The 62,076-nt window shown below is 41.5% G+C and overlaps 2 protein-coding genes across 2 annotated transcripts; one reads left to right on the top strand and one right to left on the bottom strand.

Annotated features, from left to right (window-relative positions):
• Positions 1-26,243: 26,243 nt before the first annotated feature.
• Positions 26,244-26,993, top strand: LOC109484795. The gene has a single exon (XM_019788158.1). It carries the CDS (start codon positions 26,244-26,246, stop codon positions 26,991-26,993), a length of 750 nt encoding a protein of 249 aa, XP_019643717.1.
• A 5,551-nt stretch (positions 26,994-32,544) lies between these two features.
• Positions 32,545-56,878, bottom strand: LOC109484796. Its single transcript, XM_019788161.1, is given in 23 exon segments — positions 32,545-32,737; positions 33,124-33,193; positions 33,489-33,707; positions 34,165-34,506; positions 34,509-34,619; positions 34,752-34,862; positions 36,129-36,264; positions 36,413-36,648; positions 37,078-37,222; positions 37,466-37,749; positions 38,678-38,809; positions 40,693-40,869; positions 45,508-45,639; positions 45,729-45,866; positions 46,524-46,667; positions 47,152-47,280; positions 47,627-47,752; positions 48,125-48,256; positions 48,586-48,738; positions 49,485-49,687; positions 50,057-50,171; positions 53,541-53,888; positions 56,782-56,878. Coding segments are annotated over 23 exon segments (3,873 nt in total).
• Positions 56,879-62,076: the final 5,198 nt, after the last annotated feature.

The following is a 62,076-nucleotide window of genomic DNA, read 5'->3' on the forward strand; positions in this document are numbered from 1 at the left end:
CCAGTACAGATGCTGGGTGTTAATATGTCAGGTAATATAATACAAAAGACCAGTTAAAATTACTTAACTAGATTAGCCAAAATATATAAGACCCTTCAACCCTGGAGAGGTCAGCCTTTGACACTACACGGCAAAGTAACTCTTATCAACTCTTGTTGTTTCTCAATTCACACATCTCTTTATGGCCCTACAATCTCCTGATGATGATTTCTTTTAAAAATATGAGGAAAAGATCTTATTTGGAATGGTGGACCTGAGAAAATAAAGCGTAAAACATTGTATAATAGCTACGAACATGGAGGTGTTAAATTGATACACTTACAGACCTTTGATCGCACCCGGAAAGCCTCATGGATCCCCAAACTACACTTATCTGATAATAGTTTTTGTAATAAGATGTTAAGACAGGCAAATGCACTTTTTAGAAATGGTATTTTTCTTTTATACAAATAGATACTAAGCATATAACTTGCACCCTTGCTCTTTTTAAGCCTCCCTTTAGCCTTTTCTTCAAAGACGTAATAAAAGCTTGGTTATCCTTTCAGTTTAAGCCACCAGAAAATTATCAGGATATACAGTCACAACTGATCTGGTGCAATTCAAATATAACGATTCAAGATAAACCTGTAATGTGGGAAAGACCTATCTCACAAGGCATTGTGTTTATCAATGACCTCATTGATAGTGCTGGACGATTTTTAACATATGAAACGTTATACACTAGATACGGTGAAACGTTTAGTAGATTAGAATTCAATCAAATACTGTCTGCTATACCAGATGTTTGGAAAAAAATACTTATTGACTAATGTCCAATCATATGTCACGAAGTGACAGTTATACATTCAGCACTTGTACTTAACCTTATACATTACGCACTTAGGCCCACTTTACACTTGCTTTTTAAACTGTAGTACTACACATCGTAGTCTACTTCTGTAGTAGACTACAGCTTTTTTCTGGGTGTAAAGGAGAAAAGAATTGTAGTCTACTACAGAAGTCCACTACACCCTCCGAGGCTGTAGTACTACACTTCAGCGGAGGTTCTACGAGACTTTGAGCTGAGTGTAAAGCGAAACTGTAGCACAGTCGAACCGCAGACCGCTATGCGCATCGGTTCTGCGCAGCTCTCTCTAAGATCTCGTTTAAATCTCGCGCTTCTTTTCCAAGGTAATGTGATCCGCGAGAATCCGCGAGAGTTTGCTACTGTTTACTGTTTCGCTTGTAACTCCGCTTTGCGTAAGTGTTTCCTTGTCATACGTTAATGTGAGATGTAAGAAGGGCCGGCGTCACGCTCAAGGTCGTAGATGTACATTACCGGTGGTGTTTGTTGGAGAAACGAGGTTTCAAAGTTGACCGTGTATGATGGAGATGATTCCACTCGAGACAGGTACCCTTTAGTTTTTTGGGGGCCGTTTGCCCTATTTCATCGTCGATTTGGTTTATTGTTTAATAAAGTATAGACCCTCCCTCATCTATCGTGTGTTGTTTCTTTTGGGATCCTGTAGTTGTTAAAATATAGTAACCGATAGTAAGTTGAGCTCATTCAGTCGAATTCTCAACGATTTTTGTTCGAATCTCAAGCTTTTGCAACTAGTTCTAACCAATACACCTGTAATGTAAGATGTGGCTGAAATATAATTATGTTGGCTTGACACCTGTGTACTTAGTTTTGAAATTGCACAATGTGTATTGCAGCTCGACCTTGAGAAAAGTGTAATTTCTTTACAGCTTTTTTGCCTTTAAAAATGTTCAGTTAAAAGTTATATAGAACAAAAAAGAAAGTGAAGGAATATCGACCAAATAGTAAGCTTCAAAACGATACCCACTTTACGGATGAAAGCAGAAGAGAAGGAATTTGGGCATGAACAAATACAACAACAGGTTGATTTTTCATGACCTAATTTTTCAAGGAGAAATCGGACACTATGACCTGTTACTGTAAATATACAAACATCGGGCATATGTACTGACATTGGTATAGTTGCACATGAATCCCACTTTCTCTAGCGTCTTCATGATATAAGTCATACTTGGAATGGGTTTCAGAAAGTCTGTTTGTGATGAAAAAACTTGATGCCTTCTTTTTATGAACTTTCGCAAACAGCGGTTGAAAGTTGCAACATTGTTGGCGGCGCGAAAAATGGAACGCGCTGCCTAGGTTCCATGGATCGAACGCAGGAGTTCGAAACCGATTGACTTCAAATTTGACGATTTTTGAATGGTCAGAACCTTGTATTAAATTCCTCTTTTTGTATATAATTGAATGTTATCATATCACTTATTATATTGCATGTGGTAGCCACATTCAAACAGTTTCTCATATCCAGAAACGAATTTTATGACATTACGCGAAATGTATCAAAATGTAGCGGAAACTCAGGATGGTGTGTGTCAGTAGCTTACAACTGGGCTAAATTTGACCACCGCGATATGCGCATCGTCACAGTTGTTTGGGGGGCAAACCCGTTTGCCATAAAATTTACCAGGGGTCATTGGTATCAATGTAAAGGTAAAGAAGTGGGCTATCACAATGTGGTATTAGCCAACGGGATTCAGTTAAATAGTAAAAAAGACAAGCACAAATAAACTGACCAAAAATTGCTAATTTTTGGAAGGCCGTAGCGCTCACTGTCATTTTGCAATACACGAAATATCTACATGGTTGTACCGTGCAAATCCTGTAGATGTGAAAAAATGTAAACATTATGTAGGTCTGAGGTCTTTTTGCTGCACTATTGGCAGTTGTTTAGACCCATGCAACGGGGTCAAATCGTGACCCGGCAAATGCCGTATCTTAGAGAATAACGCGTTCTACGGTGACCTGCGGTTCGACTGAGCAGACTACACTTCGAAGGCGACTACAGGTCAGGGGTCACATGCAAATGAGGCTGTTTTGAATTTCCCGCTCGAACACTCTGCGCCATTTTCTCTCACTCCGGACGTCAGGTGAGGTGAGGTTTTCAAAGTTTAAAGTTTATTTAGGCAAGGACATTGATTTAGGGGGGTTAGGGGGCTCTGGGAGTGTAGCTTAGCAGCTGCACTCTTGTCCTCATAGAGTGGCTAAGCACACAGGTTCCTTCTGCTGCACTCTTGACCCGTAGAGTGACTGAGCACACTGGTTCCTCCCATCCCCTGAAGCCTCTCACGTCTGGCTCCTCGTGCCAACCCCCGGGCAACGGCTTCAGCTGGCCGGCTAAACGACGTGAGGGGACGGTGTTGGCACGGCACCGTCGAGCGGAAGACTTCCAGGTAGAGGTCAACGGTCAGGGCGGAGAATTCCCACTGGCAGGAAGCAACGGCCTCGTGTCCGTGACCAGGGCGAACCACCAAGTAGGAGGATGTCGGCTGTGGTCAGGCCTGGAGAGGAGATGGGCACCACCAGGCCTCACTGCCCAAGACACACTTATGGATGAGCACCCTACCAAAACCCACACCGGCTCGGTCGGCGCCCGGGATACAAAGGACCGCGCCTACCGTCGCACATCAGGACGGAGGTGAGAAGTTCACTACTGATGAGAGCGCGCAGAGCAGAATCCGAGGAAGAGAAAACATCGCCATTGCCACATGGAACGTGCGAACACTTGCACAAGTAGGGAAACTAAAGGAACTGACGTATGAGCTCAGTCACTACATGTGGCATCTTGTAGGCCTTAGTGAAGTAAGATGGAAGAACTTTGGAGAATTCCGGACAGAAGAGGGTCACATACTTTACTATAGCGGAGAGCAAGACAGGCATGCGAACGGAGTAGGATTTCTTGTGAACAGCTCCATCAAAGGGTCAGTGATGGGATGCCACACCATATCCAGTAGACTCATCTCCATTAGGCTGAGGGCATCGCCATTCAACATAACAGTGATCCAGGTCTATGCACCTACCTCGGACTATGACGAGGAACAGATAGAGGAATTCTACTCACAACTTCAGGACACTATCAGGAAGGTAAACAAGAAAGATATCCTGATTGTACAAGGCGACTGGAATGCAAAGGTAGGAGTAGACGCACAAAAGGATTGGAGTGAGCATTGTGGCCCATCCTGTAATGAAACAACTAACGAAAGAGGAAGACGGTTACTTGAGTTTGCCAGTGAAAACAACTTAGTACTAGCAAATACCCTGGGAAGACACAAGCCATCACGATGTTGGACTTGGCACGCTCCAAATGGCGGCAAGCACCAGCTAGACTATATCCTTGTACAAAACCGTTTCCGTACCAGCATTAATAGAGCCAAAACAAGGACGTTTCCTGGTGCGGATGTAGGAAGTGACCATGACCTCGTTATTATGAACTTTCAGATTAGACTCAAAAGACCTAAAAAACCTCAAAACCCTAGACTAAAATTTGACCTAGAGAAACTGAAAGACCCAGCTATATGTAAGACTTTCCAAGCTACAATAGGTGGGAAATTTGCACCTTTACTAGCGGTAGAAGATGACGTAGAAGTCCTGACTAACGCCTTTACTACGGCAATGACGGAAGCAGCAAAGAGAACCATTGGCCCCCTGCGTCGCAAAAATAAATCATGGATGAAAGACGAAATCCTCCAGATGTGTGATACCCGGAGGGAAATGAAGAAAGTAAGACACACCGTAAGGTCAACAGAGTATAGGGATATCGGATATTAACAAGAAGATAAGGAAAAGCATAAAGAAAGCAAAAGAAGATTGGATCGAACAACAGTGTGCTGAAATAGAAAGCAATCTGAGGTCAAACAACAGCAGACAGGCATTCCAGATTGTGAAGAACCTCACACAACAGAAGAATTCAAGCAACAGTACCACCATCCAAAGCAAGGAGGGTAAAAGCCTTGTTGAGAAGGAGGAGATCACAGCCAGATGGACTGAATACTGCCGAGAGCTGTATAACCACCAGTCGCAGGGCGACCCAGCGGTTCTTGTGGCTCAAGAACCTGCCATAGATGACAACTTTCCCATCCTGAAAGAGGAAGTGGAGGCAGCAATAAAGTCCCTCAAGAATGGGAAGTCACCCGGGGTGGACAACGTTCCTGCAGAACTAATCAAGAACAGCGGAGAAACAACAGTTGAACTACTGACTAAAATATGCAACAAGATATGGGAAACAGGAAATTGGCCAACACCCTGGACACAGTCACTTATTATAACCTTGCCAAAGAAAGGAAATCTTCAACACTGCCAAAATTACCGAACAATTAGTCTTATCAGCCATGCCAGTAAAGTGATGCTAAGGATCATCTTGAATAGGCTGAAACCTCAGGCGGAAGAGATCATTGCGGAGGAACAAGCAGGCTTCCGCAGTGGGAGGAGCACCACGGAACAGATTTTCAACCTAAGGGTCCTGGAAGAGAAATACTGCCAGCACCAACAAAGTCTATATCATGTATTTATTGATTATAAGAAAGCATTCGACCGGGTCTGGCATGACGCATTGTGGGCGACCATGAAAAAGTACAACATGGGAGGGAAACTGACCAATTGCATCAAACAACTGTACAATAAGTCCAGTAGTGCAGTTCTCGTACAGGGCACAATAGGAGAGTGGTTCAGGACAACTGTTGGTGTACGGCAAGGATGCCTACTATCGCCTACACTCTTTAACATCTACCTAGAACAAATCATGACAGACGCGCTGGAGAACCACCATGGCACAGTTAGTATAGGTGGTAGGGTCGTAACCAACCTGCGCTTTGCAGACGATATAGATGGGCTGGCAGGAGGGGAACAGGAACTGGTCAACTTAGTGGAATCACTGGACACTACCTCTAGGAGTATGGAATGGAGATCAGCGCAGAGAAAACCAAACTGATGTCAAACAACGACAAGCCAATCACGACCAAGGTAGCAGTGAATCAGGAAGAACTCCAAACAGTGGACCAGTTTAAGTACCTCGGATCCATTATTAGTAAGGAGGGATCAAAGGCAGAAGTTATATCAAGAGCGGCTCAGACAGCAGCAGCTATGGCAAGGCTGCGACCCATCTGGAGAGACAGGAACATCAGTCTAAAGTCCAAGGTTAGACTGCTACGGGCACTGGTAATTTCCATATTCCTCTACGCATGTGAGGCTTGGACTCTGACAGCCGAACTGCAAAGGAGGATACTGGCAGTGGAGATGAGGTGTTACAGAATACTCTTAAATGTAACGTACAAGGACCACGTTACCAACACAGAAGTCAGGAACATCATAAAACAAGCTACCGGAAGAAAACACCTTGAAGATCTCCTTAGCATTATTAAGAGAAGAAAGTTAAAATGGTACGGTCATGTGACGAGAAGTAAAGGCCTATCCAAAGTTATCCTACAAGGAACAGTACCAGGGAAGAGAAAGAGAGGGAGACAGAGGAAGAAATGGGACGACAACGTCAAAGAGTGGACCGGTTTGCCCCTTGCCAGCGCCCAAGCGCTGGCTCATGACAGGGAGGGATGGAGGAAGGCAGTGTACCCCCACGACCACCCCCGGTCAAGGGACCGGTAAGACGGTAAGAAAGATTGATTTAGGTCAGGACGTTAGGTTTCCAGTCAGAGGGCAGCACTGGAGTAGTCTGAGGAAACAAGATGCCTCATAGCTATGTGGTCGGAGCAAGCAGTTCAGGCAAAGTTGGAGAGTTTCAGAAATAAGGAGGGATATGCAATGCTGGAGAAAGCACTGAGGGAAGAGGGATACGTGAGGTCTGCAAAGCAAATTCAGGTTAAGCTCCGTGACCTGAAGGCAGGCCACAGAAAGTGCAAAGAGAAGAACAACAGAAGTGGAAACGGCCGAACTTCCTGCCCATTTTACCAAGAGCTGGACGTCGTGCTGGGAACTCGCCCTGCTACAGAACCATCCTTTCTGTTGGAGACGACAGGCCACGGTATTCAATCATGTTTGTTTCTATTACGTATTAGTTCCTGATGTTTCAAGTTTCACTGGACCTGATATAATTTTTAAAATCCCGGCGTTTACGGCATGAAATGAATTAACTCATATGCATTCTTTTTGTGGGAGGGGGGCACATTTTGACAGGGCAGGAATATATCCCATTAAATACTTGTATACTACAAGTAGTAGTACTCATCTCCAATTAATAAACAAGAGTTCCACGATCTCACACCTCCGTTTGGGAAATGACAGGAGCTATTACAATACTGTTGCAGGAAGAACGTCCTTGAAAATGCACTTGTCAGGGACCATTTGCTTGAGCTTTTGTCCTGATATCTTGATGCAGACAAAATTAAAAAAGAAATTCCATGACTTGAGGTCAAGGAAATGGTTCATAAAGACTTTGATCATGAACAAGAAAAAGAGCATAAGAGCTTCTGCCTCTCCTGCCATTGTGGTCTTTTGGAACCACAGAAAGGATGAAAGTGATGCAATCATAAAGTTTTCGATCCTGTTCGATCCGACGTAATTCGATCCGAACGTGTGTTCTATTCTATTTGGGTCATTGGGTTATCTACGGTCATTTACAGGTTTACACCATATGCAAGGATGCCAGCATATCACAGCCGTGCTAGAAATCCACCCGCGATGTGTCAAAGGTCACTATAGGTCAGATTAGGTCACTACAGTTCCATGGCAATCAGGGAACAGCAGGGGTCCTGCGAGACTTTCTTTCAGTAAGTGTAAAGTGGGCGCTAATCTGTAGTCTACTACAGAAGTAGACTACGATGTGTAGTACGACAGTTTCAATGTGCAAGTGTAAAGTGGGCCTTAGTGGTGTGCTAGTCAGCAATGTTGGAACCTTGGTTCGTGGATCTCTTACATTGTAGTAGCTATAGTTAGAACCCTTCCTTCGAGCGGGGGTTCGCTGCCTGTTCGGACACACCGTGCGCACGTGATCACCACGTGCGCACGCGGTGTTGAGCAGGTGTTCGAACAGGTAGCAACGACACCTGTTCGAAGGAAGGGGTTCTAGAAAGGTAACGTTACGGATTGGGAAGACTTGAAAAGATTAAAGAAACGACAGGACACGTTATCTCTGTCTCCGTGTTTTCTCTACGCCACCGTGACACATGGGTCCCATTTTACCCGAAATATGCCTTTACTCTTGTTTAGTTAAACCTATGAATAAGAACATATACACTGCCTTTCTTCGATGGAATAGTATAATTGACACCTCCCGTAATATTCTTAACTATTGGGAATTTAACACCCCCATTCCTTGGAACAAAGTTTTCAAATTAATCTACACCACAACAATATGCCCCCGTTTAAGATTTTTTAAATTGAAATTAATATACAAAATTTACCAAGAAATAAGATGCTTCACATTCACAGATCAAAAATAGTCCCTTATGTCTCTCTTGTAACGAAGAAGAAAACACCATTCACGCACTATGGGATTGTCCGAAAGGCTTTGAATTTTGGAATAAAATCAAGAATTGGTACGAACAGCTAACAAGAGAAAAACTAAATATTGATGCATTTAATGTAATTTTTGGGGACCTGGAACAGAAGAGTTATAATCTTATTAGTTAAAATATTCATCTTTAATCAAAGGGGCAAACACATGATGTTAAAACATTTCTTAGCTTATTTAAAATCACATTACAAAACTGAATTAATTATAGCCTCGAGAAGAAACAAACTATTATCCCATTATAGAAAATAGGGGAAAATGACACAAACACTTAATTCTGACTACGTGTAAGTTCATCTTACGTTCATTATACTCAGTTTGATATTTAAACCATTGTTTTGTCTACATTATTTTTGTTTGACATTGTTCTAATATTTTGTTTTTTTTTAATATTTATCATTTGTTAATCTGCTGTTACGTATTTATTTATTTTCTACATTATATCATGGATCCGTGGTCTATGTCTTTATTAGTCTTGAACTTAATCCTTTTGTTTTTCTGATTGTGTTGTGTATCTTTTTTTTGAAATGCAATAATAAAAAAAAAGACTAGTGTTGGTTTCTCCCTAGCCTTTCAAGATCTACTTGACGAAGTCCAGCCCCATCTTGATTCTGGGCGAGCGTGTACCTTGCTGAACCTCTTGGGACAGGCACCAGATTTCTCGAAAAGAGAGGCGAGAAGAGTTCAAGTTACTTCCCCTACCATCTAAAGGCAAATCTTCAAGGTCATTTGGCACAAACATTGCTTTCCATGTCCCCTATGACAGATCGATGTCTGAGTTGCTCTACTCAAGCTCCGTCTCCAAACTCTTCTCAATACATCCCACTGAACATCAGTACGTCTCCCGACACCTACCGATAAAACCAAACACAACCAGTGTACGCAGGCAGCAGCAAACGACACAGAAAAGGACATGTTCCTCTACCACGCAGCCATGGCGATCAAGTCTGACATTAACAAGGTCACAGGAATTCAAACTCAACCAATCAGTTTACCAGACACGACCCTGGCGTGTGAGACAATGGTACCGTGCAGTCTGTTCAAGTTTCTAGAGTACAAACTGACCAGCGGACAGGACAATACATCTGAAAATCAGGAAAGGAAGATACTAATGCTGGCCCGGGATATCAGCCACTGCACAAGCCATGGCCACATGTTGTGGTGCAAGCCCTGATTGGATTGTGTGTATTGAGGGAAAACCTGATACAATTGTTGAAATAAAATGCCCGGACACATGTACACAGCTGAGTACACAAGAATCTATCAGAAAGAGGGAAAGATTGATTGAGTCAACAATGCCACAGTCCCCTAAACTACACAGAAAGAACAGAGGCTACTTTTCTCAAGTCTAGTGGACAATGGCAGTTACTGGCTATCACAAAAGAAGCGTGTTCTGGTGATCCTTGTTGACTTTGTTGAGACACATGTCTTACATATGATGCAAGCTTGGTTGGAATTTGACATCTGACCATCTCAAACACCTCTGACTGATCATTATTATTGTACCTTGATTTATGATTTTCGAATTCCATTCCTTTCTTATGTTTAATTATTATTATTTTATAGTTACATTATTTTTTGTATCATGCTTTCAAGGGCTCCCTTGGAAATCAGCATCAACGGCTGAAGGGACCTTCCATTTGTTTGTAGGATTAATAGATAAATAAAGCTGAGTACAAGAAGTTTGTCATTGAAAAAATCATCACTGGTGGAGTAAAAGACTCTTGATAAGAGTCCAGTATCTAAGAGGAAAAGAGTCAAGTAAATATATATTAAATACAAAGAGTATTGAAAAATTGTCTTGATTTATTGATGTTTTCTATCTAATTTTAAGAAACAACAACAGTTCCCAGAGACCCATATTCTTCTAGAAGTCTACTAGAAGTATAACGGACCTCATGTTACATAGGGACAAATTCACAAGTAGGGATAAGGGGTTTACCATGAAGTTTGTGCTGGGTGATTTGGGTGTGCATTTACATGTCCCTAACTCTCCCCCTTGTATATATGATATTGCCTGTTATTATTTCTAAAAGTTACTATTTCTTCTTGACATTACCATCGATGCTTGAAAGTTTACCAGATACGCACACACAACAAATAACTTGCTCTAATGTGTTCCTCATAGAGAGCTTCAACTTTCTATCCAATACATGTACTCCCACAGAGTCCGGTCACAAACACACTCAAGCAGGTGATACTCTCGTGGCTCATACGCACAACGCACCAGAAACAATCCTTATAATATACCAGGTTGACGTCTGATACCACGACGGAGGAATTAGCTAGGTTGTCTGTAACCCACTGTATCATATACCGTATGCACGGAGGATGCTGCGTGTCACAAACGCAGAGATCCGCCACAATCCCCTGCACATCCCAGGACAGCTTCACGGAAGATAATAATTCGGGGACCAACCAAGTGTCTACAAGCAGAAGTCGGACCGACAGGTCAACAAGAGCTTCCGGAACTGAAGATTGTAGTATTTGTAGGTTCCCTGTTCCGTTCAATTTTCATGTCCAGACATTGCGAAGTCTTCTAAGGGATTACCCAGGCAAGGTGGTTGCGGAGTTTCTTGAGTTTGGCTGGCCAAGCAGTTACACAAGAAGTCAGCTGCCAGTTCCTATCTACCAGTTCTACTGATTTACTTGTCACTTCCTAGAGCATTTGATGTGAATTTCTTCATTTCCCATTTGACTCCAAGGTTGAATACGCGGAATCCACGATTTCGTACTGACTCCAAGCAAGAAGCATCCCCTTTTGCGGTAAGTTTATCATAGCCTTCTCCATTATTGGCTGAGTGAGTACTCTCGAGATCATGGCTACTGGCTCCGAAAAGACCCAGGACAGTTTTGATCTTAGGACACTCCATCATTCGAAGATTGAATACATTTGTTGAAATCCGCAATACCACTGCCTGTGGTCAGGCAGTAAGCCGTGACTTTTAGTTAGAGAATACTGATTTTAAAAGTTTGTCCCTCCCCGGTGGGAAAGTGGCAAATTTCGGCCGAATCTTCGCCAACATCCCACAGGTAGTACTAGTCTTCCTAGAGCTAGGATGTAATGACCTCTACGACTTCTTTAAGGAACCGAACTCGGTGGCTCTCCGAATTATCAGCTTGGCCACTATGATAAGGAAACGGGCGTCTGCCCAACATATCATCATCGGGGAAAATCTAACCAGAGTATTCGATCCCCCGGGGATACCGTACAATCAATGTCTCCCGGGATAAATACCCATGTTGCGTACTGAGGCCTGTGAAGTTCTAATGTGTCCACATGGTCACATGTAAGACTTGCCCGTAGAAAAGTCATGTTGTACTTTAAAAGTATTAGGGGGGGGGGGGGGGGGCGTCTTTCGGCAGCATTGAAAAATATGTAAATCACGCAACTGTCGATAAAACGGCGAGATGCCCAGATATCGACTACACCATCACATAAACCAGTAATGATCCACTACAAGGAAAACCCTGGCTTGAAATAAGTATTATTTGTTACTCGTGTTTACTACTCATTCCCACACTCGACCGGGTTTGTTATTATTTCCCATGAGCGGGCTCGTTTGGCGGGTTCTTTACTTCCAGACCTTTTATCGCGATAGCTGTCTTTGGTGTTGGGGGAAATCCTGACTAACATTACGGTAGAAAACGTATTATCTATGGAAAACCTGTAAGATTGACATACTATTTTACGCTGAAAGTCTTTTCGTAAGACGTGTGTTTTGGTAGTCATGGTAACCATCAGTTAACAAACTTTGTGACCCGTACACAATTTGCTACAGCTGTCTACCAATTTGTATTGAGTTCATGTCAGTATTAAAATGCTTTATATTCCCGCCAAACAAATGAACTGTGTCGACATATCATTTGTTCCCATTTCATAGTTAAGGTGTCGGCTAGAGAGATAGGGATAAATTACTTTTAATTTCATGAAATGAAAATATATAGTTTATATACTTTATTCCTAACATAAGATGTTTAAAATTGATAAACCAAAAGTTCCCGTTGACACACCTTAAACCCTGAACTATATCATGTATGAGATTGTAAGCCTTTCCGAAATATATAGGTTTACAAATGTTGTCCTGAAAGCATTAGTATTGAATTTCGCGGTGTAAACGGAAAGACATAAAAATTGTATGGCGAGCTAAGTGGGTTAAGTATACTGATGAAAGCGACAGAAGAAAAAAAAATGTCTTGTCAAATATGGTACACCTACCACGCTAATTTACCTAATAAGAAAACCGACAGGCCATGTGACCAAAGTGTAGCACCCCTTTATCTCTGTAATGACATAAGCCTAACAACATGTAAACACATTCTGTGCCAGAGAAAAATGCGGAGACATGTGCAAAATGTTACGAATGCCCAGCAACGTCTCTGCTTGCCAAGTTTTTCATTTTTTCCTGAGCTGCCATTTGCCTGCACTGTCTGTGACAAGTGTTATAAGAGCAAAAATGGAGTACGCTTACATGAGCGGGGGCATCACAATAACAACTACCCCTTCAGGTGTGACGTGTGAAACTGGAGTCTTCTCCCGCACAAGACTGCGTGAGCATTCCGCAAAACACTTGAACAAAGGGTTAGTAGAGTGCAAGATCTGTAAGAAGGCACCGCGTAGAGGCTAGTCTCCGGTACCAGGAGCAGCTCCACAAGGACACACCAACACTGCACAAGTGTAACCTGTGCGACAGAACATTCAATATAACGAGAAACATGCAGGAGCACATGAAGACTCACTATGAACAGTTTCTATGTTCTAAATGCAAGAAGATCTATAAATCTAAGATGATCTTTGATGAAGCATTATGAAGTCAGTCATTCTGAGAATGCTAGTAAGGACTTTGTGTGTGACATCTGTAGCAAGGCCTTTCGCACAAAGCAGTACCTTTCGCAGCACCTTGGTGACCCATTCAGAAAAAGAAAGTTCACTGTGAGTTCTGTGGCAAATCGTTCAAGACCAAATAGCACATGAATAAACATCAAAAGAGCAGAAATTGCAAGAAACACTGGAATCTGGTGAAAGAAGTATGTGGACGGCAAGTGAAAATACCTTTTGATTTGAATGTGATTCGATGATTTATTGTGGTGAATTATCAGCAAAATCGGTGTCCAACTGTGACTTGTTCAACTGTTACTTTGCCTTTCAATATACTTTGTTGTGACAATCTGACTTCTTACAGTTAAAAACAGTTTGAGGGTTACCAGGAAAGACACATAATCTTTTGTTAAATATTCCCAATCAATGTCTTACAGTGTTGTAAACTGGTCTACAGCAAAATCTGTGTACAACATGATCAACTGTTACATGTACTTCGCCTTTCAATATAATTATATATATATATTGTTATAACCTGACTTGTTGCTTTTTCATTTTGCAGTTAAACTGGTAGCAATATTTGGATACCCTAATATTGTTGAACTTCAGTTGAAGAATCATATAATAGCTTATGATTAGTCACTCTGAAATACTCGTCTACAGACAACTTCACTGCCATGGTGGTTCAGCTGGGCCGGAGTTGTTTGTTGTACAAACGAGATCTACGACGTGCATGCAGGCAGGTATATGTCCTAGAGATTAGCACCTCCTCGGTTTCTGATGGCACGGCTCTTGTTACGCCGATGTGGCGGTCCTGTTCGGCGTTCACAGTGGCGCGTACTTGTGTCACTCATCTTCACCGTGAGGCCGGTTTCTTCATGATTTTGGCGGAGCAGACTCACGTTACAGCTTTGTTTTCAATCTCATTATAACAACGACATAAGCACGGGGGTTAGGGTGGCTGTAACCAATAAAGCTTGGACACTGTTTTATGTATGCAGTTATCACGAAGCCAAATGCAACAGAAACTGACGTAAAAATACCCCAGAGATACATCTCAGCCGCATTAGACCTTAGTTCCTCCTGTGCCTATGGCACATTGGGCAGCAAGTCGCATTGTTCAGTACTTAAAGCAACAAGACCTACTTTGCAAGCATTAACGACAATGTCGAATTGTTTTCTATATCTCTGCCTGAAAGCCATGAGGTGAACGCCATGGGTGACCCTTACGAAAAGGACAGCTCCTCAACAGTAACAACTACAAACCCAGATGCAATCAGAAACAGCTATTCTTTGCGACAACTGAACGTTTTCGCGCCATTCCCAGACAGGCGGACACAGAATCTCACCCTGCACTGGCGCAACAATCTGCAGACGATCCCAATTATATCCATCCGCTCCGACATCTGGAGGGGCACAAGACTACATAGAGCGCAAAAGTAGAGTTAACCCCGCCAAGACGTAGTAGAATCCTCATACTACCACGTGTTAGCACTCGAATTAACTACATATTCGGCGTAACAAACGTGTTACGTACAAACGTGTCATGTTCGCCCCGCACTACACGGCGGTCAATTTCTAGGGTGAAGTTTCCAATTCTACGGAGGGGTATCAGGTTACCGGGGTTCCACGCGCGGCTTCCGTGGGACTAGTCTCAATGGTTAACATTCTGTTAAGGAATAATTAACATTTTCACGGGAACTCCATTGTCCAAATGTGATAAAATCAGCACTGCATATACCCCAAATGTTGTTGTTTTTATTATAATGCTTAAATGTAGGTGAAATCACTCTCAAAGCGTCAAATGCTTATTCTAGAACAATCAACGTCAATAACCAAACAACTGATTTAAACCGACCCCAAATCTCCCAGAAAGTCCCTCATTTTCACATTTTAGAGAACAATATAACAAAATTAAGATTTGAGTCGGACAGTTTTCTTTATTTCAAAGTTAAAGTGTTGCTAAGGTCGAAAAATTTGCCAAAAAATGCACTTCTTCAACTTCCAAGGCCGATAATTCCAGAATGCCGCCATCTTTAAAAAACCCGTCCGACACAGATCAAGATTTGTGTCTTGCATACAATTTAAAACGTTTATGAGGTAAATTGAATTTGTTTTTGTTGCGGTTTAAATACCATGTTTGCAAGCATGTCAGGCAGGGTGAGTAAGTACAGGGGGTAACTTATATCCCAGTAAACAACAAGTACGATCGTCAAGGTCACACACGATGACGGCAGTAGCTTCGTTACATGTAACATCATGTTACATATCAACTATAAAACAGGGCATAGATGTACTGTCCCGAAATTGGTTTTTATTTGTGAAAAACTTGATTTTTTACTGTTAGGAGGTAGCCGTGTAAAAACGGGCTTGAAGTCGCGAGTTTACTGTACATGACCGCGGGTGACCCGGGATCGAACGAACGTTCGGTTCGATTGACGTCATATCGAACATGATTCGATTCGAATGATGTCATATCGAACATGATTCGGTTCGATTAAAAGGTTGGAATATTTGGGCCCAACTTTGACCATCGTGCTACTTTATGGCGGCGAATAGATAATTCTGTCTGGAGGGGATATTCGGTGGGGCATAGCAAAGCTATGGGGCTTGTTTGAGGTTTTAGAAAACATCGTTCTACACAAAATTAGCCTTACATATTTCACAGACCCTCCCCGACTATCTATCTAAGAACCACAGTGCAAAGAAACATTCCAAGAAAAAAATTAAAACTGTAAATATAAATATAAACAAGTGTCCATAGGCGACAATTCTCCGTGTTTTATATTTTGCAGATTAAGAACAGTATAGTGCATGTAATCAGTATGTGATCACTTAACAACTGGTAACAACGTATCGTAAAAATGGCTTAATCCCTGGTTTCTTAATCTAGCCTGACTAAAAAAATCGCGCTCTTGATGGCCACTTGCCACCCCCCAGTTGCAGACTGACTAGTGTAAACACAGGCTACATAAAATTAACAACACGACCATCTGAATAGATAAACAAAGTCAGCTTTCATAACAATATCTTTTATTTACTACATATTATTCACTTGACAAAGTATCGCAGTAGGTCAAACCACAATCCCAAAGATACTCGCAACCATTATGCACAATAGCCACCTAATATCTGCTAAGAGAACCTCGGCTACCAGACAACTACCTAAACCTACGGCCTATTCCACAGGATTGTAAAAGTAGGGATGTTTCTAAAATATGGATTTAACAGCACTTCATTTTAATCCGTCACTTTTCAGCGTTTTCACAATTGAATCACAGATCAACAAGCGGGATATTGTGCATTTCAGTAACAGTTTATTGTGTGGAGTGCTGGAAATCGGTGTATACAGTAACACCCCGTTCACAGTGAAAAAATGGATCTGGATTGACTGCCGATCCCGATCAGAAATTCATCAATCCCGATCGACCCGCGCGTTCACACTGCTTTTTGCTGATCCGGATTGCCAGGGCATCACGCTCAGAAATGGATTGAGGTGTCACGAGCCCGCCATCTTGAACATGCCATAGCCGCTGCAACTCCGCCGTAAATTTTGCAAGAAAAGAACTCAGAAAGTTTGTACAGCCTGTAATCTTAGCGGAAATAAAGAGAACACCTCTTTGAACATGTTTGGGTGGTCAGGGTTTAGCTCCCGTTGCGTGAAGGCCGATATTTTTCGGGCTGTAACACTTGATTCCACTGGCTCGCCATTCCACTTGAGTGTAACGTTGGGGCAGGGAGGTTGGGGTAAACATCTTTCTGCGTATTTTCTATTCATAATTTTGATTGGCAATGTATCCATAGCATTACACAACGTCCTTGTCACTGCATATTATAAGACCCGATCGGTAGTGGTAGTATTTGTGGTCAGTCTCACACCAGCGAACCCCGAACCCAATCCACTTTGCGTTCACACTCAAGTTTACGCCCGATCCCGATCCGCCGCAAGTGTCTTGAACTACCTCCCCGAGGTGGATTACGCTTGGATCGGGATCGGAGAAAATCAATCCCGATTGGAGCGTTCACACTGCGAAAACCGATCCGGATTGACTTCATTTGCATAATTTTGATCCCGATCGGTGGCCGATCCGGATCGACAAGTTTCACTGTGAACGGGGTGTAAGTATTAACTGATAATATTTACTGACATGGATCAGGGAGAGAGTTCTAAACGGACATTTGCTATAAGATTATTATGCATACCTGCCGCGCCCTTTTGTAGTTGCTTACTTAACTGTATAAAGGTAGAACAAAGAAAGAGGTATTCAGTCATCTCATGTCCACCAGTAATGACCATACAATAGAAAAACTTTGTGAGTTTATATCCAATTGCTTTAAAAAGAGAGAAGAAATCCTTAAGGCTTAGTTTAGTTTATTCTCTGACTAGTAGTTGTTAAGACGTTACGTCATTCTGTTATTCTGTTATTCTTGTATCTTATGTATCATGTTACTCAGAATGATGTACATGTAACATCACTTTCTGATGTATGCATTTAGCCCCATGGGCATGAACATGCAAATAAATAAATAATACTATTGTATGCTAGCATATTTCTCTGATTTATGAAGAGTATCAAGTTGTCAACAATGCTTTGACTTTTGATGCTTTGATTTTTTTACATCAAAAGACTTAAAAGAAAATAAAAATACAAAAATGATATGAATGTCTTTACAAAAAACGATATTTATACATTTATATTTGCGTAGTTCGAAGTAATCACACCGTTCTGATGAAGATATCCGTATGACCCTCATACCTCTTCCCCCCTAACAGAAGTCAGACTGAGAAGTACGTAGTGAAAGTCACACTGAGAAGTTGCCTGGCTTGAGTATTCATGACCCAAAATGGTAAGTGTTCTGACCCTTAGGGGTTGCAAGGTTCACATTTTCACAAAGACTTGGCCTAGGATACTGTTCTGTACGACGCGCGGCTGACGTACATGTAAGCACCAGAAGCCCAGTGCCAAAATGGTTTAACTCGGCTCGGTAGTTATTTTGCTCCAACTATTCAAAGACACAGAATTTCAGAAAACAATTTACAAACGAATCTTTTGAACAAGTTTAATAAACATCTTTTTCAACCATAAGCGAGGGTTGTGGGTGTGGCCGAAATGCTGCCCGCCTATTGCTCCCCGCTAGTCTGGCTTGGAAATTGAGGTTCCGGGGGCGGGGGGGGGGGTGGCTCGAAAGCGCTGTTATGCGATTTTTACACGGGCTTCAATGACGGAGTTTTGTCGCGAAGAGAGAATACGTCGTATCGGTGCGCCCCCAAAAAATTAACGCCATGCCACCGCCACACAAGTCTGCGAAGGAGGCCAGGGATATCTGCCAGGCTGGTGCCCTTTCTATAGTGTACTGAAATGAAATTCGATACAATTTATGTCAAACTTGTCATTTTCGTGATCATTTACAGATCTTGACGCTTCAGACCATCCACCATACGGATGGTGCAAGATGGCTTGTAGAGCTCGAAGAGGAGCCACGTTTGAGGGTGGAGTGGTACCACCGGCCCGGTGCCCCTGAAGCCGGCCTTATGGTGTACGCCGCTGACGCTGACGGCTCCTGGGTGGCCTGCGGGTGGGTGAGAAAGAAGGACCAGGAGGCCGCCCTGAACCTCGTTGGAGGAGGCGCCGTCGGGGACTTGTCATGCGTCTTGCATGACAAGTACGTGAAGAAGGCGTATTATGTTGTAAAAGTAGTTGTAAAAAAAAATGTATTATTCTGGCAATGTGTTTGCGGAATAAAGGTTCAGTTGAGAGCAATTAGAGAGTACGCCTCTTCTCTCTTCTAATATCGTTATCCTCTAATGGCATTGTACAACAAGAGAAACGATAAACTTTGTGATAACATAGTGATAAACACATGACTTTCTCCCTTCTCTGAAGAGAAACATCTGGTTTACTGATAGACTAAAAACTGGCCTTTAGTGAGCATGTTCAATTGAAAGTTACCTGGGATAATAAAGTACCAGGCGCATTTCTACTCTTATACAAAAGCCCTATAGGACCCCATCTTGCAAGTGCTATCACTATCTGGAGTCCGAAAACAAAGAGAAATCAAGACACTCTAAAGAGAGTACAATGCCCGCGTAGAGCAAACGCCTCGTCCAATAGTATTTCATAGTCTAAAGGGCCATAGCCCGGGAACAACAAACACTGCACTTCCAGAGGCAACCGATGTGGTAGAACTGTCTCGCATGAACTCTCAGTAACAACTGTGAACCGCTTGGGAGTTTCAAGTTGTGACACTCAGATGCCATGTCATCCACCTTAGTCCTGTGTGAAACACCATATAAAAAGGTAAGTGTTGCGTACTTATCAACGTATACAAGATGAATAGAATAACTGAATCAATGTGTGGATTTGTTCTTGCTTCAATGAAATAAAAGGAAAGATAATATCATTTCTCCAGACACATGCAAATTAAATGCCGAAAAAGTACCATATATGTGTACCTCATCACTCGATACTTCGTACGCTCCAAGCCAAACCGGCCTCTTCTTAATTCTTTGGGGTCTTCTCTCGCTGCTTGTCTCTGCCTGAAATGTTTTGACAAGACCACACATAAGTAACGTAATGTGGTAAGTAATGTAAGCAATCTTTCACACAAATCTTTTACTTTGTACCAAATTGATTTCGTATAGCATTAGCGGTAGCTGTGTGACAGGCTGAATAAAAGTTCTAAACGGGAACTATGCGACTCCAGATGTCTTACTGAGGGACGACTGCGTGTGCAAGATGTCGTTAGCTTGAGGAATAAATCCCCTCTACTATATTAGCGGTAGTTTAAATTTGATTCGACAAATGAAACTAAAATACGTACGTCGCTTACCGCGGGGGCGCCATTCTCTTGTCGCTCCTCCTCTCCCCTTCTTTTCTTCTCCTCACGCTTCGTTCCTTCTTCTTCTCCTGCTCCTCTCTCTTTCTCTTCTTCTCATCACGATCCTTCTTCTGATCCTTCTTCTTCTGCATCTCCTCATCTCTCTTTCTCTTGACGTTCCCTCTTCTTATTTTCCTTTTGTCTCTCCTTCTCTTTCTCCTTGTCTTCCGCCTCCTTCAATGTGGTGATGTACTCCTCGACAAAGACGATTGCTTTTGGTTTAACCTTCCTTCTTCTACGCGCCCGTGACTCACGGATAGGGGTCAGCAGGTCGCTCATGTATCCGGGAATTATTCCAGCGGACACAAGAGGATTCAATATGGGTGACGTGGCCGCGCAACCACAGGACGGACAAGACGCCTCAGTGTTGGTCGACGTTTAGTACGTCACTTTAGGTGCTGTAGACTGAGAACTGGAAGGCTGGCAAATTCCAACATCTCGACTTCAATACTCAACAACTGACGGCCTTCAAGTTCTTGCGATGACACAGTAGGACCTTGCTCCATCGCCTCCGACAGCAGGGCATCTTTTGTGTCGTTTTCTTCGGCTCCTCCAGGCTGCTTATTCATCAGCAGCTATTTTTGGTCGATTCTATCGGGGTTGACGGGAAAGATTCCTGTATTCTTAAAACCGCGTTTCATGACAGCCATGGTAAGGCCCTCGTCTCTCACCACTCGGTAAATACGCGGAAATGATGATTTTCTTACGACGAAATTTGGTTTTGCGACGTTTAGATTTTGAACAACATCCCCGAACTTTGACTCCAACGACGCGAAGGGACCACCCCTTGCATCCATCGGCTGGATGAAGTGTGAGCTGTGAGGAGGGAAGCCAATCAGGATGATGTTGTGCTTGAGTGCCACTTCTATGGCTGCAGGCGTGACGTTAGCGGAGTGTTGGTCCTGTAACAGGACAACAGGCATGTCCGCCGAAGCGTTACGATCTTCTTTCTCTGCGGGTCCAGTGTAAACCCGGTTTCATCGGCGTTGTATACTCGATGCGGTGCCTTCTCCAGCCCATGGGTCTTCAACAAATCCTGGTATAGTGTGATGAAGTTGTCCACGGTGGCCTTGTCCACGGCATCCTTCCGGCCCCAATCCAAGGGATCTGGCTTTCGTAGGAGGACGCCGTTGCGTTTTTTGAAATCCGCCCACCATTGACGGGAAGGACCTTTCTTGGCGTCAAACTTTGACTTAGCACCGATCTGCCAAAAAAACAGTTACTCAAGCAACTGGATATGATTTTGAAAACGTCAGACGTTTCAGCTAGTATCCACTAGCTTTCGTCAGTGACTGAGAGACCAGAGGGGAAAGCAGGTTTATATACACAACCTGTTGATTGATATGCAAATAAAGTGAAGACAAATTTTTGGAAGTCGAAAAAGGAACAAAAGTCAGACAAGTCAAGACAAGATGATGCAAATTAGTCTGAAAGCTCCTGTTATACAGGACAGGAGCTTAAGTGTTGTCTGTCCTCGGGGCTGGGAGTGCCAAATCCCAAGTGCCGGAAAGATCGACCCGTAGCCCCCCTTCCCTGTTGAGGGTGGGGTTGTACATTCTTTCATATATTGCCTCTTTAATACCCCGTTCCCACCAGCGTGTTTCGCGGTCTAAGACATCCGTGGACTCGAGTTTGAAAGAGTGACCCTGGTTGTGTTGTAGGTGGTGGAAAATAGCTGAGGAGTAGCCGTTGGCACTAGGTCGGCAATTGTTCTTTTGTACCTTACTTTAAGCGGTCGACTTGTCTGTCCGATGTAGGTGTAGTTACAATTGGGCTCCTCACATTTGAGTCTGTAAATAACATTCGCCTTGGTACCCTTGTGAGGTCGGTCCTTAGGGTGTACCAGTCTTTGTCTGAGGGTTGAGTGAGGTTTGAAGTTAGTGGCTATGTTGAAGTTTTGGAAGATCCGTCGGAGTTTCTCAGATACTCCTTGGACATACGGAATAGTGATGTTGGCCTTGTTTTTGTTGGTCAATGGTTTGCACTTCTGGGTTTTCTTAGACTGATCTGAAGGTTTGAGCGCTTTGTTGAAAGTCCAGTTTTGGTAGCCACATTTAGCCAGGGCACCTCGGAGGTGTCTTTGTTCGTCCGTTTTGGCTTGGTCTGAAGTGACAATGTTGTCTGCACGATGGAAGAGAGTTTTGATCACTGCTAGTTTGTGTTCCAAAGGGTGGTGGGAATCAAAAGCCAGGTACTGATCAGTGTGGGTTGGTTTCCTGTACACTTCGAAACGAAGGTTACCATCTTCCTCTACGATAGTTTTGGTGTCTAGGAAAGGGAGCATGTTGTCATGGCTTGGCTCCTGTGTGAACTTGATGTTGTCATCTATCTGGTTGATGTGGTCAAAGAAGCACCGATCATCTTACTGTGCCGACTGTGTATGGCTGCTGTCATCGACAACATGGCCGTCTTTGTCACGGGGTGGCCAGCCCTTACGCGATACTCGGAATACTTAAGAATAGTACTCTCCTCTTCTTTGGACAAGATTGGAGGCCTACCTTCCGTGCGTCGAGTTTGCTCTTTCTAGACAACTTATCATTCAGTGTAGTCCGCGGAATGGTGTACTTTCTCGCGGCTTCGGCGGGTTATAGACTATTCTCTTTAATGTCCCTCAGGACTGTTTCCATAAACTCGGGTTGCCATGACCTCTTTTTACGTTTCGCCTCAACTGCTGAAAATCATGCAATTTACGCTGGTTTAATTTCATGTAACGTTACATTTTTAATTATGTTTTCTTAGGTAGTGTTGAACGGTTTAACTTGGTCACATAAAGCGTCCTAATGCCTGTACAATAACTTTTAATCGCTGTATAAGAGAGTTCGTGCTTTAGAGACAGCTAAAAAAGCTGCTCCAGGATGCATCAAGAAACAGAAAGAACGGGAACAGCAGATTCTACGCCATCGCCTTGAACTCCTGAAACAGAAACAAGAAGATAAGGACAGAAACATAAAAAGGGTGTTTCTCACTCTGGAGAAGTCAAAGATCTGTGATGCTGTGCAGAAAGATGGTGGTGAATGGAAGAGTCCAGAGGAAGTTGAAGAGAGACTGTGTGGCTGTGGAACTGAGTCAAAACAGAAGGAAAAAATTCTCACAAATCTTCGATTCCACAGAGTGGTGCTCCAGGATCCTGTTCCAACTGAAAAAGTACTTACTGCAGCAGCATGTAACTGTAAATGGAACTGCAAGAAAGTTCTCTACATCGGAACTGAAGGAAAACTTGATTGAACTGATAAGAATGAACACTTCGTGTTACAACAACAATAATGAGGATGATGATGATGATGATGAGTGCTTACACGGTGAAGCAGGACAGTCCACAACGCACAAGTCAATAGACAATGTCAGTGAACTAGTACAAGTTGAGAAGGAAAGAATGAAGTAAAAGAAAAATAAACAAAGAGAGAAACTTTGAAGATACCTGAATTATGTACTGTATTTCACTAATTAGTATGCAGATATGCTAATTGTCAATTCTAAAAAAAAACCTGGAGATTATTTACTTATTACCCATCCGGTGTCAAGTGAATGTGATATTTTTGCTCAGAATGTGGAGCGATAAATTGCAACAACGTCATGACAGATACCTAAATTATGTACTGTATTTAGCTAATTAATATGCAAATATTCTAATTAGCAATTAAAGAAATCCTCAGGATTTTTTGTTTCCCTTGCTGTGTCAGGTCTCTCATAATGTCCACGCCTTGTCGCGGTATGATAGCTTGCGTGTCTCAATGACCCCAAGAGCTATGCCAGCGGGAGTGCTTAGCACTCCTGGCAGGGTCACCCATGCTGGACAGGTCAAGGGGTAGAGGCCAGACGAAATGTGGACAACCTCTACCCAGAGGTTAAAAGGGTTGGCGTAGGGTCAACACCCCTACCTGTAAAAAGAAACAGTTACAGAAGCACCGATGATGAGAACCCAACATGAACCCGTCATGGGAAAGGAAGGGCCCCCACACAGGGGGTTCATGACGCTAGACAGTGAAAGCCGAAAGGAAACTGGAAAGCTGACTCCCCTTCTGACACCCAAGACAAGCATAAGAATAGGCGCATGGAATGTTAGAACCATGTATGAGTCAGGAAGAACAGCGCAAGTTGCTAAGGAAATGAGGAGCTATAGACTGTCTCTACTAGGGCTCAGTGAGACAAGATGGTTGCAGACAGGTCAGCTTAGACTAGCAACGGGAGAGTTGTTACTGTACTCAGGACACACTGAGGAGGGAGCCATACACTCGGAGGGAGTCGCCCTGATGCTGGCCAGGGAAGCACAGGGGGCACTCATAGGCTGGGAACCCGTTAGTCCACGCATCATAACTGCCAAGTTTGCCACTAAGAAAAGCAACATTAACCTGCAAGTAATACAGTGCTATGCACCTACAAATGATGCTGAGGAAGAGAAGAAGGAGGAGTTCTACAAGCAACTGCAAGATGTGCTAGATAAGGTTAGGAACAAAGACGTCACCTTACTCATGGGCGATTTTAATGCCAAGATAGGGTCAGACAACACAGGTCATGAGGAAGTGATAGGTACACATGGGTTAGGCCAAATGAATGAGAATGGGGAAAGATTCACCAATCTGTGCTCTCTTAACCAACTTGTCATAGGAGGTAGCATCTTCATGCACAAGCGCATCCACAAAGCCACATGGAGATCACCCGACCACATCACAGAAAACCAAATTGACCACATGTGTATCAGCCAGAAGTTCCGACGACTGTGGAGTGATGTAAGGGTGATGAGAGGGGCAGATGTGTCTTCAGACCATCACCTTCTGGTGACGTCAGCACGGCTGCGGTTGAAGAAGTATTCCACATCTAACAACCCACGTAAAAGATACAACGTAGGACTGCTTAAGGACAAGAACACACGGAAATCCTTCAAACTCAGCCTGTCCAATAAGTTCCAACCTCTACAGGAACTTTTCAAGGAGGAAGATACAGGTATCGAGGACCAGTGGCAACAGGCCAAGAAGGGATGGCTGGACACATGTGAGGAGGTTTTGGGCAAGAAGAAAGCACATCAGAAAGAGTGGATCTCCTTCACCACCCTTCAGAAGTTGGAAGCTAGGAAACAGAAGAAAGCTGCTCTGAATGAAAGCCGAACAAGATCAGAGAAGGTTAAGGCACAGGAATCATACACGGCTGCAGATAAGGAAGTGAAAAGAAGTATCAAAAGGGACAAAAGGGACCACTTTGAAGAGCTAGCTAGGCAAGCAGAAGAAGCAGCAGGGAAGGGAAACCTGAAGGACCTGTACATGACAACGAGGAAACTAGCAGGGAAATTCCAGCAGGTGAACAAGCCGGTAAGGGATAAGGAGGGTAACCTACTCACAACAACGGAGGAGCAGCTGAAACGATGGGCGGAGCATTTCAGCGAACTACTAAACCGGCCAGCTCCAGATACACCTCCAGACATCCCACCTGCAGATGCAGAGTTACCCATCAACACAGGAAAACCTTCCAAGATAGAGATAAAGAAGGCCATAATGTCACTCAGCAATGGGAAATCAGCCGGACCAGACGATATACCTGCAGAAGCACTCAAGGCAGACATAACAAGCTCGGTCAACATGCTACACAGTCTGTTTGGTAAGATCTGGGAGGAGGAGCAAGTTCCATCAGAGTGGAGAGAGGGCATACTGGTTAAGCTTCCAAAGAAAGGGGATCTGAGCAGCTGCAGTAACTACAGGGGGATCATGCTTTTATCAACAGCGGGGAAAGTCTTCAACAGAATTCTTTTAGAACGAATGAGAGATGCTGTAGATGTCAAGCTTAGAGATGAACAGGCAGGGTTCCGTAAGAGTAGATCCTGTGCCGACCAGATCGCCACGCTGCGCATCATAATAGAACAGTCTCTGGAATGGAACTCTCCACTATACATTAATTTCATAGACTACGAAAAAGCTTTTGATAGCATAGATAGGGACACCTTGTGGAAGCTGCTACGACACTATGGGATACCAGAGAAGTTCATATCTCTAATCCAGAACACATACAGACACATGAGTTGTAAGGTAGCACATGCGGGACAGTTAACGGAAAGTTTTGAAGTGAAGACTGGAGTACGCCAGGGCTGTCTGCTCTCGCCACTTCTTTTCCTGTTGGTGATTGACTGGATCATGAAGACATCAACTACAGGAAGGAGAACTGGGATCCAGTGGTCACTCTGAACACAGCTAGAGGAATTAGACTTCGCAGATGATCTGGCACTTCTCTCACATAATCACATGCAGATGCAGGATAAAACAACCTGCCTGGACACAGTATCTGTCAGCACAGGACTTAAAATCAGTAAAAAGAAAACAGAACTCATGAAGATCAACACCACAAATAGTACACCAGTCATCATTGGAGGGGAAGAGGTGAAGGAGACGGAAGCCTTTGTGTACTTGGGTAGTGTGGTCGACCGACAAGGGGGCACGGATAGAGATGTAACAGCAAGGATTGGGAAGGCAAGGGCAGCGTTCATCATGCTAAGGAAGGTCTGGGCCTCTAGAGGGATTCGCAGAGCCACTAAACTTCGCATCTTCAACTCCAACGTCAAATCAGTCCTCCTCTATGGATCAGAAACATGGCGAACAACAAGAGCCACACAGCACAGGTTACAGATCTTCATCAACACCTGTCTCAGAAGAATCTTTAAGATCAGGTGGTGGGACAGAGTCAGCAACCAGGAGCTGTGGGACAGAGCAGGTCAGAAACCCATCAGAGAACAGATTTTAAAGAGGAAATGGTCCTGGATAGGACACACGCTGAGGAAGGCCAACTCTAGTATCACTCAGCAGGCCCTGACCTGGAATCCGCAGGGGAAGAGAAGGAGGGGTAGACCTAAGAACAGCTGGAGAAGGGACACGGAGGAGGAGATGAGGAGTATCAGCACCAGCTGGCAGGACCTGAGAAAGAAGGCCCAGAGACGAGTGCAGTGGAAGAACATCATCGGTGGCCTATGCCCTGGCAGGGGCGAAGGGCCTAAGTAAGTAAAAGTAAGTTGCTGTGTCAGGTGGCAACTAAATGTGATATTCTTTATTCAATGTGGAACAGTGAGTTGTAATGCCAGCATTGATGATACCAGAATTATGTGCTGTATTTACATAATTAATATGCAGATATGCTAATTAGCAATTAAAAAAATCCCAAAGATGCTTTAGTTCTTACCCTTGCTGTGTCAGGTGGCAACTGAATGTGATATTCTTTGTTTAGAATATGGAACAGTGAGTTGTAATACCCGCATTGAGGATACCGATATTATGTACAGTACTAACCTAATTAATATGCAAATTACCAACATGTCAAAATACCTCGAGATTATCCATTTGTTACCCTTGCTATGCCAGGTGTCAACAGAATGATAAATACAATAATTTCTGAATGCAAAGCAGCAAATTATTCTATCTGCTACGAGGATACCTAAGATATATACTGTATTTACCTTATCAATATGCAAATTACTAATTAGATAAGATTTTGTTATGACTGATAATATGGTATTCTGATACCTATTCCGAAAGTGGACAGTTGCGTTAACTTGCATGGCGATGATAACAACTGTAAGTAATAAACTCCTGCTGAATATTAATGTGCCCAAAAATGCAGTGTTTTGCATTGATTTATAGGTCCCTCCGGTGCCGTTTAGGTCCCATTAAACTAATGGTTAGGATTTCCCAAAAAATACCAAAATATATTACTTCAAAATTTGGTATCTTGACTTAGCTTTGTTCGATTTGAAATCTGAAAATGGCATTTTGTTCGGGACGACAGGATCTATAATTTGGGCCTAATTTCTATATGCCATCGGTAAAGGAAAAAATCATGTTTGCTAGCTATGAATCGGTTTTGCATGTTGTTACCTTTAGGATGCGCTGGGGTCCACCGTTTCTCACACTTTGGTAAGGATGGCGGCCGATACAAAAAGTGCAGTATGCGAAATTTCGGCGCTGTGAGTCATACTGATCCGTTATTGACGCTTACCAACGTTTACCGACCCATTCTATGTCTTTAGACGGGTGGTTGATGATGGTGAAGACAATGTCTAAGAACGGTCAGCGACGTTCGGGGTCCGGAAGCGACGACTTGAAGTCCTTGAACAATTCTGCACGTTCGACCGGCGAAGTCGCCATGGCGGACAAGTCACTTCTGGACGAGCTGAAAGCCACGATTGAAGCTGCTCTACAGCCCGTGCACGAGAAGCTCAAAGATATAGCAGCAGCGAGGGATGTGCAGTGTCATGGTGCCACGACTCACGGTGCAAGCATTTCCAAGCAGTCAAACAGTCAGTCTTGAAGAAAGGCTTCTCAGACTAGAGCAAGGATGAAGTTGACTTCCAACACCCTACTTCTCTCCACATGTGAACACATACCGGACTCTTGTCAAGTCTTCCAGCCTACCGGAGTAACCACACATTTGAAACAGTCAACATGAACATCGCACAGGTGAACATCCGTTCCATCAATACGTCATCAACACTCGTCGAACACATGTGCATCTCTGACAAAACATTGACATACCCTGTTTATCAGAGGTCTGGAATAAAACAAACCACAGTGCCCTAAGTGACATGAAACTGACCTTCAGGAGTAGAGGCACAAAGAGAGGAGGAGGAGGAGCCATGACCAAAGACCACATCAAAGTACTAGAAATAAAACCGACCAACACGACACATGCGGACATTGCAGCTGTTAATATCTACTCAGACACTACGAGCTTTAATATGCCTCATCTCATATGTCCCACCAGATAACAAGGAAGGACTATACAAAAAGTCATGTGCACACTTAAGTTTCTCCAGCGCACCAACAAACCCCTAATACTGTGCGGAAACTTTAACGTCCGTCACCCCGCATGGGGGGATGAAAGGGAAAACCACCCCGGAACCCTCCTCAACAACCATGATGATAGCAAACAACCTTCACGTCATGAACAACCACAGACCAACAAGAGAGAACAGTGTTATTGATCTCACAATCACAAACGGACAAGCGACACAGCTGATAGAGAAATGGAGGGTACAACCTGAAGTTCAGCTGAAAACTGACCACCACCTGATCACTATGCAAGTTGGAACCAAGAAACCAGACATAAAAGTCCAAAGATGGGATCTTCGCAACGTGGACTGGCAGAGATAGAGGAATCTACACATGAGCATAATTCACAAATTGGTTGGAGCAAAATGCAGACAACACAATCTGTCAGCACCATTGTGTCTAGCCTGTGAAACCCAAGCTCCGGGGGGGCTCCCTACATAGTCCGCCACTACTAGGGAGCCGGCGAAAACGAGGTTCAGTCAGGCTACACTGTGTCTGACCTGTACGAAAGCTTCAAAGCCACCATGATAAAATGCACAGAAGGAATCATAAGCAAGAGGACCATCACCAGACACAGCAAAGGTTACTGGAATGCTGCACTAGAAAAATAAAGATCACAAAAACCGCCCTCAGAAAATTCCACAGAAGCAGGGACTCCCACAACCTCAAGTACCTGAAGGAGAAAGAAACATGGAAGAAAATGCACGCCCGAACAAGAACTGGGAATTCTGACCGCGCAAGAACTGGGAATCATGATCACGCAAACCGCACTGCGACCTCTACTGGTCGTTCTCGAGAGCGGAAGTGTTCGGCGGAGGGCTACGCGCAATTCTCTGTGATGAGGCCTTCCGACCCAATCACACCATAACTAAAAAGCATAGACCCAGAGAAACCACAGGCCTTCTGGAAAACAATCAAAATCCACCTCAGCAAGAACACAAAAGGCTAAGCAGTTATACAACCCTTGAATCACCTCTGTAAAAATGAAAGCGTCCCCGACGGAGAAACGCCCGTCCGACGCCGTCCCTGCCCGTCCTTAGCGGGAAACGGCGTCCTGACCGTCCCAACACAGTTGGCAGCGTCCACAAACTCCCGTCGGACGGCCGTCAACGGAGATCTAGCCATCACATACAAAGAGATCGCACAAGTGGCTACTGACACCTATGCCCCTAGCGGGGTAGATATGCCCGGAGAGCTTTCTCATGCCCTGGTTTTGATTCAGTGGTAACATCACATATACACAGCCAAGAGCCAACATCACATATCACTGCATCAAAGTAAGAAACAAAACATTAAATCAGAGCCTTTTCTTGTCTCCTCTGTTCATAGTTATCTGCCATGACCTTCCAGCATGGCAACAGACATCTTTGCCCATTTTCGGCATGTTGACCACTGTCAGAAGGCAACAAAACTTCTCATTTTTTCCAAAATCAGGCGAAAATAATTGCGCGCTCATGTCATCCATAAAACTTACTTGCTGTGGCCTAACCAAATGAAACAAGACACCAAGATACTCATCCGGAAGCCCGGCAAGGACAACTACAACCAGATCAAGTCATACCGTCCGATCACCCTATCCAGGCAAGATAATGGAGCGTGTTGTCAACAACCGCCTCACATGGTGGCAGACATCCAACACAGGCGGCAGACCGGCACCGAAGTGCTTGGGTGTCCTCCGACTCACCCAGCACATCCAAGAAGCATGGAAACAGAACCAATTGCCAAACAACAGCCGCTTTCTTCGAAGATAATGAAGCCTGCTTCGACTGGGTATGACAGGAAGGCCTACCACTGTACAAACTCATCAGGAGAGGTATCCAAGGTAGGATGCTCTGTTTTAATACCTCCACTACTTCCTGAAAGACAGAGAGGCCAACTTCAAAATCAACTCTATAACTACAACAACACAGCAACACAACAACAGACCAAAGTAAGAATTCCCTCCACAAGGGGCAGTCCTATCCACTACACTCTGCAACATCTACACAGCAGACGCATACTCAGACATCCCACTCAACAATTTCTAGTATGTTTTCCCGATGTTTAGAATAGGATGTTTTCACCCAACCAAAAAAAAATTCCAGTGCAAAAAATAGTCCCCGATAAAAAGCCTAAAACACGCCAAAATAACCAAAAACCTAAAACTCTGCTTGGAGAGTAAAATATAGCCATAACTTTGGACTGTGAGCTTTCATAAATAACATCACATATACGTTTATTGCCCACGACCGCCAAGTATGGCGCAGGACGCTGTGCAGACGGAGGGACGACTTTGACGCAGGCCACTCACAGAGATAAGGAGACCTACTCAAGTACAAGTACAAGTAAGTATACGTTTATTGGTCCAATATATCTCCTATTCACGTACTCGGTTTGATCTACGTAAATAACCAAGTAAAATCTACCTATGTTAACACATTCGAAAGAGCATTGTAACCGTTCTTACATAGCTACAGTTAGTAATAATGTGGTATTTATTTTCAGCTATTTATTGTGGCTCTGGAATGAAGTACCACAGCTTTCCGAACTGTTATCGTGGTTCAGATGTGTGAGTATATTATTGTAATTCATACATATGTTTGTAATGAATGCATGATTGGTTGATATGATGTTTATTAAATGAAACACAATAAAGTAAGATAAGGTACTATTTACACTCTACAACGTATTATGTGAATATTTAGCAAGGAGTTCCTTTATTGATTTGTTTATTATTTTGTATTATTTAATTTCTATTTCGTTTTGTTACATTTCAAGTTGAACAGATAGGTAATCCCTGAATAATGAGTAATGTGAGGTCTGTTTCGCCTATATATAATCTTGTATCGTTGCATAATCTTGGATATTGTGTCGCTGAATAATTTATGCTCCTGCTGCTAATTCTTTGTTTTTGTTTGTTTTTAGTTGCCGAATACGGTAATTCATGATAAAGCGTGACGGTAAGCACAAGGCTACTGAGTAGCTAAAGTTTGTCTCCGTAGTTCTAACTTTGTTTTGTAAAACCACTGCAGGTAAAATCATCCTCTGTTAACACATTAACCCTACCTAGACCGGGCTTTTTGGCCTTGGTGGAACTGGGGTGGGGTATTGATGAAATTTAATGAAAATAACCTGTATATACCTGTTCTAATGATATGGTCCGCCATCTTGGATTTTGGCCAATGACGTCATCAAATTAGCATAAATTATACCTATTTAATGATAAAATTTACATAAAATCATATGGGATGTTATTAATATTAGAAACCATAAGTAACTTGACATAAAACCCATGAAATTCTATTGTTGAAACAAAAATTACAAAATTTAGCAAAAAAATGCCTGTCAGAAACCTGTTGCCATGGCAACAGAAAAAATTATGATCTTATCCCAATGATAGAGAATTGTTGCCAACAATATTCTAGAAAAAGTCACCAAGTTTGGCCGTTCTAGCGCTAGCCGTTCAGACGCTAGGTGACATCAAAGGCGCGGGCACTTTTAGCCCTCCCCCGGTCTAGGTAGGGTTAAAAAGTATTGTAACTTTTCTTATTGTACAGCTAGTAGTTAGTAGTAGTAGAGTGGTTTACTTCTCATAACAGACATCCTGGTTGCATTACCAATACTAGATTGTATAATGTACATTCTCCAGATACCAAGGCTTTATAACATCCTCAGGCTAGTTGAGCAGTCCTGACTGTAGGAGATTTTCTACAGCTAGGTAAATCAAATGAAACAATTTCACTACATTTTACGCATTATTCCCCTGACGGGTAACTCGTTCTGCGGCCTGTTTGCAAATGAAGGACCTCGTGTCTCGCTCATCGCAGGCCACGTCATACCATTGGTCAGTTTCCCGGACGTTTTTCATCACTATGGCAACACAGAAATTAATCTTGGCGCCGTCTGGTTGGGGGAATCCGGTTCTGAGGTCCATTCGTGACCTAAGTTATAAGGGGAAAATAGTTGTTTCGTACAAGGCACAATGTGATAGGAACCCTATATATGCGCCAAGCATTATCAACGAAAGAAAACTTTCACAGCTCTATGTTATGTGCTAATGTATGTCTATTACTAAAATGTCATTCGAAGCCGTTCTTTTAATCGACACGACCAATAAAGTGATATTAACTTATTATAGTTTATATATAATTTAAAGTGAATAACGACTTTTGGATATCAACAGTATCCAAAAGTCGTTGTTCACGTTAAATCATTCACATATTGCATAGACCGCCTAGGATCAATTTTAGGTTCAAACCGTACAAAGTAGTTGAATAATGTATTGATGGGATGGTATATATCCATCAATACAAGTTAAACTCCTCACCAGTCCGTATACGTCACAGGAATGCCGTCTGTCCACACAAAGGCTCGGGTCCTGTAGACATCGTAAAATCCTGGAAATAGAAAGAAATACTTTCTAACACAGGACACCATTAGATGTATTAGAGATGTATCGTACCGTAACATTGACTTTATATACATGTAGAATAACTTCCCCTCTCCCGTCGTCTCTCTTTCTTTGGAAAAGAACAGATTCTTTTAAAAACCCTTTGTGTCATTCTTGGTAACAATTCCATTTCTAGCCATTGCAATACAGCCCATCGTAATCTAATAATACCTTATGATTCAATGCCATTCCACATTGCAACGCAGAGTTTTCTTAATATTAACGACAGGCAAGTGATATACCGATGAAAAGCGTCGGATCAGCGATACGTTTGACGACAACGTTGGTGACCAAAAGCACGTGGAGAAATTCCATTTCCTGTCGGTCAGAGACACTGGTTAAATTGGCGCCGTACTCGCGGCACTTCAGGTCTGATTCAACCCAGTTCAGCGGTACGCTCTGTCTGAAGGTCTGGTAGCAGTTCCGGCGGAACAAATGCCAGCCGCACGGGCAAATGAACCCTTGTTCATCAGACATATAACAAATTAGTTGTGACATCGCATGAAAAAATTGTAGCTTTCTAGTCACTGAAACATTCCATATCAAACCACATTTAACCTTATACTATCATGAAAGTTCATCTGTGTTGGCAATTACACCAGGGCCCATCACCCTACATTGAACCGCGACGGGGGCCGACATCATCTACCAGATACTTTTGACCCAGTGTTGACGTCACACTTCAAAGAAGCCACGTGACAAGCTTCACTGAGTCAGTCTACCGAGGAAGACCAGAGTGACTGGTCGAAAAACTCTAGGTGAGAGAACTTTCTTGTGTTGGACCAACTTTAACCACATTTAACCTTGATTGGAATTCGTTATATTTGGTACACAAGAGCAAGAATTTAGATTGGTTTCTCGATAAAACATTACATGGTCTACCTGATAAACATTTGATAAAATAGACACAATGCTCACCTGCATCGTCAGGAAGATTGTGCACCTGGCGGCTGGGGCTAAACGTGCTGATGTTGAATGTTGCCATAAAGCCGCGACTGCCGCTGATATCAGCGCTGTTACTCGTCGCCAACATGGCCAACTGCATGTCATTGGAGCTGGAAACATACAGCTTCTGCTCGTCCTCGCCACGACAAAGCCCGTGTATCGTGTTCCACCCTACCGTCAGGAACCTATCCCTGACCTGCAGCACACGACTTGTGCAGACGCCACTCGAGTAGCCTGGCAAATCAACGTCCAGCAGCAGAAGGGTGACGAAGCTTCCAGGAGGACCATCGATGGTCCACAGGCAGAGAGCTGAAGCGGGAAGGTTGCTGGGTAGCCGGGGGAGTAGATCAGTCCGCAGCGGTAGTCATCGGGGAGACCGCATCGGATATTCCCACAGCTTGTCTCCCGAGCCATACAATCGTCGCACACTCAAAAAGTGGGAGAAAATTATGTTGAAAGCTCTTAAAAACTTAAAAGTATTTTATTCCATCTATTAGGATAATGCCATTCAGCAAAAACAGTTATGGACAAGAAATTCAATGAAATGTTGGTTTAAATACCTGTCATGTCCGGAATGTCTGCATTAATGTCGCCTTTTCGAATTTCTGCCAAGTCACCATCGAAACATTGTGTGGTGTTTTTTGTATCGTCTCCACTGTGTGACGATGGATCTATGATAGGCAGCAGAAATATATAGTAAAATTACTGGTGTCCACCTCAACTTCTTCATAGTACAACTATATACCGTCAAACTTTCCCAAGCAACAACCTCTGGCAGCCATCTGGCCATAACTACCGCTTTTCCCAGTCTCAGGTTTCCCCATAATGATGGGATTTGCCTGAGCCGACTGTTTGTCCGATATTTGAGACCGCAAAGGACAAATCATTTTCAAGTGTGTGGCAGAAAACTTTTAGGATGATTTGACTAGCGACAAATGTTAATGGAATCGGCCAGTGTGCCATTGATTTCGACAACATGACAGTATTTGCGCATGCAAAATAGAGGCAAACCTCTTCGGGTCAATTGGTTCTGTCTCGTCCATTAGTCTAAGACGACCAATTTTCCTCCATAAGAGATCGCCGTAGACAAGTGTAACAGTGTATATAAATAAAAAGATTATATACAATATACAAATCTCTCTCTCTATATATAATTTTTACCTTACCTTTCTCGCAAATGAATTCCTTCTCAAGGAGGCTACATGGGTGGAGACTCCATGGACCTGTAGATTTACATAGTAAGACCTGATATTGGTTCGTACATTAGACTTTTTATTAACATGTAAAGTTGCATGTTCACTGTGAACATGCCAACAGTGAACATGCCAACAGGATGTTAGCTAAAATAATCAATTTTTAAAGTAACAGATACTTCATCTGAATAGACAGGCAATTTTCGAAATGAACACAACCCTACTAGTACATATACAATGTATATTTAATGTAACCGTGAATTTGAATTATGCTTAACCTTCTATATTGATTGCCAATTCCGTGTATTTTTACACTTATCATCGACTATGTAAATTTTGATGTTGATGTGTTTTTGCATGGGGAAGGGCAACTTGTAAAGGTGCGTATGCACCTGTTTTGACCTCCCTTTCACTTTGTGAAAAATCCAAATAAGCAAATAAACAATATTGCAGAAAAGTTGGCAACCAGTCGGGTAAAGTCAGAGCTGCCCGATAAATCCTACGCGTCTATACCTCAAACGTCTGATTTATGCTGTAACAGTAATATATTTACCTATTACTTATTGTTAAAGTATTATGCATTTTAGTTGACCTCATGTACTTATGATCATATGTTGTAGTATTTTGTTGTTGATGTTCTCCCCCAAAAGGTATTGAAAATCGCGAACAGACGACATGGATATCGTTGTGATATAACCTGAATCCGAAATTACTTCATGTACGTGTAAGATGCAAACCACACACCATGTAGTTCTAGAAAGGCACAGAAAGGATCGCTGAGTCTCCAAAGGTATTCCTGGAAAGCATCAAGATCAATGTTCTCCTCCTTAAAGGCGTCCCCTGCAGGACTTCCATTGCTCCAAGATAAGTCATTGATTCTCTAGATAAATACGGAATGTATAAAACAATGATAAAATGCAAAACAATGTTGAACAGTTTTATACGACAGGCTGTGCACTTGAATCCATAAGCAGATATGTAAGGGACAATCCCCACTGAAAATGTCTACTTTGATCAAGCATGAATACCTCCCGTTGTTTCTTCATGACGACTGCATCAAGCTTTAGCCCTATCCACCCATTGCCAATGTCACTGCGGAGGAACTCATTCTCCCGTGGTGTGTTAACCGCCGCGAGATGACCACCCAGAGCTTGGCAGTATCGCTCCGCAGCCCACCAGACAAGCGGGGATGAAAACTTCCGGTAACAGCTGTCTTCAAACATCGTCCAACCTTTACCACAGAACTTGTCCTTGACATGTTGATCTATAAATGCAGACGTATTGACAACAAAATCATCACCGCGCCGCGTGCCTGCGAAGCTAGTCTGTTACCACGAAGGGTGGTTATACCGGCTATAATGATACTAATACAGAAACAAACCATATAGCTCTGGCACCACAGGGAGAAATATTTATATATACGAAAAACATAGCAATATATTTGCGTATAAAGTGTTGTAATATCAAGGAGAGAATGTCCTTGGTAATATAAAACACGCTGCGAGAACTTTTCATTTCAGCCGTAAAATTTTACACCAGATTTTCAGGATCTAGTATTCACCGCTATGGCTTACTAATCGCTGAATCTAAAAGTAAAATCTTAGCATTCACAAAAATGTCTTTATCTTAAACCTTGATTTAATTAGTATATTCTATAAAAATTCCCCCATTTGGTTCTACAACAGTATCTCACCTTTAATTGGGCAACCCAATAGACCTACTTCCAGAACAGTCTTGTCCAGTGCAAATTGGGGGGTAAGTTTCACGACTCTGGTGTACACTGCTGAGGCCAGGTGATGTTCATCCGAGTTGGCACCCGCTGTCGATGTTTGGAATACCTTAGAACGGTGACAAGGTGTGTTTGAAACTTCATCTCCCATGTGCCAACCTGACTCTAATAGTCATTGATAGCATTTGGAAATGTTACCGAGGAAGATCCATTAAAAACATTGTTGTTGGTTCTAAATAGACCTACAAAATTAGAAATACAAGATGTCTTGATGGATTTTTAGCGCAGTTTAAAAACTGAAATAAAATCCATCCAATGTACAATTTACTTGTTCGAAATAGAAATCATATACCTTAATTCCACCCCCCTCCATGTAGGTTGTTAAACAGTCTGTCCCTCGCCCGTATTTCAACGTGAATGTGAAAGAATGTGATGACCTGGGACCGGAAACAACTACAGCGGCCAGCTGGACAGGATGTTCGAGGGTGATTTGCAGCCAGTCCTCGAGGCTATCAACCTCCCATTCCGTCAGGGACTGACCTCGGCTACCGTGGTTTGAAGGACTTACTCCAAAACCTTCAGTAACTGTATAATCCTTCACTAGTAGAGATATAGGGAGCAAACAAGCTCCGATATCTGCGACATAAATGTTATAAAAACAGACATTATAAAACAATGATTGAATACGACAAAGTGATATTTTTTCAAGAAGTTCTGGTTTTTTTTATATATTTTCTTTGCTATGTGATGGACTATGCCAACGATGTCACAATTCGTACAGAAAGTCTAGAAGTAGTCCAGCTTAACCCTACAGGCTATTGACTAGTCTGCACCAGACTTCTTTTGCAGGCTGAAGAAATCGTAGAAATTGGCCTAAAAAGGGTATTAATTGGCGTGAGAAGGTAGCCGGCCATCGCAGGCCAATTTGATCGTCGAGATAAGACGGATAAAATGAAAATTCTAATATTGTACTACCGGAAAAAGACTAGAGGGAACGAACATGTTTTGGATCGCTATATATATTGACATGGCTCAATATAATGACAAGCCAACATAAAAAAAGTCCACTCACACACATACGCTTGGGCCCGCAATCAAAAACGCACACATGTTTACATAGTAAGGCTTACCAATACAGGCGTCCTCATCTGAAACATCGTGGCAGTCAGGAAATCCATTACAGAAGCTGTTTGACGACACAAATCTGTTGGATTTGACGCACGGAAGTCGGTCTGTGTACATGGCTGGAAAATGATGACACCCTTTAATAAGACTTGTTTTAGAGTCACTTTAAGATAATATTTATATAGTAAAGACAAAATGCTGCAATTGCTTTTTTGTTAAGATAAATACTTGGATGACTTGGATAATTCATACAAATGGAACCTTATATTGATAATTAGCTACAACTGTACTGCGTTTAGACGGCGCGATAATGTGTTCAATAATACCGACTAGATTTATTGAACGATCAGAAGTTAGACGAAATATATTACCATAGAATATAGACGAAATACATTAGTATACAATAAAACAACAGACCAAAAAAAGCTGGTTTACTCACCACATCTCCGTGGATTCTCGTCAACACCAGTCCTGCAGTCGTCCTTCCCATCGCAATTTTGTGCGACTTCAATTTCTTTATACTGGTCAGAAACACCAAACCGTACCGCCGTGTCCATGCAGGTCGTTATATCTGATATGTTTATAAAAATAGGGCAGGGAGCTCAATAAAGACTATTTAATGTAAATTACTTGTATTTTAGATTTATGTATGTTTTTATCGGGACAGGGAGCCTTGAAAATGCATCTGCCTGTTCCCCCTGTCCTGTCCTTGTGACAAAGTTGAAATAAATAAATAAAGGAGTCAAAATGCTGCATATATGATAATTTTTGGATCTTGCACTAATCTTTGTCTATATACACGTTTGCTGATTTGAATCGGGGTTGGCATATACTATATACAAAAAACAGGTAATCTAGGGAGTGTCGTGCATGTTTTGTTTTCTCTTGACTTTGTGCAATCTATTGATCATGACAAAAGGTAAAATGCCTACCGCAATCCTTTTCGTCTGTAGAATCCAAACAACCAGGAAGCCCGTTACAGGACAAATCAGACACACACTTCTTTGTAGCTTCGCATTTTCTATCGTCATGGTGGCAACCTACTGTTTCTAAAAAAACATCAACAGAGATTTGAAACCTCCAGGAGGTAGTCATAGCTCACTAACACGATTTTATAGTGAAACCTACTCCGTTATTACACCACGGTTTCACGCATTCTTTAACCAGGGCATAGAGTCCATTCCGCGTCACCGTGTGTTTTTTTCTCCATGTTTCTAATACGTTTGAATTATTTAGAAGAAAAGAATACCCCAGTAACAAAAGTTCTAATTTTTTCAAAAATTTGAAAATGAAAATTTGAATATATTTGAATTCATTTATATATTTCTGAAACATTTTGAAAGTGACCGTACTAAGATCTCTTTATTTAGAATAAATTTGAACTACCCATGTGTTTCTTTCACTATTCGAATTATTTAGAAATATTTCAAACAAATAACCAAATGGTAGATGTGGGTAATTGCCCCCTTAAAAGTAGGTGCTAATCCTACTCTTCTGTATTCTTCTATATTTTTAGATTTCACTGCTGGACACTGGTGGCTCTTTTGTTGTAAGGCATCAATGCCTGACACCCAGGCAGTCTACCCTGTACTTCACAGGGATGTGTGAATTACTTCCTTCCAGTCCCACTGACCTATTTACAAAATGTTAGAAATAATTCGAAATAATGGTTAAAAAATGGTAGAGTGCTGTTAGAAATATTTAGAAACTATTGGAAATGTCATAATCCACATCAGGAATATTTCAAACGTTTTAAAAAACCAGGGAATTATTTAGAATATTGACAAGATGTTCAAATTATTTCCAAATTATGAAATTTCTTAGACAAACAATTACAAAGAATTCCAAACATTTCTAAATAATGACAATAACAACCCACACGGTGACGCGGAATTGACTCTACAGGGTCAACCCCTGCCTCTTAAGTGAAATGTTCACTTTACATATTAACCCAATCATATTAACCTAGCATCAGTTGGGCCACCCAAACAATACCTCTAAAGCTATATTATAATCTAATAACTTCCGGTACCTTTTTGCCCGGTCAGTACAGCACACGAAAATGGAACTTTAATCGTGAAAGTCATACATTTTGACACAGATGTTGAAAGAAAAATCGGCTTAATCGGCCAATTTAACCACATGTACCCAGCCAAATGTAAAACTCATTTTGTGTTTCTGTTCTGTGTCAACTCAACATGGCAGAATTTATACAGTATTTAAAACGATTTAAAAAACGACTGCCTTTCATCTCACCAGATTTCCATCGCTAACACTGACTGTCTCTGAGGGGGGCTCAAACCTCCATCACGATAGCAGGATGATTTTAGTTATATGGCTGAATAGTTTTAGTTACACTTTTCACGTGCTAATTACAGGTACAAGGTAACCTCCTCTGCCTTTTATCTCATGCAATGACTCTTCTTAATCTCTTAGATAAACAGAGAAACCTACCGCAGTCTTGTTCGTCCTCCCAGTTGCCACAGAAGTCACGGTCATCACACAGGTTGAATGTCGCTGCGCATTTTCCAGACCTGCAGGTATGATCGTACGAATCTGACGTCGTTAGTCCCTTTTCCTTCCTTTTGTCCCTATACTCGTCCAACGCATCCCTGTACCCGTCACAGGTTCCTGCAATTCAGACCAAATACATGACTGTCATAATGTAGATGCCGTTTTTTGCCCGATTAAATACTTAAACAACTTCATGACGAAAACTAGTCAGATTATCCTATTGTTATACATAGGGAAACGTCTATATAGTAAAAAGTCTCTCCCAAATAATTGTAGTGCAGCATCATTTTACAGAATCTAGAAATGAAAAAGACAGAAAAGATCTTGCAACAGATATGTAAAACACGTATTTTCAAAAGGTACAGAAAGACACTCAAACAATCAACAACGTTAAATACGTCTCGCTTACCACAATGCTGTTCATCGGCAGGACCGTAAAACTCCATTGTTGCATTGTCCATGTAGTTACAGTCAGGATGTTCATCACATACACGGTGCAGGGAGATGCACTGATGCCACGGCGGGCCGCAGTCGAAACCACCAACAGTACGGCAATACTCTTCTATATAATGTTTATATTTAGACATGAGCAATGTTTGCATCATACCTGGACATACTTTCAATACATGCTTTTATATTTCAAAAAGGCATTCGATTAGTTTTATGATCTTTCTATACTAAGATACATAAACTACCCATTACAATTTTGTCTGACATGCGTTGTGGCATTATCTTAGTCCACATTTAGTTTATTGCACAAATCCTAGTCTCTTCCAGGCTACCGGTTTAGTTGAAAAGCAGAGTTTGGCATGCTAATATTGTGTATTATTAGGGTGACTGGGCTTGAATTAGAGCAATTGTCGATTTTAACAACTTGACTGGCATGCTTGGATGCTGCTGAGAAAATCCTGAAGATTTCACCCTGTATACGTAAGGCCACACCAATTTAATTTGTTGTTTCTCGGATTTTTTCAGAAAAATATGAAGCGACAGGGCCATGTCAATATTAGCCATGAAGTGAAAATACCAGGCTGGTTTATAGTTAGGACAATAAATTTTGAAGTTTTAATGAAACAAAATTGCTTTGTTAAAAACTTGAACTCATTGTGGAAAACTTTCACAACTAGGAAAAAAAGGACTTTCTTCAACCGTTGGGGCAAAAACATGTCTTTCATTGAGCATTTTGCAGTTGATTTGGAACGCATCAAGCATCATGACGCTTTCAACAATGACAGAAAAGTAGGTAAGGAAAATGGAACCTTTACCGCAGTGCTGTTCGTCATCATGGCAGTCATTCCCTGCCAGAGAGTGGCACTGCTGCCGGCCATCGCAGATATCCTCCGGCACGTAACATCCCGCGATCTGGTCACACGTGCACGTCCAGCCGGACGTTTGACAGTCGGAAATTTTCTCACGATCACAGAAGTCGTCTATGTCCAGGTATAAACACAAAGAAAATGCCAAGATGTCGTCTTTTTACATTTTCAGTGTTTTTGCGTGTAAACAGCGTAGGTCGAGAAACTGTAAATAGAACTCGTGATCCCGATATTCCACATAGGTGATATTTGTAAATTAGAAAAGGAGACACATGGGTAGATGTGCATTTTCATGATGTAGTGCACTGAGTACATTAATTTTCTTCATACAATGTGGCTTGTAAAGTACGTTAATGATGCCATAATAAGAGAAGTTTATTGCAAATTCATGCCCGAGGGCTAATTGCAAGAACATGATAACAACAGTAAAATGATAATAAATGATGCTAATGCTACTTTATATATACATTTGTAGTTATTGTTGGGTTTGATTTCTTTTCCGTGTGCAGTGGAGTATGAAATGACCGACGTTTTGCGAGATATATGAATTGGGAGGTGTTAATAGAAATGCAGTTTTTTGTAGGCTGGGAAGGTGAATAAAGCTGGGGAACATTTTGGTGACCATTTCAAATAACTGATCTCTTTCGGTGCTATAATGAGAGCAATGACAAATAAAGTGCATTTCATCCTCCACTGCGTTTCCTGTACAATATTTACATATTCTGTCGTTAACAGGTAATTGTTTGTATCTACCCTTTTCTATTTCTAATGTATGAGCGCTAACTCTAAGCTTACATATGGCTGATCTAACATCGAAGTCTTTGATGTGAAGATAACGTTCCATTGTGTATACAGGTTTCAGATGTCTATAAAATCTTAGCTTACCGACATCAACAGAGAGATTGTAAAGAAAGGTTTGGATATACATGTCAGAGAGTCTACTTCTAAGTAATGTACATATGTGTTGCTTATCGAGATCGGCGTTGTCGTTATGCCAGATATATGAGAAACCACTGCGGTCAAGTATTTCTTTCACATGGTGTAGCATAATAACATATCATCAAAGCAATCCAAATCAAATTTTGTTCTTTCAACAACCAAATATGAACATTATGTGAAATGTTGAAAGTCAATGCGCACGAGGATAACCATAATCATTAACAAAAAAAACAATGCATGTCATTTGATTTTCTGAACAGACCGCAGACCTAGAAGTATGCCATAACCAATATACTGACCACAGTTCTCTTCATCTTCTCCGTTGTCACATTGTATTATAGTATCACAGTAGCTGTCACTTCCACGGGGTAAACAGGTATTTTCGAAGTGTGGACATCTTTCACAAATACTTGGATCTATGATTCCTGTAGGAGAAGTGCACAAGTCATGTCGCTACCGAAACATTATTATGGCTTCACCACTATGTGATGAAGACATATTGCTTTTCCTCGTGTTTCTTCTCTTTCTCCTTCTCCTGGCATGTCTTTAAATTGATTCAACTCCTTCATTTTTGGTTCAAATAACATGAAATTTGGCATGAAAGTAGGGTGGACAAATACCCCCAGTTAGTGGTGCATGCTTTTAGAATGGTTTTAATTGAGCTTCTTGGCTGTGTTATAGAAAATACAATATAGCAGTGTTATCATATTTGGGCATGAGTCATCAGAATGGCATGTAGAGCAAGCAACCAATAGGCATGCAGCTTTCCTCTATTCTTCTTGCTGTTTGGCTGTTGGGATGTCATTGGGTTAACTCAATTAACACCTGTACAAAGCCATGTATGAACTACATTCAAGTGTTGTTTGGTAGGTATGTCAAGCTTTCCTGCTCCAGCATTGGAATGTGGGGCATAAACGCTTCTTTTTATCTTGAAAGTCAATAGTTGGCATTATGAAATTGAAAATCCGAACCAATAATGTAGCTATCCAACTGTTGTCACTTCATACTTTAGTTAATGTAAATCATTGTTTTCCCTTGTATTTCTCCTTCCCTGCCATGTCGTGAAATGTGGTGAAGCCATGCTGAATTTGCTCCTAAGCGACTGTCGGCCTTTCTAGTTATTAACTGAATTTGTAAACCACGACGGTCACTTCGCTAGGGTATAATCCTCGTTGGTGGCCCACAAGCTCCGCCCACAAGTCACAAAAACAACACCACTCTCGCCCAATATAGCGCACGATGCAATTAGAAAAAATATACGCACTGGAACATAAGTTCGTTTTGAAAATCTATATAATATAAAGAATGGCAACATAGAATGCGGTACAAATTTCCCGTGTTACATTTGCGTACGTAAGGTCGTTTTACGTCACTGAACTTTGACCTCCCGCTGTATTTCTCTAATTTATGTACCAAACATATGTTTTATCCATCTTTTAAACTCAAGGATCTTTAAATCCCATTGCTCTTGTGAAATAGAACGGAGTGATAAAACACCCATGTTTAAGAATCAATTGATAAAACACGCAGGTATGATAACGGATTGATTAACACCCATGTTTGAGAACGGACTGATAAAACACCCATCTATGAGCTCGAGAACGGGGCGGTTATACTCAGGCTCAAGTCCTTGTGGAATAAGCGATATATATGTCTGTATATATTGCATGCAGAAGCTTTGATGCATGTTAGTCAATCTGTTCTTAAACGTACCTTGGGCACAGCTGATTTCATCTTGGAAATGCCAGTCATCATATCCGTCGCAAACGTTTTCAAGTGGAATACATAATTCATGAAGTAGGTACAACATGTCAGTTCCCTCCTTGAATATTTCTCTGTCCCATTTTGTGAAGCCAGCCATTGCATGGAGTCCACAGTAATCTTTAGAACAAAACAACAGATATTAATAGAACTGCTAAATAATAGCCGATGTCTTTTATTACTTTATGAGTGACAAATTTCAGAATGCTAGTAGCTAGAATAACGTGAAACGATATAATCCAGCATGGATGTAATGATATGATTACAAATGTACCCCCGGGTTAGTTGTGAAGGTATAAAAATACGTTCCACTCTATTGCAGAGCAAAGGGGTGGCGCCCATCTCCATTTCTGTAGCCCATGGGCCACACATTGTGCATTGTACAGTTGTGCAATCACTACAATTGGGGGTTAACCCGCTGGTAGTGGTGTGTGTTTGACCTTCCCATACTCTTGCTCATAGATGCTAAGCACAGAAAGCAGTATGTATCATTTTTAAAGCCTTCGGTATGACCCGGCCGGGGTTTGAACTCACGACCTTTCGGTTGCAAAGCGAGCTCTCTACCGATTGAGCTATTGTACCGGTTGTGAAGGTGTGCCATGTTTAAAATAACACTGTGTAAATCAAGTATGCGCAAAGGTTCCGTTATTTCAGTTGACTGAAAAAGTTCTAATTCTATACACATCTTTAGATATGCTTAAGTACATGCTTCCATACAATAACTAAAATGTTAACCTACCGCAGCCGATCTCATCCGAGAAGTCCCTGCACTGTACCGCTCGGTTACATCTGCCCGACCCCTTGATGCACCTCGGGAACGGCGGGATGGAGTTTTTACACGGCCAGTACCCAATAGATCTGCACAGTTCATCTGAAATTTAAATTCAATTATCTGAATTACCGTCTCAGATTGAATTGACTACATACTGAATACTAGTACCTTAAACAAAAAAGCCTTACCACAGTTCTCTTCGTCCGACCCATCAGCGCAGTCAGAAATGCCGTTACACAGAAATTCTCCTTTCACACAGCCCGGGGAGTCACGGCACTTCCAGTAGGCCGCATCGCCGAACGAGCCATGAAGAGAGCAGAATTCGTCTTAAGGTAAAGAGAATTGGACATAAAGACTTGTCTTTGCTGGTAGTTGACACATAATATACGACTGAACCTTTTAAGCAGCCGTAAATACCACGTAAAGGAACCCAAAATGTGACAAACTCCGTGGCATACGCATGTTTAAGAGTGCTTCAGTAATAATAACAAGCGAAATCGACCCTAGTTGCAGCCAGAAAACATGCTCTTTTATTACCGTTGGCAGAGGTAGTTTTCAACGAAATTGTTAAGAAACGTTTGTCACCGACGTTGCAAAATCAAAACTTAAACTGCAATTTCGGTCAAAAGTACAGTAGAAGCAACAATAATTATTGCTGTTTTTTTCTTCTGTAACATCTAACAGTCCTCCTTGACATTTAAAATAAAGGAACAACTAACATTGATGTTAAATTAACAAGATCAAAACTACATAGCAGGCCCCCGGCCTCCTAGCCTGGGTACCATCCTACTTGTATGCCGGGGCTTCCACACTCGCTTCCCTAACAAGTTAGGGAAGCGAGTGTGGTGTGGGAGCCCCGTCATACAAGTAGGTTAGGGAAGCGAATGTGGAAGCCCCGGCATACAAGTAGGATGGTACCCAGGCTACCGGCCTCCCAGTAAACAAGCGAAAAGGAGACGATAACTTTCACGATCTATGCTTACAACAGTTGACCTCGTCCGATCCATCCGAACAGTCTTTTTGACCATCGCAAACTTTTGTAATCTTCACACAGTCTGACAAATCACGACACTGGATTTCGTCTCGTTGCAGAAGGTAGTTACGTTTCCCATGATGCACGCAGCTGTCTGTACAAATTCAAGTCATAAATCCAATCACATACACTGTACATCACGAGCTGTGATAACTTATCAATCAAATATCATCAACTGAACTTATATAACTTTCAACAATTCGCACAAAGCAGAAAATGAATCTGCACTACCAAATAATGCTTATAATGGTGAAAAATATAGTGAGAAATGAGTGAGAAGTTTATTGCTAATCCATGCCCGAAGACTAATTGCAAGTTACAAACATGAAAGAACTCTGAAACACAGTATAAAATAACTTCAAAATGTACATAATGAAATATAATTGTCTAAAACTATTGCTATGTCTAACACTATGTCTGGACGTCTTCCGTGTTGTGTGTACATCTCGGGCATCTTTGCAGGGGCATGCACAGCCATAATTGCTAACCTCCTTATTAATTAATACTCATTTCGGAAACAAATATACTAAAATTGGAACGATGCAGAGAAGATCAACTAAATTAAAGACAAACCCTACCTGGACAGTCCCGCTCATCCTCAGTAATGTCCCCACAGTTCCGCTCTCCGTCGCACACACGAGTCGGACTGTAGCAGCCCACTTCTCCCACACACACTCGCCGATGTTTCTCTGGACAGTTGGCAAACCCTGCAGTCAAAACAGAGGGATGCAATTTATGTATCAAATTAATATGTACATGATGCTGCTGGAATGACAGAATATCAAGAAGTAATTTCCCCAAAGGAGTTTACAGTTACGTTTTTGCTTTACTTTATTCCTACACTGTGGGGACTTGCATCAGTTACTCAAAAAGCCATTGCCACACTGCTAGGTACTGCTAAACCTGCAGTAGCTACATTTTCACTTGAGTGAATTTAGGAAAGTCGAGTAAAACGAAATCCGAAATCTCTTGGTTCGAGACCGAACACGATACCGCTACGCCACACGACTTTACGATTGTGTGTCGAGACTCGGAACTCAAATTTGCACTTACAACAGTTCCGCTCGTCAGTGTCGTCATCATCCCCACAGTCCACGATGCCGTCACACACGCGGCATTCTTTGATGCATTTCTCACTGTATGGACAGATGACTTCATCCTCTGCACAGAGTCGCTTTTCTGACAACAACAAAAATATTCCGATCAGAGATATTGAAAATGACATTTATTATAGGCATAAAAAAGAATATAGGAACAAAATATAATCAATAAGGGAAAATACTTTTATTAGGCAATAATGAACTGTATAAAACCAGTTTGAACGATACTTAAGTTTTGCAAGGCAAGCGCGTTGTGATTTAGGATATTGACCTTCTTGAATAGCGTAGCACATCGAATGTCCTTTCAAGCCGACTTGACAGATTTTTCTGTCGACAGATGTCGGTAGAACTTTTATAAATACACGCTGCGAGGAGTCCACACCCCAAACAGTTCTGTCCCCCACACCGATCTGCTGCAGATGTACTCCGGGTACATGTATCCATGCCACACCGGGGGCGGTTTCATTCAGAAATGTGCCTGCTCTGTGGTACACCTCGCCTTCAAAGTCGACCGCCCAAACGCCCGACCGTCCCACAGACACTGACGAAAAGCAACCTTCAATTGCTTCCCAGTTGCTCTTTACTGCATTACAAAAGAGCTTTATCAAAACTCAAGAATAACAAAGGTAGTTCTGAAAATAACTTCATCAGGTTGTATGTTCACAGCACGGGTTGTGTAAGAAGAAAATCCATATTAGAAAAATGAAGTTACAATTTTAATATCGGCCGGCACGATCGGTTATCATGTTACACCTTGCGTGAGGGCAGTATTGTAGTCTGGAACAACAATGGCCCCTGCACCATCTGCCCTGCAAGTAGCAGGTTGATCTTACGGATTATTCAATATCACTGTAACCAACCGTTAGTGGTTATAATGATAATGTATTTATGTTTTTTGAAGAATCATCTTACTAGAGATTTCACAGTAGAAAGGTGAACGCCACACTCTGCCGCCGATCTCTACTGCCCACAGCTGCCCGGTCCTGGAGCTGACGCTGACTTCCTTCATATTTGCTGTTTGTACAGAGTCCCAGGATGTACCTTCAGGATTGTCTGGGGTTATACCTGGGGACATGGAGGAACATCGCGCACATCATCGTCTTTGTCAAAAGGGTATGATTCCTGATTTGTCATGGTGGCTGTGGTGTGGGTCTGAATGTATGTCAACGTCATAATTCAACTGGTTGTACATGGATCTTATTGATATTTGGTATGTGAGTAGCTAGGTCAAGTTTAAAACCAGTTCATCTGACTTTGCCAACAGTATTGTGTTTGTTTGTTAGCATTGTAACTTTTAAGTTACATACTAAGTTTCAGAACGACCCATCTACATGCATATCATCAACAAAGGAAATGTCTAGAACAAAATGGGCTTTATGGTGGGTTACTACATTACTGCAATGGATCGTTTCTGTATTTTTTAGCAGAATAACTCAAGATACCGTGTAATGATAATATTAGTAGGTAGGTAGGCTCAATGAAAAGGAAGGTCAAGTTAAAAAATGTACTTGAAGACGTTATGATCACAATAAATGCCAGAACAATGACGTGACTGAGTTTTGAGACGCATCCTTCCCACTGCAGTGATATACTTAGTCGAAGTGCAAAAGAGAAAATTATGTCCACGAGAAATTTCATATGGCTCACTCAAATGCCTGCAGCTAAAAAGAAACGGCTGTGTGTAAAGAAGTTCTAATAAAGGATACTTATCAAACTTACCACAGTGAAAGGCTCCCTCTGTTGTCATTTTATTCAGTAAAAAGTGTTGACGAACTATTGTTATATGATAATTGTATAATGTACCAATGTACCTTGTCTCACTATGGTATATCCATATGTGAAATGGGGATAAGTTGCAACGATCCAGACGTAGTCCTTTCCTGAATGTATCTGATCTATGCTGTGTCCAAGCCAATCAGTTTCTACTGGGAATGTTTTGAAGTTGAAGAGCGAGTTGGTGATTTTGGAGTCGATATGGACTGCCTGCCAGGACGTCCCTGCTGTTCCGTCGCTCCTGAAAACAGTAGAATCTCTCTAAATTTATCTAAATGTCCTGTTTGATAATGACCATCTTTATTTATTTTAGCGTCAACGGTAAGACATCATTTTAATTTTCTGTTTGTCACTGTCAACTAAATTTTGTTGGAGTTGAAATATTTCAAACGTTTATGACGGCGCAAAGAAGTTCGTGGTGGTTCGCCCAACTTGGCTTGATGTACTAGTATCAGCAAGCCCCTCAAAATGATTTTTTAAAAATCCTAAGATTTTGAGTCGAAGTGTCTGCTGATGACGACAATGAGAATTCAGTCAGCTTGACATTAAAAAAAAAACACTTCCTGTCACTACATCGCTGTCATACAAAATGTGTGTTAACATTTCTCACCTGAATGTCCCCACGCGGTACATGACAGTAGAGTGGTTATAGACTGCCCACACTCCAACCTGTCCCACTGAGATGTACAGAAACTGTTCTGTTCCGACCACCTCCCATCCAGTCCCTGCGAATGTTTTTAAAACTCAAGACTTAATGTATGAACCAGATGGTATAAGGGGGTATAAAATCTTTTCTTTTTCAATGACTACCAACTATATCTGATCAATATTAAATTCCATAGCTATTGCTACTGGTATCATAAAATAAAAGATAGTTTGCTTTTGCTGACTGTACATTCTTCAAGACCGTGCTGTTTTCATGTATATAAATGATAAATGTTACTTATTTCACCAGTTGAGATGAATGTTGTTTTTGCCCAACCGTAAAATGTGTGTGTGTCCGTGCATGCGTACCCTGCAAGAAAATGTATTCGAGTAACAATATTCTGTTAACAATCAATCAATCAATCAATCAAATGATTTATTATTCAATCGACATTGCAGCAGTACTTGCATGTAGGCTGAATTGTGCCCATTGTTACATATTGTTACATATTGTGCCCATTGTTACATCAGATGCATCAGATTGAAAAAAAGTTGCTAAAATATTTACACGTATTATAAAATCCACTACAATAAAACCATCGGTATCAGCTAGTATTATCAAAAACGAAACATTTAAAATCCGTGATCTATGTACAATATTAAATCCAATTACTGTATAAAACGATATGTGATGTCATTTCCTTTCATTAAGTACTCTCAACAGTGACGGTACTGGGCTATTGCTGAACCTTGTGCGAATAGTGGGAAGAGTCAGTGTCTTTGAGTTCCTAAGGCAACGTCCATGTGACTCGAGTCGTGTTGGGGGCAATAGGTCTGCAGTTCTTTCTGATCGTTGCATGCTGAGAGCAAACCTACGGCAGAGGCCGTTCCTTCTTTCCGAGAGAGTTTCTAGCCCGCACTGCCGCAGAGCCGAGGCGTAGTCAATGTAGTGTCGTCCTAGAATGACTCGGCAGGCACGTCGTTGTACATGTTCCAAAGTTGCCGTTTGTTTGCTAGTGAGGCTGTTGTGATAGACTGGTGCACAGTATTCCAATATAGGTATAATAAAGCTGCAGTACACAGTTACCAGATCAGCCGTCGGAAGTCCAAACGTTTTAAGTCGCCGGAGCATGAACATACGTTTGTTGGCCTTCTTGGTAGACTCACAGACTTGCTTGTCCCATTTCAGGTTGGACTGCAACCAAAGTCCCAGAACCCTAGCAACAGTCACTGACAAAAGGGGCTTACCAGCAAGAGTTATGGGTGGAGAGGGAGGTGGGTTCTTCATAAAACATACAGTCAGTACCGTACATTTCTTAGGGTTTAGTTGCAACTGAACACTGTTGGACCATCGTTCAAGTGAGTCCACTTCGTCCTGGAGGAGAGACTGATCACGCACATGTATGTTTTCACCAAGTGACAAGTCGTCTACATATTTCCACCGGTCATCATGGGATTGGCTTGCATCGTTGATCATACATAAAAAGATGACAGGGCCTAGTTTGGTGCCTTGTGGCACTCCTAAAGTCAGTGTTTCCCAGTCCGATACGTCAGATCCGTAGCGTACTTTCTGTCGCCGTCCTGTCAGGAAGCTCACAATCCATAACCCCCCAAGCATACGCCAATAAATAAATTTCCAAGTTTAAGCATATTGCTATGCAAGCTACAATTGCTGAAACTTTAGTAGAAGTTAGTAGAAGTTCTTCGATCAGTAACTGTATTTTTAACTGTTAAAACTTTAACCCTACCTAGACCGGGCTTTTTTGGGCATGGGGGGACGGGGGGGGGGGCCTCATTTGACACCCCCCCCCTCAGAACTCGCGAACGGTATGTCGTATGACCACCAATTTTTAGAGGATGGTGTACTAGTAACAATTTATCATATCTACAATTTTTATGTCGTCATGACGTAATATGACGTCATTATGACGTCATTCATGTGATTTTATTGGCCCAAACCGTCTAAGGTTTTTCCCTGAAAACTGAATGGTATTCAACATAACTTTACCAAAAGTTTTCTGACAATATTAGGGTGTACTAAGTCTTATGTTGCCCATAGCAACGCCGGTGACGTCATAAAATGACGTCATGCATATTTAAGATATCCGCCATCTTGGATCATCAATCATAAATTTTCAAAAATATTTTTTTCATGATAAAGCCTAAAATACATTGTAAACATACTTAAGACCTTCATTTAAACCTTTTTTGGAAAAAAGAAATGGAAGTAAATATGAAATTTTAATGAAAATAACCTGTATATACCTGTTCTAACGATACGGTTGCCATCTTTGATTTTGGCTAATGACGTCATCAAAGTAGCATGAATTATGCATATCAAATAATAAAATTTACATAAAATTATATGGGATGTTATTAATATTAGAAACCATGAGTAACTTGACATAAAACCCATTTTTTGAAACAAAAAGTACTAAATTTAGCAAAAAATGCCTGTCAGAAACCCGTTGCCATGGCCACACAAAAATTATTATCTTTAATATACCAATAATGGAGAATTGTTGCCAACAATATTCTAGGAAAATACACCAAGTTTGGCCGTTCTAGTGATAGCCGTTCAGACACTAGGTGACATCAAAGTTGGCGCGGGCACTTTTAGCCCCCCAGGTCTAGGTAGGGTTAAAGCGTGTAAATTTTTTTTTATTCATCTTTAAGTGACTGTAATTTTCTCACCCTGTGGTGTTGATTGTGAAATACCCGTCCTCCACAACGGTTTCCCGTCGATATCCAGTGCCCACACCTGATTGGTAGATGTACTGACGCTAATTTGTTTGATCCCATCACCGATTTTAAGCCAATCAGATGGGAGTACATCTGAAGCAGCCGGTTCTACACTACCTGGAGATTGATGAGCAAAGAACCATTTTATTGTACATGAATATTCAAATATAATCTTATATTTGATTCTAATATTTTACAACAACTTTACGAAACTATATATGCGCCTTGAGGTTTGTCTGAATAACAATTAAATGATCTTATGATTGTATGTATTTACACTGCACGTGGGAAATTATACCTTTCCTAAAAACGAAAACAAAGGAAATGTATTTTAATTCAATCATCGTACATTGCGATACAAAAGTGTATGACTTGATCAAAGGAAATCTATTGGTCGCCGGGGAAATCAATCAAGCAAAGTGCAAATGTCGAAAACATGACATTTTGCAATGCTTCCCAATACACTAAATACTTTAGATGCAGGGATCTTTTAATGAACAATTTAAACATAATATAAAGACCTTAGGTCCGTGATTTGACAAACACCCCTCCCCCCGGAAGATATCCACCTTTAATCTCCAATTCTTAAAGTAATGGATGGGAAGAATAGAGGGGGTACTATGGCACTAGTATCTACACATACTGTTACTCATACTTGTGATATAGTAAATAACTGAACCTCATAGGGTTTGTAAAAAAATACGTACCTGATCTATCCGGTACGGATTCATACTTTGCTGAAAAGCCAGTTCTGTAGATCGCAAAGTCTGTCATAAAGAAGACATGAAGAGTGTTCCCTACAGAGATGTAGGGTGCAGGGATACATGTACCACAGTGGCGCATTTCATCCAGACGTAAAGGGTCGTCAATAATCAAATAGTCGGAGTCGCACTCCTCGGTAACTTGGATATCAAAGTAGGTAAACACAAGTCTGATGTGTTTTCCCACATCGATGGATATGCTCCACTCCTGATACAAGTTGTTCGTGTACGAATGTGGGTAGTTCTTGGAAGCAAATGAGCCAGCCTCTTCTGAGAGATAGTGAATCCATTCAACTTTAAACCAGAAAGAAATGTCCTATTGTAAGTGCTGTAAGACATATTGAAACCGCGGCATTATGCTGATCAAGGGTATTGTTAACAAGGGATCCACGATCTCATACCTTCGCAAAATGATGTTAACTGCTAATTATACATTTTTCTCGTTGATGTATACAATGACACACAATGATAGTCACATCTTAAGAAAGAAGACTATAACTAATGGTTAATAATCCGCCCCAAGGTGAATATGGTGTGATAAAGCGTTGTCGCTGCGCTCACTCGGTGGCTTTATTCGGTGGTCATAGCAACTGACAATGCTTTATCACACCATATTCACCGAGAAGGGAGGGACAATTAACGCTATTACCATATAGCCTATCACACTTACACAGTAAAGAGTGACACATTCCTGTATAACACGGACAAACTTGAATAGAACATGTGTTCCCTGAGGTCACTGGAGCGGGGTCGTGTTCTATTTGGGTCATCGGTAGGAAACATGTGTTCCTTATTAGGGAGTCACCCGAGGTCATTTGTGGGTGATTATTGGATTTAATGTATGGATTGGAATGAATAATGACCTGTTTTGACTATTTCTGACATTACGGCGTCATACGCCATGTGGACACGGCGGTCAATTACTAGACAAAAGTTTTCAATTTCCGGGGTTCCACGCGCGGCTTCCGTGGAGCCAGTCTCAACGGTAAATATTTTTAAACAATAATGAACAGTTTTACGGGAACTGCCTTGTCCAAATGTGATAAAATCAGCACGGCATGTACCATAATGTTGTTGTTTTTTTTTCATTACAGTGCTTAAATGTGTGTGAAATCACTCAACGCGTCGAATGCTTATTCTAGAACAATCGACATCAAGAACCAAACAACTGATTCAAACCGACCCCAAATCTCCAAGAAAATTCCTCATTTTTGCATTTTAGAGAACAGTTTAACAGAATTTAGAATTGAGTTGGACAGTTTTCTTTATTTCAAAGTTAAAGTGTTGCTAAGGTCGACAAATTCGCCCAAAAATGCGCTTTTTCAACTTCCAAGACCGATTATTCAATAATGCCGCCATCTTTAAAAATCCGTCAGACACAGATTTAGATTTTTGTCTTGCCTACAATTTAAAATGTTTCTGAGGTAAATTGAATTTGTTTTTGTTGCGGTTTAAATACCATGTTTGCAGGCATGTCAGTTTGTGTAAGTAAGTGCAGGGGGTAACTTATATGCCCGTAAACAACAATTACGATCTTCAAGGTCACTGAGGATAACGGCAGTAGCTTCGTTACATGTTACATATCCACTACTTAACAGGACAAAGATGTACTGTCCCCAAATTGGTTTATATTTGTAAAAAGGTGGAATTTTTTACTGATAGGCGGTATCCGTGTAAAACTGGCTTGGAGCCGCGGGTTTACTGTACATGACCGCGGGTGACACCAGATCGAACGGACGTTCGGTTCGATTGACGTCATATCGAACATGATTCGGTTCGAATGACGTCATATCGAACATGATTCGGCTCGAAAAAAGGTTGGAATATTTGGGCCCAATTTTGACCATCGTTGGAATGGAGCCTTCTGATTGGTCAACGTCACCCGGCTATATGAGGATAGCTGTTGTTCAACTTCACTTGATATACCGATACAGATACAGAATATCCAAATGCGGCAAGTATGAAATTCCCAGCAGCCAATAAATTATGCAAATTAAGTCTTCATGTATAAAATCGATATCTGTCAATGTTCCCCTCGTTCTCAATAAAATACATCAAAAGAAATCCAGAGGCAACGAAGCAGATTTATAGAATTCCCTCACGAATTAGAAGATCTGTGACTTTATCACCTCCAGATCATGACATATCAAAACCAGAAGTTATCGTGCTAAGCCACATACATGCATACAAACGCTACTGAAACATACCTTTGCGATGGTAACAAATGACAAAAAAGTCAGGTAGTGTCCCGGTTTTGACATAGACGCAGTACAGTCAGTCAGTTACGTGATCCACATTGTTTTATCATATTCCATTTCATATATTCATTTCTTATATATGATGATATATGTTCGAATGACATGTATTATCTTTCCTCGTGTTTTTATTTTTTCGTCATTTCATTTTCCTTGAAAATCTTGCTTCTTTTTTTGCCCATTTTAAAAGAATGCAAATTCCGGGTTTGGAGTGAAATTTGGTATGGGCGTACCTTGGACATATGCCTGAAGAATTTCACTCATTTCTTTTAGCATACTCCTCTCAAAAACTGCGTAAAATGTTACCCTTTTTGTTTGGCTCCTGTGTCGTAATATGACAACCAAATATCCTAAAATATTGTGTGGTGGTGCCGTGGGCATATGCCCAAAGACTTTTCCTCACGCTTGTGCCATACACCACTTCTAAACTATGTAATATGTTATGGGACCTTTTTTTTACTAATTTCAGACAAAATATGTCATATTATTAACCCTGTCTCTGTCCCAATATGTAGCAATTATCTGAAATATGGTGCAATGGAGACTTGAATATTTGCCCAAAGAATTTTTTGCATATCCACGTTGAAATTATATAATTTGCGACTTGTTCGCTAGTTTTAGATTAGATAGTATATTCTTGGCTACTGTCTCCTGGTATAAAAACAAAATAACTTTATGTTTGGTATAATAGGGTTACATTGAACATATGCCCACAGAAATCCGTGGACACGTTTTGCATAGGCAGCAATGATGTACGTATTTTGGAATTTTCTAGGTATTGCTAGACTAAAATTGTATATTTTCCCACCTACCGCGGAGGTTCCTCGTACAGCCCTATTAAATATATCACTTGTAGGAAACAGACTGAACACCACATGATGCTCCTCAGCAAATGTGTTGGCATGTTAGTTCTACAAATCCTATCGACTTACCGTTTTCAGGTTTGTCCTTCGCAGAGTAGTGAAGCGAGAAACCCTCGGCATCTATGTAGTCGTCACTGTGAAAGTGAATATCTACTGCCGATGTCATCGATTCGTATGTGGTAGGACGCACCCAGCCACAATACTTCTGGCTGAATTCTTATAAATAGGAGCAAAAGAAAGTTTTATAAAAGGGTTGTAAGTAATTTACACGTAGCTATGTTTTGTAACAAAACATAAGCTAACGTGTAAATGTATGTTACAAGGATATATATATATATATGCGGTAGTAAAATCAACGTTAAAAGAAAAAAAAGGTGAGGGGAAGCATGCCCTTTCTCGTAATCAGGCCTTTTAGTCTTTGTAATCTGTAGGCAGCCCCCCAAAAATCAACGAAATTCGCAATAGTACATTACCCGCAAAGTCGTATTCAGCTATGAGACGTAATTCGTAACCGGCAGCGAAAATTATGCGTTATTCGTAATCATCACCCCCCCCCCATGCAGGCTATCAAATAAATAAATGTGAATCCAATAGGATAGCTTGTAACGGCATTATTATCTGTCTAACTTACCCTTGTTGTAAAAGTAAACTATTCGAAGCCAGTCGTAGTTACACCTGCTGTAATACTCGATATTTGCTCCTAGAAATTCCAACACCACGGCCAAAGCAGGATCTACCGAGATGGTCCAGCTGACAAATAATGTAGATAAAATGTAACTTTGAGTTTGTACTACAAAGGTAACATCTGCGAGCAAATGCATGTTTACCTTCGTATGGTCTTTTTGTAGGGTTTCAACCCTATTCAGACCCGGCTTTTTGGAGGGGGGTTGCCTGAAGAAGTCCTGTAAATTTCTAGCGGTGACCGACTTATGAATAATTTATCAAGGCCCACGGACCCGGTTCTTTCACTTGTAGAGTAGCCACCACTGATCCGGTGGCACAAGATGGGCGAAAACATGTACTTAACACTCATTGTACGTCGATATAAAGCGGTTATACATTACAAAGAGAATTTTGTAGGACTGCCATTACTTTAGTTTGCAGCATGTGTATTGAGAACGGGTATCTTCATAATTCTGCTGGCTGTTTTTAGAAGAACGGCACAATAAAACAGCTTTCAATACCATCGCGACTTAGCAGATAACACGCAATGAAGCCTCCTTTTTACGCAGATTGTAGCACTACATTATGTTACACAAACTAACAGTAGATGTTTTATAGAATTCACAGTAATGGCAATGAAAGATGATGTAACGCGCAAACATTATACAGCACAAAATGAAGAGTAACAGCACACAAATTTTCAGAGAATGATGTAGTAATATAATTTACTTAATAACAACACTTTTTGTGTAATAATGACGTCATTATGACGTCATTTATATGCTTTTTTGGGGTAAAACCGTCAAAAATGTTTTTTTTCGTAAAACTTGAAGAAATACAACCAAACTTTAACAAAAAGTGTCTGTGATGCAATGTTAGTGTCTGCTCAGACTTATGTTGCCCCTTGCAACAACACTGAGGTCAAAATGACGTCATAAAATGACTGATTGAACATAATGCATAATTAAACTGTCGGCCATCTGGGATCGGGAATCTTACATTTTGAAAATTGCATTTTTTTAAACAGCCTCAGAACGCAACGCAAATGGATTAAAGAGGCTCATATGAACTTTTTATGTGAAAAAACACGGAGTTGATACGAAAAATTTGTGAAAAAAAAAGAATCTACACAAGACCTAATTATATCTGTATCAGTATGGCCGGTATAACCGCCTTTCGGCGTAACACACCAGCTTCGCAGGCACGCGGCGCGGCGGCAGCTGGCTATATTACACCGATCGACTTGTTACACCTAACCCTTGAACTTCTAGCTCTAGACATTGTTTAAAGCTATCTATTGACAATGCCCCTACTGTACTTGGTGACAATGAGTTCCACTCTGCGATAGTTCTAGGAAAGAATGAATTCTTGAACACCTCAATCCTTGGTTGATAACTCTGTTACTTCAATGCATTGCTATTTCATGTTCTCTTCTGGGCTGGTATTAGGTATTTAGTAGTTGGGACATCCACCAGTTTATTAGTCATTTTGTACATCATGCATAGTCTGGACATCTTTCCTCTGTCTTCCAGTGAGGTTCACTGTAGGTTTCTTTTCATTTCCGTGACACTAGCACCTCTTTCATAGTTGTTCATACAGAATCTTGCAGCTTGATTCTGTACCCTTTCCAATTTGTCTTTGTATTTCTTTGTATATGGATCCCATACTGTCGCAGCATATTCTAGGTTCGGTCTTACAAGTGACGTGTATGCAAGTGATTTTACTCTAGTTGGACATGCCCAAAGATTACGTTTAATCACTCCCAATGTCTGTTTCGCCTTAGTTGTGATATTATTAACATGTGCACCCCACTTCAGACCGCTTGTCAGCGTGACGCTGGATTTTTGTGGTTGCTAAAGCCTGACCACAAAACTGGTAGCTAGTTGCATGTGGTGTTCGTATGTTTGTTTGTTATGTGCATATGTTTTTCGGGATTAAACTGCATGAGCCATTTGCTTTGCCATTCTTCCAGGATGTTCAGGTCTTTTTGGAGAAGTTGTGAGTCGGTCTGTGTAGAAAGCTCTACATACAATAGACAGTCATCGGCAAATAACCTCACATTTGAGTCAAGCTGATCTGGTAGATCATTTATATACAAGAGAAAGAGCAATGGTCCCAGGACGGTTCCTAGGGACCCCAGACGCTACTTTAACTGGAGCCGACGCCTTCCCTTCAACCACTACTGTTTGCTCCCTGTTGGTCAGGAAAGCCTTTAACCAATTCAGCGTAGGGCCTTGGATTCCATAATACTCCGGTTTTGAGATGAGCCTGCCATGGGGGACTTTATCAAAAGCTTTAGTGAAATCAAGTATTGCTAAATCTACCTGCCGTTTACTGTTTAGTGCGTCAGCTATGTCATGGACTGTTAGTATAAGCTGTGTTTCCGTGGATCGTTTGGCTCTGAATCCATGCTGATAATCCGTTAATGTACTGTTACTTTCTAGGTGCTTCATGATTTGGCTATGGATAATATGTTCAAGTAGTTTGCAGGATATGCAGGTCAGTGAAACAGGTCTTTAGTTGCTGGGGGCCGCTCTATCTCCTTTCTTAAAGATGGCGCATATATTTGCATCCCTCCAGTCTTTAGGGATTTCTGCAGTGTTTAGCGAGTGTTGGAAAATATTAGTTAGTACAGGTGCGATTTCATTAGCTGTCAATTTGAGAAACCACGGTTGTATTTGGTCTGGTCCGGATGCTTTAGAGGGATTGAGACCTTGAAGCATTTTTTCGACACCACCAGTAGAAACTACTATATGTTCCATTGGAGGAGTACAGGGCTGACCTAGAGATGGCATATCTGTGGTGTCTTCCTCTGTGAAAACACTTTTGAACTGTGAATTGAGTACTTCTGCTTCCCGCTGTCACTGATGATGGTATTTCCCACCTTTAGGGGTGCTACCCCGACAAGGTCTTTCCTCAGTCCTTTTATGTACGACCAGAATATTTTGGGTTTGTCAACTATAGCTTCTCCCAGTATGTCTGCCACGTATTTAGAGTGTGCTTGTTTTATGCTTTTCTGAACTCCCTTCTTAACTCTCTTATATTTGTTCCAGTCTTCCTCTTGGCCTGTTTTCTTAGCTTTGTTATAGAGCCGCTGCTTCTTACGACAGTGCCTCCTTAGGTTTCTGTTGTACCAAGGCAAGTTGTATCTGCTTGATGTTATCTTACTTGGGATGTGCTTGTTCATCGTGTCTTTCATTTTGTCTTTGAAGTCTGACCACTTCTGTGTAACTGACATATCCTGAGTTCTTTTGTGACAGTTATTTGCATAATCCGTTAGGTCTTTCTTAATGGCTGGTTCGTCGGCTTTTGTGCGAATGTACACTTTTCTCTTAGGTTTCCTGTTTTGTTTTAGTGCCAGGTTAACGTCCACTAGAACCATGTCGTGGTCACTATATGGTACGCCATTTTGGATTTTGACCGATGACGTCATCAAATTAGTATAAATTATGAATATTTAATGACGTAAATTATAGATAATTATATAAAATGTTACTAATGTTAGAAAGGAAATGTAATTTAACATAGAACCGAGAAAATGTTAATGTTTGAACCAAAATTACTGATTTTAAAAAAAACTGCCCGTCAGAAACCCATTGCCATGGCAACACAGTTAGGAACTTATCTAATTAATATGAAATTGTTGCCAGATGTTTTTTTTTAGGAAAATTCACCACATTTGACGCTTCTAGCGCAAGCCGTATTGGTGCTATCTGCGACGAATGTGGGCGCCCCCCCCCGGTCTGAATAGGTTTAAATATTATATATATTTTGTGGACAACTACCAGTAGTGTCATAATCACCAAGGAGTCAATTTTTCAATAGTGAGGGATGGGTAGAAAATACTCTGCAGACTTTTATGAATAAACTGTGATTACCATATTCACCATGTTCACTGTGAAATGAATAGAATTACGCCATGCACGTGACTCAACATACAGTGATTATTTGTTTTACAACTATATCGTTTCTGATTAATTGTTAGTACTGCGCGTATTGTGTCCCCATTCCTATCGGTTCATGGTAATGTTCAGTCTGAGAAATCTAGTTGAATGCCTTACATTTTTAATAAGCCATTTTGCACATACCTGCAATCGACGTTGTCTGGGTAGTGATACGTCCTTCCAAGTCTGTATGCCGGAGATTTGATTTCTCCTTCCTCTTCCAGCAAAACATGTTTTCTTTTACACGTCGTCGCATCTGTATGGAAAATGAGGGAATGGCTCAGTAGCGTCAGACATGATCCAAATTTATTTTCCTAATTACAGTTCTTTGAACACATCCCTTCGTAAGAAAGTTTAACATCAACACCGTCACAGGACGCAAGCACACCATATCTTAATCATAACCTTACTAAAATTATTATAATTTTCTACAAATATAAAAATTCTTCGACACAAGGTTGACTTATTAGCTCCAAACGTTGATACAAAACAACCACTGCAGTTTCAAACAAGCTGCTAGGAGGCCCAAACTTACACCATTTGCTCCAAGCCCCCAACAGTTCTCCACTATTAACAATAATTGACCTTACACTTGCGGAAAACTTTGCGCCAAAGTCAAACGCTACAATACCTAAAAAAGCCTTTCATATCGAATTTGACCTTCGTCTTTGCTAGCTGCCCCTTCGATATGCACTAGATATCATTAACAAGTATCTCCACACAAACAAAAACGAATAATACATTTCTAAACCTGACT

This window comes from Branchiostoma belcheri, unplaced genomic scaffold, assembly GCF_001625305.1.
Source record: "Branchiostoma belcheri isolate BF01 breed outbred unplaced genomic scaffold, Haploidv18h27 scaffold70, whole genome shotgun sequence".
In the NCBI taxonomy this organism is placed as follows: domain Eukaryota; kingdom Metazoa; phylum Chordata; class Leptocardii; order Amphioxiformes; family Branchiostomatidae; genus Branchiostoma; species Branchiostoma belcheri.

Coding starts and splice junctions, on each gene's coding strand:
- LOC109484795 (XM_019788158.1), top strand. CDS start 26,244: ATGCAGATGCAGGATAAAACAACCTGCCTGGACACAGTATCTGTCAGC.